The following is a 65033-nucleotide window of genomic DNA, read 5'->3' on the forward strand; positions in this document are numbered from 1 at the left end:
CTTGAAAGCGTTACAATAGTTTGATTTGAATAAATCTGCATGAGTAGGAGCAGTGCCAGAAGCAGCAGCCCCACCTTGAGCCTGTCCACCATTGCTCTGTCCCCTCCATTGGTGTCTGGCATATATTTCTGGATGCTGGGTGAGAACCGCTGACCCCAGGTGGACACAGGCAAGACCTAGCCTTAGAAATCACACAAAGTGGCTGGGTGCGATGGCTCACATCTGTAATCCTAGCAGTTCGGAAGGCCAAGGTGGGAGGATCACTTGAGGCCAGGATTTGGAGATTAGCCTGGTCAACATAGCAAGGCCTCATCACTATTTTTTTTTTAATTAAAAATAATCTAAAATTATAATAAAAAGGAAATCAAGCCTGGGCAACATAGCAAGACCTCATCTCTACTAAAAAGAAATTAGCTGTGTGTGGTGGTGCACACCTGTAGTTCCAGCTGCTAGGGAGGTTGAGCTGGAGGGATCGCTTGAGCCTCGAGCCCTGGAGGTTGAAGCTGCAGTGAGCCATGATCGTGCCACTGCACTCCAGCCTGGGTGACAGACCAAGACTCTGCCTTGGGAAAAAAAAGGAAATCACATAATGTCACTTATGCCAGAGTTAGTCTGTGGAGCCATGATTCGAAGGGAGGGACATACACCCCACTTCTTAATGGGAGGGTTGTCACAATCACATTGTAGGAAGAGCATATAGGATGGGAGACACTGTCATGATCATCTTTGGAGAACAAAATCTGCCAGACCTGGGAACCTGAGCACCACTAGACCAAATATAACAATTAACCAATGAGTCCAGCCTCATCTGATTCCTTGATACCCCCACTGGACAATCCTAGAACATTTCTTGGCTAAACTTACTTCAATTTGCAATGGTTATTTCAAACATTCACTGTAGAAGGCACTGTGTATGTCTTTCCTAATACCCATTCCCAGCCTCCCTTTTCCCTATTTATGTCCTTTAGGCAAAGCTAAATACTTGCTTTCCTAGCCTCTACGCATCTAGGTGACACAATTCTGTCCAGTGAGATGTAAGCAAAAATGTGCACAGGGACTTCTGGGCAACCTTTTTCCTTGAATAGGAAAATGATGCATGGCGTGGAGGCAGCCAGCCATATATTGCAACCCTCAGGAAACAGTCAAAACAATTACAGAGGTATTGACCCTAATTTCAGTGAGCCACTCAACCAATGCTGTTGCTACCTCCAGGCCTTCTCTCCTGTGAGAAAATAAACCCTTGTTTGTTTAAGCCACTGATAGTCAAGCTTTCCGTTGCTCGTAGGCGATATAAGCATTCTCACTACCCTGTTCCTCTACTTTCTCTTCGTAAAAGCCTTCGGCTGCTAATTCTCCCTTTCCTGCACCAACAGCCTACTTACTACCTACTTACCTGCACCCACAGCCATCTTATTTGCTCCTTCTCTCCTGTTAAAATGGAAAAGGGCTCCCTACATGGACGGGGGAGTGGGAGTAAATGGAAAGATGCTAATCTGGCATCCATTACAAATTCATCTTTCAATTTTGGTTTTCTTACTCATCCGCACGTTAGTTCTGGGTCTCTATCACTCATCAGCTATGTGCCTTAAACAGGCCATTAAAGTAGCAAATATTTATTGAGCAGATTCTAAGCTGTGCCCAAAAAGGCACTGCGCTAGGTGGTAGGGGTTGCTAGGGCTAGGAAACAGACAGTCCAAGTAGAGAGAAAACTATTTACAAGACAGGGGAATGGAGCCTTGTAGGAACTGAGCTATGTGGTTGGGAGGGCAGAGAATGTGGGAAGAGCTCGGGAGAAGGGGCTGGGGAGGTAGGCGTGGGCCACAGCCAACTGGCTTCTATAGACTAGGGAGGGTAATGATTTTGGTTTTAATCCTAAATCACTGAGACAGGAAGTGAATTACTCTCTCGGAGCCTCAATTTCTACCACGAAAAATACGTTTTTATTACTAACTCCTGTACTAGATTGAGAGTTACGGAGAAGGATTTATCTTTTTATTCATTTCTGCGTCGCCGGCGCCCGACACATGGTAGGCACTTAATGCCTGTTCGGTGAACAAATAAGACTGGGGACTCCTCCACAGACCTCAGTCATTAAGTCAACCAGTCAGCAGAGATTTCCTTCTCCGCGTTCCTTTTCTTCCCTCCCCTTTTCTCGCCCTTCCTCCCTCTCCCCTCCCACGCCCCCTTCCCACTCCTCCCCCTCCTATCTTCTCCAGGCTTCCTCCTCCCCTTCCAGTCCCCGCCCCCCGCTGCGTCGCGAAGGCGGGGAAGGCGAGGCGGGCTTTACGGCAGCCGAGTTGCGGCGGGGCGGGGCGCCGGGCGGGCGGCGCGCTTGGCGGCAGCCGTGGGAGGCAGGCGGGCAGGCAGACGGACTCGCAGGCGGGTGGCGGCGGCCGTGCTTGCTAGTGAGGGCGGGCGGGAGTGACTCACTGAGCGTGTGTGAGGGAGGGAGCGAGCGAGCGAGCGAGCAGCCCGCGCCGGCCTTCCGCAGCACCAGCCAGGCCACGCCGCCGCCTCTTCCCCTGCGCCCCGCGCCCAGGCCGGGCCGAGCCGGGTCGGGCCCGGGCCATGCTGCTCACCGTGTACTGTGTGCGGAGGGACCTCTCCGAGGTGACCTTTTCCCTCCAGGTCGACGCCGACTTCGAGCTGCACAACTTCCGCGCGCTGTGCGAGCTCGAGTCTGGCATCCCCGCAGCCGAGAGCCAGGTACGCCGGGCAGCGAGCCGGGCCTGCCCCGGAGCTAAGCCCTCCCCGCCTCGGGGCCGCACTCCCTTTGCTACTGGTGAAGAATTGGGGGCTGGGGTGAGCAGGGATAGCCATTCTCAGGTCACCCCCGCATCCGGGAAGGAGCTGGGGAGCTGGCATCGGTAGCTGCCCTCACACACCCCGAGCGTGGGGTGGGGTACGAGGAGAGGGAGCGGAGAACCTGACCGCAGACGCACCCACTGCAGCGTGAGGGGCGCGTGGACTGTAGAGCAGCGCTAACCCTCCTCACCTTTGGCTCTTTGGCCCTTTTTCTGATCCCGAGTGTAGGATATCGTTGTGGACCTCAGAAGCAGCCCTGGGTTTGCTAGGGTTCATACGTCCTGCAAACCAGAAATACCAGTTTGGATCACTGTGGTAGATAGATGTTCCTCTGCTTCTCTCTCTCTTTTTTTTTTTTTTTTTTTTTTTTTTTGGAGAGGGTTTCTGCTTAAATATACGCAGTTTAAATGCACAGATTTGCACTTCCGGTGAAAGAAAAAGTTTAAGACTTGCACTACCTCGTTTTGGGGTCTTTGGAAGTGCTCTTTACCCACTACATGCGTTTCTGGTTAAATTCTTTTGAAAAACAGTACCTGTTGGTTCAACTCAAGCTGTTTGTTTCTTTCGGTTCTACCCTGGTAGTAAGCCAGAGGGCCCTTTTTCTTTCAGGCCACAGTTCAGAGTTTGGGTCAGTTCAAAGCTCAATGCTTTAAAAGGATATGTGCTTGGAAACGGCCTAATATCTGCTGTTTGGTGGTTTCATTTCTGTACTCAGCTTGCTTTGCTGGAAAGAAGTTCAACCTCTCATATTTTAACTAAGCAAAGTAATTCTCAAAATGCTTTGGGGCTGCCCCTAGTCTTTATCAAACAGAATCGGTGACAATAACCCTGTAAACTTTACACTAAAACCCTTAGATCATGACTTAATAAATTTAGCCTAGAGAACGTAGTCTAAACATTAAGAAAATTACAGAAGTCTCCCAAGGCTCCATCATGTAAATCTTGATTTTCTACTGCAGTTATGAAATAGTTTACAAAACGATTGCCCAACTACAGCTTGTTTTGCTGTGTTATGGTAAACACATGTGTCAATATTTTGTTCAGAAGTATGATTCCTTTACACAATGTGAACTTTAGAACCTTGGCATAAAGCTGTTCAGAAAGAATTTCAAAAGTTAATCCACAAAAGCTCAGGAACCAGTTCCTGTCAGTTAATGCCTCGTGGAGAACTGGGAAAGGACTGCTTAAATAGAGAAAATCAACTCTTCAATTTTTTTTCCTTCTTTTTCTTTTTTGTTGAGACGGAGTCTCGCTCTGTCGTCCATGCTGGAGTGCAGTGGTGCGGTCTTAGCTCACTGCAACCCCTGCCTCCCGGGTTCAAGCGATTCTCCTGCCTCAGCCTCCTGAGTAGCTGGGATTGCAGGCGCGCGCCACCACGCCCGGCTAATTTTTGTATTTTTTTTTTTTTTTTAGTAGAGACGGGGTTTCACCATGTTGGCCAGGCTGATCTCCAACTCCTGACCTCAAGTGATCCGCCCTCCTTGGCCTCCCAAAATGCTGGAATTATAGGCGTGAGCCATCGCGTCCGGACAACTCTTCAATTTTTGATAGTGGCTTTTTCAGTTGTTTTTTTCCTCGAGCTGTTATATTACCCTCGTTGTAGTCACCGGCTGGTAGGGAAAATAAGAAATTAAAATGTAAATTGGTTTTGTTGTTAGTTAGGGCCTGAGAAAAGGCAGAGGTTGAGATTGTTTCCATTCCTGCACTTTTTGTGATGGCTGAACCAAGAAATTTAAGTCAATTAAAGGGATATCTGACACCCCCTTTAATTGACTTAAATTTCTTGTTAACAGCCATCACAAAAGACGATTTATTGTGTGGTCAGCCAGGCATTGCCCTCTGCCAGTCGGGAAAGTTAGGAATACCTTAGTAATTGAACATAGGCTAACTCCAAATTATTTCTTGTTCATTACGTCAGTGTTTCGGCATTTACTTCCTTCCCAAGCCAAATTAGCATATAGAAACTTGGGCTCCAACTGGTGTTAAGCCTGTGTTAGATAGCCATAAACAGCTCCTGTTTTTCCAGTCTGTTCTGTTGGCTCCATTGTAACCTGACAACACAGTATCTATTTTAAGGTGTCTGGTGGTCGGTTGTCTTTCACTTGCTTGCCCATCAGGCAGGAACAGGATCCACCCTAGACACTTGAGTCATTTCCTTTCATCAAATCGTAAAAGTAAACATCATTATAGTTTTTACCCACAAATATACCATGTTTACTTACTTGCGTGCCCCCCCCCATTACGTCCCAGGGTTCTCTCATATTACTCATCTTCCCTTCCTTTCCTTGACTGTTTAACTCCTCCTCTTGTTTACTTTCTCCATTCCCATTCCTTCACCTCTCATTTCTGACTCCATTTCTTCAAGGAAATATATATATTTTTATGTTCCTGGCTATTTTTTCCTGCCACTATGTGTCCAGACAACTGGTGTCCAAACTTTCCAAACTTTCATGTATCCCTATGAGTAAAATGTTTCAGATTATGCTCCTGTTATGTATATAATACGTTATATACATGAACTGATACATTTTATGCATTATATATGACCATGTATAATATACACATAACGTGCATTATATGCATATATAGTACATTATATATAAGAAGTAACATTGTACACACACAAAATGGAATTTAAGGAAGGACGAACTAAAATAAATGGAAATGAAAATTCTAATATTTTCAGTTTCTTCCTCCACCCTTAAAGAATTGTCTTGCATGGCTGCCCTACATTGGTGATCACTGGTTTAGAATTCAGTCTTTCACCTGAGTGTCAATTGTGCATAAGCATACAGTTGGAAAAGGTGCTAATTTTTAACAGCTCTAGTCTGATTATAGTAGTTATAATTCAGTGATAACAAATTTAGAACAGAAGCCATCTCTACTTGTACGTGTGATTAAAGCTGGGCATGTTCCGTCTCTTAATAGTGTGGGCTTGGAAGCCAGTCGTGGCTCTGTTTGATGCTTTGATGCAGACTTGCCTGGGTGAACTTCAAACACTTGTCAGAACTTAGCTTCACTTTAAATTAATGTCCTCATATTTTTGAAGCATCCTGATAATTTACCTCTGTAGGTGGCACATGGAAAAAGTAGGCACAATGTATAAGAACCCTCAAATGAAAGGCAAATAATAGCAGTAATTGTATGATCTTGAAAATGCACACAGCATGATTTGTGGTTTGTAAACCACTGTTTTATCTTATGTGTGTTTGTTTTTTTGTTTTGAGACGGTCTCGCTCTGTCACCTAGGCAGTAGTACGATCACGGGTCACTGTAGCCTCAACCTCCTGGGCTCAAGTGATCCTGCCACCTCAGCCTCCCAAGTAGCTGGGACTACAGGTGTGTGCTCCACCACATCTGACTGATTTTTTTATTTTCTTTGGAGATGGGGTTTCACTATATTGGCCAGGCTGGTCTCAAACTCCTGACCTCAGATGATCCGCCTGCCTTGTCCTCCCAAAGTGCTGGGATTACAGGCTTGAGCCCCCGCAACTGGCCCCAAATTGATGATTTTAAAGGGTACATAGTATACCATCATATAGATGTATTGTAATTTATTTAACAATCTCCCTTTTATTAAGCATAATACTGGGGAAAATTGGAAGCAGTTATAAGTAACATGGCATGAACATCCATATACTTAAGGCTGTAGCCTCCATTTCTGTTATTTTCTCAGGATAAATTCTTAGATATGCAGTTGCCAGATCAAAGACATAAAGTCTTTGAAAGGTTTTTAGTAACTGTTGCCGAATTGCCTTCCAGAGAGGGTTATACAAGTCAAATTGGCTATTACATGGGGTAGAATATGTAGATCACTTGGTAGATAGTGGGCATTTGATTAATGGCAATACTATTATGAAGCCATTCAGATGTAATTCCAAGTGTTTTGTAGCCAGTTTATGGTCCTTGTTTTATCTTTATTCTTTATTTTTTAGAGATGGGATCTCGCTCTTACTTGGGCTGGAATGCAGTGTTGCAATCACAACTCACTGTATCCTTAACATGTTGGGATCAAGGGATCCTCCCAAGTAGCTGAGACTTTTTTTTTTTTTTTTTTTTTTTGAGACGAGGTCTTGCCAGTGCTGGGCTTGAACTCCTAACCTCAAGCAGTCCTCCCGCCTCGGCCTCCTAAAGTGTTGGGATTACAGGTGTGAGCCACTGCACCTGGCCTACCAGTTTATGTTCTTTAATGCTAGAAATTTATTGTTAAGCTTTTTGTTAACAGAAGGCTCTCATTCAGAGACCAGAAAACACCTGACCTCATGCTTAAAAGTTCTGGAGTTTTATTAATTAGTCTGTTGTCAAATGTTGATTAAGATTATAATTCAGTCTCTGGGGTGCCTCCTCTGGAGTAAGTACCAGCAGTTGCGCCAGTTTTGCTGATTAAGACTCATAGCTGTATACATTTTCTTGTTGTATGTTCTTATAACTGGCAAAACTTGAATTTTGGGCTTTGTAGCTGTTGAGTTGGGTAACATGCGTGGTGGAAGGATCGAGAATGCTGCCGTGGAACGCCTTTTGTTTTGATTGGTAGAGATTTGAAGCCATGTCTAATAGATACTCATGTTCCGTTGGAAGATCACATGGATTTATTTTGGGACTTTTGCTGCAAAATAATTGTCTGTCTTGGACTCTTAAGCCTGTTTAAACAAAATGAAATCAGTTCTTTGTGGCAATTACAATTTTAGCTGAGCTTTAGTTGATCTCATTTATGTCCTTAGACTAAAACGGAGCACAGCTGCTGCTTCGTCAGTGTGAGGAACGCGTGCTCCTCACCCAGGTTCTTCAGTCTAGTGTTTCCAGGAAATTGGCGCTGGAGCAACATTCCATATTTCATAGACATGCTCAGTGTGGTGATTATCTAGATTTTACATTTGTATTTGTTAGATCATGCTGCCTTCCTTTAAAAAATGATATTGTCTGCTGAGGAAATACTGTGGCAACTAAGCAGTGATGGAATGAAGTATGGCATCTGTGAAGTGGGAGTCAGAGCGGGCAGTTGGTGGTGTTTCCTCATGTTCAGGGCGTGGGGATGCTTTGAGCAGTGGACAGTATTTTAATCCTCCTGGTGGATAGAGTAGAGTCTCTTTGTGGCAATGGATGGCTTAGTAGTGCTTGTTAAAGTCACCCACATAATTCACCAGGCCACTTCAGGGTTATGTTTGGGAAAGCTGTATATAATACTTGAGTATGGGCTTTGAAATCCGACAGTTGTTCCAATTGCAGTTTTCTTCTTCTTCTTTTTTTTATTTTAAGAGACAAGATCTTATTCTGTTTCCCAGGCTGGAGTGCCGTGGTACAATCATAGCTCACTGCAACCGTGAACTCCTGGGCTCAGGTGATCCTCCTGCTTCAGTCTCCCAAGTAGTTGAGACTACAGGCATATGCTACCATGCCAGCTAATTATTATTATTATTATTATTATTATTATTATTTTAGAGGTGGGGTCTTGTTGTGTTGCCCAGTCTGGCTTTGCATTCCTGGCCTCAAACAATCTTCCTACCTCATCCTCCCAAAGTGTTGGTATTACAGGCGTGAGCCACGGCACCCAGCCTGCATAGGATCATTTTGATTCTCCTGAGTTTGATTCCTCCTTGCAAATAAATAAATTTTCGTTTATAAATACAGTTAATGACCGGGCGCATTGGCTCACTCTGTAATCCCAGCACTTTAGGGGGCAGAGACGGGCGGATCACAAAGTCAGGAGATTGAGACCATGCTGGCTAACACGGCGAAACCCTGTCTCTACTAAAAATACCAAAAAAAAATTAGCTGGGCATGGTGGCAGGAGCCTGTAGTCCCAGCTACTCAGGAGGCCTAGGCAGGAGAATGGCGTGAACCCGGGAGGCGGAGCTTGCAGTGAGCCGAGATCCCGCCACTTCACTCCACCTGGGGCGACAGAGCGAGACTCCGTCTCAATAAATAAATAAATAAATGCAGTTAGAATGTGCCTCTGCTCCCAGGAGACTGTTCATGTATCTCTGAATATACTGATAGTCAAATTTCTGAAACTGGAAAATTAAAGAGTAAGTTGTTGACAGTGGCTTCACAGTGTTGATGCTATGCTGTAAGAGCCTGTCTACCTGCCATTTCTCTTGGCATACCTCTTTTTTCTTGTTGCACACCTCAACCTGTGATGCTTATCACTTCTGGTTTATGTGTTTTTCCAAGCAGTCTCACAAGTTATAATATGACTCCCAGTTGTTTTGCAGAAAATCTGTGTTGATGCTGATGTACTTTTACTGTGAAATACGTGCTTAAATAAGGGTGTGTGAATGGGATGATGGGAGTGACAGTTGCAGTCTGTTGAAATGTGGTTCTTTTTGTTTGTTTGTTTTTGTTTTTTAAGAGGCAGGGTCTTACTCTGTCCCCAGGCTGGAGTGCAGTGGTACAACCGCAGCTCACTACAGCCTGGACCTCCTGGGCTTAAGCAATCCTCCTGCCTCAGACTCCTAAGTAGCTGGGACTACAGTCACATGCTACCATGGCTGGCCATTTAAAAAATTTTTTTAGATATGGATTCTCACTATGTTGCCCAGGCTGATCTCAAACTCCAGGGCTTAACCCAGCTTGTGGGAGTTATATCTTACCGCTCAAGGTCATTGCCAAGGTATGATTTTTTCACACACAAAAAATCTGCAACCGCTGGCCTAAATGGGTTAAGCGATGCTCCTGCCTCAGCCTCCCCAAGTGCTAGGATTACAGGTGTGAGCCATCATACCAGATCTGAAATGTTTTTTAACTCAGCGGATTGAGCATTAAGAACTTAATAGTGGCCAGGCGCGGTGGCTCAAGCCTGTAATCCCAGCACTTTGGGAGACCGAGATGGGCGGATCACAAGGTCAGGAGATCGAGACCATCCTGGCTAACACGGTGAAACCCCGTCTGTACTAAAAAAAATACAAATAACTAGCTGGGCGTGGTGGCGGGCGCCTGTAGTCCCAGCTACTCGGGAGGCTGAGGCAGGAGAATGGTGTAAACCTGGGAGGCGGTGCTTGCAGTGAGCTGAGATCTGGCCACTGCACTCCAGCCTGGGCGACACAGCGAGACTCCGTCTCAAAAAAAAAAAAAAAAAAAAAAAAAGAACTTAATAGTATTTTTTCAAGTCATGCATAAAACTTGTATAATTGGGCCTACAAATTTGCTCATATTCAGAATTCGATTTTGGTAGGAACTCATTTTTGTGTTCTATTCCTCATGTCTATAAATTCTGAGAGCAGATATGACAGAATCACTTTTTTTCCAGTTTAAATGCTGTGTTTTCAGTTTTTATTTCAGGTAACCTTACTATGAAAGCTCTAAGGAAACATAGAATGATAATGTTAGCAGAGAGAACTGGAAGGGACAGCTGTAATGATGATCTAGCCCGCCTGCTTGCTTGACACATGGAAAGGGTGAGGCCTGGACCTGCTGAGTGTCATGCCCCTTGCATGGAGTTACTGGCAGAGCCAGGGTAGAACTCAGGTTCCTCAGTTCGCATGTGGCCTGGTGAAAAGTGAATCATTAGGAGGAGAACCTTTCAAAGCCTGAGTTTATTCTGAATGCCTTTCTGGAGTATGTAATAATGCAGGGCAGATTTTATGTTTTTTCGTAATAAAATTATAGGGTACCTTTGTTCTTTCTATCTATAGTACGTTATTTCATCTGTTTGTGCTCTCAGGTTTTCTTCAGTATGATTACACATCATAAAATATTTTTATTAGGCCGGGCGCGGTGGCTCAAGCCTGTAATCCCAGCACTTTGGGAGGCCGAGACGGGCGGATCACAAGGTCAGGAGATCGAGACCATCCTGGCTAACACGGCGAAACCCCGTCTCTACTAAAAACACAAAAAATTAGCCGGGCGAGGTGGCGGCGCCTGTGGTCCCAGCTACTCGGGAGGCTGAGGCAGGAGAATGGCGGGAACCCGGGAGGCGGAGCTTGCAGTGAGCTGAGATCTGGCCACTGCACTCCAGCCTGGGCGACAGAGCGAGACTCCGTCTCAAAAAAAAAAAAAAAAAAAAAAAAAAAATTTTTATTAGTAGTACATTCCTAATTCTTTTTTTCCACTTGTATTTAGTTGTTATTTTCTTAGTTTCACTTTATTTTCCAGTCTTGCCCCCCGCCCCGCCCCGCCCCACCACCAAGACGGAGTCTTGCTTGCCCAGACTAGAGTGCAGTGGTGCGATCTCAGTACTGCAACCTTTGCCTCCCGGGTTTAAGCAATTCTCCTGCCTCAGCCTCTGGAGTAGCTGGGATTACAGGTGCGTGCCACCACACCTGGCTAGTTTTTGTATTTTTAGTAGAGACAGAGTTTCACCATGTTGGCCAGGCTGGTCTCGAATCCCTGACCTCGTGATCCACCTGCCTTGGCCTCCCAAAGTGCTGGGATTACAGGCGTGAGCCACCGTGCCCAGCCCAGAGTGATACAACTTTGGGAATGGTAGAAGAGAAGGAAGAATGCAGTGCAGGAAGGATGATGTTTGGGAACCTTTTGCCAGTGTACAAGATTATTTCAAAGTGTACACTTTATTTAGTAGTACTGTAGTTAGTTAGCATACCCAGAATAAATCATTCCCTTTTCCTCCCTGCTAAAAATTAAATCTAAAATTATATCCATTTTCATAAATTCATTCTTTAGTTCATCAAATATTTGAGCATCAGTTATATAAGAGGCCCTGTTCTAAGCATTTATGATCTGGTGAATGAAACGAAGTCCTTGTCCTCAAGTAGTTTACATTTAATGGGGCAGAAGGACAATAAATAAATAAATATATATTGTGTTAGTCGAGAGTATATTTTAAATAACATATTAGGGAAGAACTCTAAAGAGTAATGTTTGATCAGAGACGTAAAAGGAAAAAAAGGAGTTGAAAAAGAACATTCCTCAGGTAGAGAAAACAAGAGAAACAGCCCTGAAGGGGAAGTTGATCCCTGGTATTTGAGGAACAGCAGTCATAGTGAAAGACGAAGTCAGAAGGAGAGCCAGGGGCCAAATTGTTTGGTCCTGGTCGGTGACGGGAAGGACTGTGGGTTTTGTTCTGGATGTGGTGGGAATCCACTGGAGGGTTTGAACGGAGTGTGACATCTGATTCAGAGGAAAACTGGTCCTTCTGCTTTGTGCTCTGTTACTTCTCAGTGCATTATACTGTTGTGTATCTTTTCTTGTTGTAGATCGTCTATGCTGAAAGACCTCTCACAGACAACCACAGATCGTTGGCTTCTTATGGCTTGAAAGATGGGGACGTTGTGATTTTACGACAGAAGGAGAATGCAGACCCTCGACCTCCAGTGCAGTTCCCAAGTAAGACATCTGGTGGTTGAGCATCCCCCAGCACAGCCATCAGCAGGTAGCAGAGCGTAGCGCCTCAGAGTTTTGGATTTGCTTTGGATTCAGACTGCAGAATACAGATCCTGACTCTGCCTTTTCCCTGCTGTGTAACCTTGAACAAGCATTTTAACGTCTCTAAATTGGTTTCCTCTTCTATAAGATAGGTGCCATAATTAACCCCAACTCCTAAAGCTGACGTGAGGCTAATGCATGTAAAATCTTCAGCACATAGCAAGCCCTCAATAAATACTAGCTTCTGTTATCAGTGATAATTATACAATAATCTTTATCCTTGGGAAGGACTTGAAAGAATGTGTAAGCCTATGATTTTGCTACTTTGTGTCTGTCCTTCAGTGACCAAGCCTTTCTGGAGCATTTTATAGCCAGCCAGGCACTTGGAGCTGCATTTCACATGATCTCATAACTTGATTGTGTGAGGATTTACATAATTATTTGCATAATAATTTATAATTATGAAGCCAGATTTTAAATGATGTCTTTAAAGTTACATGACTATTAAGTGAGGGCACAGGAATTAAAATGTGATGTTTTTTCCATTATGCTGAACTTGATAAACATTAAGCAGCTTGACCACCAAGTTGTGGTTCTTTCCTACCAACTGTGTTAATCACATACAAAGAAACATTTATCTATCTTTGATGCTCCTTTTATAATAGATGTTTATGGTCTGAAATCTGCACTGGGATTTAGTAGGTTCTATGTCACTAAAATAATATGCAGAATTGTGTGGATGTGAACGTGTGTGTGTACTGGATAGACAGAGGGTCATACCTTTGTTCAGATACTTGAAGTGGCTTATGGATCCACAAAGTGTTTTATAAGGTCTTAATGTGAAACAGCTTGGTGAAATGTGTGGTTTTTTTCCATTCCCTGCCATATTCAGATAGATTTTCTTAAATAGTGTTTAGCCCGTAGGTCACCAGTTTTAAAGTTTATGGTGACAGATGCTGGCAGAGTCTGGGTGATGACAGACTGACTGCAGCTTTAACCACAGTGTTTCCATTCAGCCTGAAACTGGAGCTTACTGAGACCATCAAGGACTGGCTCCACCAGATCTGGAAGACATTAGTCCCTTGGGGCCACAGTTAAACTTTAGAAAGAAGTTAAAACTTCTTTCTAAAGAAGTTAAACGTATTTAAACAACTGTGACAATCAGTAAAAACCACATCTTCCTTTGGTTAATTTGATGAGATTGTTAATTCTGGAATTTACTTCTTCCGCCACCACCCCCCGTATTGTTGCATATGGACAAGAGAGCCAACGGGTTGGGGCGGGAGTGATCTGGTCTATTAAGTAAACATGTTTTTGAGAATTACTCTGAAGTGAATGGACTCTCAAGATAATGTATAACGGGTGGAGATAAAAATTTCTTGACCTGCAAAGAGGGCCCACCCATATATGTTTTTTCCTGGCTGGTATAGATTAGCTACCTCACAGAGATCATCCTGTTAACTTCACCTTTTCCTTGGTTGGGAGTTGAAGAAAGTGGCTAATTGAACCCCTGCTAAAGGGTAGAAATGTTACATCATGAGTTTAAGCTTTCTCTTTTTCTATCTGAGGTCCAGAAAGGCTTCAGGATAGTCCCAGACTTGAGACAAGTTTGTTTGTTTTTTGGTTTTTTAGTTTATATAAAATCCTTAATAGTGCAAGGATTGTGCTATAATTCTGATCACTGTGAAATTGCTTAGTGTACTGTCATTTATAACATTAAACACAATTATCTCTAAGAACAGTACTCATTGTTCAGACAAGTTTGACCATCAAATATATTTTTTGGAGTTGAAGGAATGTTCATTGACTCAGGCCTAGCCCCTCATTCTGGCTCTCCTTGTTTACTTTTCTTTTTCATTTTTCTTTTTTAAATAATAGTTTTATTGAGATACAATTCATGCATTTAATTTTTGTTTACTATATTCATGAGTTGTGTAACCGTCACCACAATCCATTTTAGCATATTTCCATTACCTTAAAAATAAATCCTATACCCATTTATAGTCATCTCCCATTTCCCCCTAGGCTCCACAGCCTAGACAACTACAGGTCTACTTTCTGTCTCTATGTATTTACCTATTTGGGACATTTCATATAAATGGGGTCATACAATGTGTGAGTCCTTTGTGTAAGAATTAAAATTCCCTTTTATTTTCCTTTCAGTTTAGTAAGGTCAGCCGAGCCTGGCATATAGAACCTGGGAGTTCTGGCTTCTAAAATATAGTAGCTTTTGGTGTAATCAGCACTGAGAACCTATGCAAGTCCCTTTTCTTCTTTTCTCTTTTTTTTTTTTTTTTTTTTTTTTTTTTTTTTTTTTTTTTTTGAGATGGAGTCCAGCTCTGTAGCCCAGGCTGGAGTGCAGTGGCCGGATCTCAGCTCACTGTAAGCTCCGCCTCCCGGGTTCACGCCCTTCTCCCGCCTCAGCCTCCCGAGTAGCTGGGACTACAGGCGCCGCCACCTCGCCCGGCTAGTTTTTTGTATTTCTTAGCAGAGACGGGGTTTCACCGTGTTAGCCAGGATGGTCTTGATCTCCTGACCTCGTGATCCACCCGTCTCGGCCTCCCAAAGTGCTGGGATTACAGGCTTGAGCCACCGCGCCCGGCCCTTTTCTTCTTTTCTATAAAATGATGACACTGTTTAGCCCCCCAGGGTCATGAGAAGAGTTAGCAGAGATGCACAGATGAAAGTATAAATTCAGAGAACTATTAAGAACTTCCCTGAGCCAATACGTTTAGCACTGACTTGCAGAATTTAGCATCTAATATTTATGCTACTCACTTGATATATATAATATCCTTTGATCCGGCTGGGCAGGGTGGCTCACTCTTATAATCCCAGCACTTTGGGAGCCTGAGGTGGGTGGCTCACCTGAGGTCAGGAGTTCGAGACCAGCCTGGCCAACATGGTGAAATCCCATCTCTACTAAAAATACAAAAAATTAGGTGGGCTTAGTGGCAGACGCCTGTAATCGCAGTTACTCAGGAGGCTGAGGCAGAAGAATCACTTGAACCCAGGAGGCAGAGGTTGCAGTGAGGCAAGATCGCGCCATTGCACTCCAGCCTGGGCAACAAGGCAAGACTCTGTCTCAAAAAAAAAAAAACAAAAAATTCTTTAATCCAAGCACCAAGGCTGTTTGAACCATATGTCAGACCAGAGTAGGATTTTTCTCAAGAACAACATCCAGACTTATGCAATTATATTTATTGAAACTAGCTTTTTTTTGAAACAAAGTTTCATTCTTCTTTTTTTTTTTTTTTTTTTTTTTGAGACGGAATCTCACTCTGTTGCCCAGGCTGGAGTGCAGTGGCCAGATCTCAGCTCACTACAAGCTCCGCCTGCCGGGTTTACGCCATTCTCCTGCCTCAGCCTCCCGAGTAGCTGGGACTACAGGCGCCCACCACCTCGCCCGGCTAGTTTTTTGTATTTTTTAGTAGAGACGGGGTTTCACCGTGTTAGCCAGGATGGTCTCGGTCTCCTGACCTCGTGATCCGCCCGTCTCGGCCTCCCAAAGTGCTGGGATTACAGGCTTGAGCCACCGCGCCTGGCAAAGTTTCATTCTTGTCGCCTGGGCTGGAGTGCAATGACACGATCTTGGCTTACTGCAACCTCCGCCTCCCGGGTTGAAACAATTCTCCTGCCTCAGCCTCCCAAGTAGCTGGGATTACAGACGACTGCCACCACCCCCAGCTAATTTTTGTATATTTAGTAGAGATGGGGTTTCACCATGTTGACCAGGCTGGTCTGGAACTTCTGACCTCAGGTGATCCAGCTGCCTTGGCCTCCCAAAGTGCTGGGATTACAGGTGTGAGCCACCGCACCCGGCGGCTTTAATTATTTAAAAACATAAATTAAAAACCTGATGTCTATTGTGAGATATTTTATAAGCTAAAAATTTGGGGTTACTACTGTCACCTTCCCCTTATTTTTCTTCTTTCCTATTGATTCACTCTCAGCCTGCAGTCTTCATATTCAGAGTCAGCATGAGAAAGAACAAGGGTAAAGTCTACAGTTACCTTTGCTGTTGTCATGTACCATGTATGAGCAAGTGTTCTGCTGTTACCTTCAAGTGCTTGTTTTTGTAGAGTAATTTGAGTAAACTGAATTGATTTTCCCCAACAGACTTACCCCGAATAGATTTCAGTAGTATAGCTGTGCCTGGCACATCAAGTCCCCGGCAGCGCCAGCCACCAGGAACACAGCAGTCCCACTCATCTCCTGGAGAAATAACTTCATCTCCTCAGGGCTTGGACAATCCAGCCTTGCTCCGAGGTATGTTGCTGGCCAACCCGCATGAGCTGTCCTTGCTGAAGGAACGCAATCCACCCCTGGCAGAAGCTCTGCTCAGTGGAGACCTTGGTAAGCTTATAAATTTGGAAGGCTGTTAGGCTGGCCTGAGGTGAAGAAGCTGTGTCATAGCAAATGTGAAGAGACTCAAGCAACACTGTGTCAAATGATTTATTGAACATACCAGTTTTTTCTCTGTGAGAGGTAGATTAGTGCTAAAGTCAAAGGCTGAGTTAATTGGAATCAGCAATAGAGTTTTCGGAGTGAAATCCATCTAGGCCACCCCTCTCGGTTTACTTTTTTTTTTTTTTTTTTTTTTTTTTTTTGAGACGGAGTCTAGCTCTGTTGCCCAGGCTGGAGTGCAATGGCCGGATCTCAGCTCACTGCAAGCCCCGCCTCCCGGGTTCCCGCCATTCTCCTGCCTCAGCCTCCCGAGTAGCTGGGAGTACAGGCGCCCGTCACCTCGCCCGGCTAATTTTTTTTGTATTTTAGTAGAGACGGGGTTTCACCGTTTTAGCCAGGATGGTCTCGATCTCCTGAACTCGTGATCCGCCCGTCTCGGCCTCCCAAAGTGCTGGGATTACAGGCTTGAGCCACCGCGCCCGGCCTCGGTTTACTTTTTGTTTTCCTCATTGTTTTGGCAGCGCATAACCTAGGTACTGATTTTTTTTTTTTTTTTTTTTTTTTTTTTTTTTGAGATGGAGTCTCGCTCTGTTACCCAGGCTGGAGTGCAGTGGCGCAGTCTTGGCTCACTGCCAGATCTGCCTCCCAGGTTCACACCATTCTCCCGCCTCAGCCTCCTGAGTAGCTGGAACTACAGGTGCCTGCCGCCACGCCTGGGCCAATTTTTTGTTTTTAGTAGAGATGGGGTTTCACCGTGTTAGCCAGGATGGTCTCGATCTCCTGACCTCGTGATCCGCCTGCCTCAGCCTCTCAAAGTGCTGAGATTACAGGCGTGAGCCACCGTGCCCGGCCGGTACTGATATTTTAACCTGTTAGATCTTCAATTAAAGAGCACCAACAAGCCAGCTGATGCCAGCTGGCATTTTTTTTTAGTTACAGGAAACAGGTTCAGTGCCCTGTATGGCAAAATGAAATCACCTTAACCTCAGTGTACTGCAAGTTATTTTTTGTATTTTTTTGTAGAGATGGAGTTTTGCCATATTGTCCAGGCTGGTTTCAAATTCTTGGACTCAAGCAGCCTGCCTGCCTTGGCCTCCCAGAGTGCTGGGATTACAGGCATGAGCTGTCGCACTCAGCCAACTTTTAGCCATCTTTATGAATCGAGTTTTCTCTGTAAATTGCTCTCATTTTACTCTTGGATTTATGAGTTAAATTGGGTTAAGTCTAAAAACATAACAGACACTTAATGACTCATTCCTCAATTGACTGTCTTTAAATTGGCAATCTTTACCTTACAGTGAAATACGTAGATTTTAAATATACAATTCCTTGAGTTTTGACAAACTCCTGTAAGCCCAATCAAGACACAGGACATTTCTCTCACTCCGGAAAGTTCCACTATGTTCCTTGCTAGTCAGTTTCCTCTCCTTATAGGTTACTACTGTTTTGATAATCTTACAGTTTAGTTTCGCCTGTCTTCATGTATATGGAATAATAGAGTGTCTGCCCTTTCGTGTTAGGCTTTTTTTTTTTTTTTTTTTTTTTTTTGAGAGGGAGTCTCACTCTGTCTCCGAGGCTGTAGTGCAGTGGTGCGATCTCTGCTCACTGCAACCTTCACCTCCCGGGTTCAAGCAATTCTCCCACCTCAGCCTCCCAAGTACCTGGGACTACAGGCGTACACCACCACACCCAGCTAATTGTTGTATTATTAGTAGATAATACATGTTGGCCAGACTGGTCCCAAACTCCTGGCCACCATGTTGGCCAGACTGGTCCCAAACTCCTAACGTCGTGATCCACCTGTCTGGGCCTCCCAAAGTACTTTCACTCAACTTACTGCTTTTTAGATCCATCTGTATTGTGTGCATTAGTAGTTCAGATAAACCTTGTCACAATATCTTTTAATTTCTTATGTCAGTATGTCTAATCACCAAAGACCGTGATGATGAGGCATTTAAGTTTGCACACTTAAACGTACCACCATTTAAGACATTGCAAAATAGGCCGGGCACGGTGGATCACCTGAGGTCAGGAGTTCAACACCAGCCTGGCCAACATTGTGAAACCCCATCTCTACTAAAAATACAAAAAATTAGCTGGACGTGGTGGCAGGCGCCTGTAATCCCAGCTACTTGGGAGGCTGAGGCAGGAGAATCACTTGAACTCGGGAGGTGGAGGTTGTAGTGAGCCGAGATTGCGCCATTGCACTCCGGCCTGGGCAACAAGATTGAAACTCCGTCTCAAAAAAAGAGACAAATTGCAAAATAGATTCTTGTTGTAATGTACATCTTGTAGCAAGCAGTGTTTTCTCTAATTTTCCTGCCTATTATTTCATCAGAACACACAAAATATAGGTAGACTAACAATAGTTTATACTTAATTTATCTGGCTTAAGGCAGGGCATATTATAAAGGAAATGAAACTAGAAGAGGAAAAGGAGATTATATAATGCTGTATTTTGTTTCTAGGTAATAGGACAATGAGGACAATGGGGAGCAACGGGGAGGGGAGGAGTGGGGACATTCATCTGCCACATGATCACTCCCCACCGTTTTAAATTGGAAAGTTGTTACCTCTGAGTAGAAACAATATGATAGATAACTTCTTATAAAAGATTTTTGCAAATACTTTTTTTTTTTTAAGACAGGGTCTCACCATGTCACCCAGGCTGGAGTGTGTGGTGCCATCACAGCTCACTGCAGCCTCGACCTCCTGGACTCAAGCCATCCCCCCACACTTGAACCCCCACCCAACAGTAGCTGGGACTACAGGCATGCACCACCATGCTCGGCTAATTTTTATATTTTTTGTAGAGACAAGGTCTTGCTATGTTGCCCAGGCTGGTCTCGAACTCCTAGGCTCAAATGGTCCTCCCACCTCAGCCTCCCAAAGTATCGAGATTACAGGTGTGAGCTACCACACCCAGCCACAAATACTTTCTTTATGCTGAATTTAAATGACGAAATAGCCTTGACTCGGAGAATAGAAAGTAAATGTAATTGCTCATTTCAAATAAGCTTTAGGCATCCTCTCTGCATCTTACAGTTGTAGTTTGAGAAATTGTTTGGTGTGGGAAAGTATTGATAAAGGTTGAAAATACAGCGGTATTTAAGATTTTTCTCCCTTATTTTTGTAGAGAAATTCTCTAGAGTCCTGGTGGAGCAGCAGCAGGACCGAGCCCGGAGAGAGCAAGAAAGGATTCGTCTGTTTTCTGCTGATCCCTTTGACCTTGAAGCTCAGGCAAAGATAGAAGAAGATATCAGGTAATGAATGATCTGTTCATCTAAAGAACAAGACTCAGAGACTCCAGATTTCCCAAACTGCAGGGTATCTAACATTAGTTGGGCATCTGTTTGGAGGCAGCTTCTCTGTTTTGCAGTTGAGATAGTAACCTCAGTCTTTTAGTTTAGTCTCTTCTCTTTCATTTTCTACGCATTTCGATTCGACATGACAGAGATACAGGTACTGAGTTTAATGACTTTCTGTTCTAAAATTTTAAGGAAGACTCCCTGACTAGCAGACAGAGCATCGTAACACAGTTCTAGATAAATGACCCCCAGACTGAGCAGAAGCCACCCTCTGGTGAGACCGCAAGGCTGGTTGCATATTACATGGGCTGATTTGACCCTCTTTCTTTAGACATATTGTGTAAGTCCTGACTAAATCCAGGGCTTAAACATGATTGGATTAGAGAGGACTCTGAGCTGATGGAACATTGGTAGTCCTAACTCTGTTTTCCTGCTGCATTTCTTGTACTGGCCTCAGTGGATAAACTGAATATTGGACATGTTTCCAGCCCTCAGTTTCTATAATGCAGTGGTTCTCACCTGGGGCTATAGTAAAATCATATGAGAAGCTTTTAAAAATGCAGATGCTTGGGCTCTTCTCCCAAATCTGATGAATCAGAATTGTTGGGCATGGAGCTCAGGCAAGGATAGTGACGCCGTTCTGGCCTCAGTCACACTGATAGTCACAAGCAAGATTCTGTTCAGTCATTCTCTGAAAAAAAGGACAGCTGCTTTTCCCACCTCAAGTCAGTTTTTGTTTGCTAATTGTGAAAAAGTATAACTAAGAAGAGGATAACAGCGATGATACTTACACTTAGACTACTTAGCCTTTTAGGGACTGTGTCGTCATTTCGGTTACTTAAATGAAGCCTAACTTGGTCATTGTATTACACTATCAACTTAGAAATCAAATCATGCTTTTTTAAACTTCTCATTCTTTTTATCTTTTTTCTTTTTTTTTTTTTGAGACAAGGTCTCTGTCACCCAGGCTGGAGTACATTGGCACAATAACAGCTTATTGCAGCCTGGACCTCCCCTAGACTGAGGTGTTCCTCTTACCTTAGCCTCCCAAATAGCTGGGAATACAGGCATCCGCCAACATGCCCAGCTAATTTTTTCATTTTTTGAAGAGACAGGATTTCACCATCTTGCCCAGGCTGGTCTTGAACTCCTGAGCTCACGCAATCCACGCGCCTCAGCCTCCCAAAGTGCTGGGATTAGAGACATGAGCCACAGCACTTAGCCCTTCCTTCTTCTTCTTTTTCATTTTTCTTTTCTTTTTTTTTTTTTTTTTTTTCTTGAGACGGAGTCTCGCTCTGCCGCCCAGGCTGGAGTGCAGTGGCCGGATCTCAGCTCACTGCAAGCTCCGCCTCCCGAGTTCACGCCATTCTCCTGCCTCAGCCTCCCGAGTAGCTGGGACTACAGGCGCCGCCACCTCGCCCGGCTAGTTTTTTGTATTTTTTAAAGTAGAGACGGGGTTTCACCGTGTTAGCCAGGATGGTCTCGATCTCCTGACCTCGTGATCCGCCCGTCTCGGCCTCCCAAAGTGCTGGGATTACAGGCTTGAGCCACCGTGCCCGGCCTTTTTTTTTTTTTTTTTGAGACAAGGTTTTGCCATGTTGGCCAGGCTAGTCTCAAACTCCTGACCTCAATTGATCTCCCACCTCAGCCTCTCGAAGTGCTGGGATTACAAGTGTGAGCACCATGCCCTGCCTCATACTCTTCTTACTACATTTGAAATCAGAAATATAGGCTAGTCATGGTGGCTCATGCCTATAATCCCAACACTTTGCTCGAAGCGAGGAGTTTGAGACCAGCCTGGGCAGCAAAGTGAGACTCTTGTCTTTACAAAAAATAAAATAAATTAGCCAGGTATGGTGGCATGCACCTTCTGTCCTAGCTACTCAGGCGGCTGAGGCAGGAAGATCCCTCAAGCCCAGGAGTTGGAGGCTGCAGTAAGCTATGATTGCATTCCAACCTGGGCAAGAGAGTGAGACCCCCATCTTAGGGGAAAAAAAAAAGAAATATAATTGTACACTAGAATTAATTGACAGCCCTAAGTCATTATGAAACTTCGTCTCAAAAAAATAAGAGAAATGAAATAGATAGTGTCCATATGGCTCATGTTTCTTTCTAGGTCTTGAGTGAAGGAAATGGGGTAACACATCTGTTCTCTTCCCCACCCCCTGCTCAAGATGGAGTCTTGTTCTGTCGCCCAGGCCTGAGTGCAGTGGCACAATTTCAGCTCATTGCAACCTCCTTCTCCCAGGTTCAAGCGATTCTCCTGCCTCAGCCTTCTGAGTAGGTGGGATTACAGGCATGCACCACCACGCCAGGCTATTTTGGTATTTTTAGTAAAGACGGGGTTTCACCATCATGGCCAGGCTGGTCTTGAACTCCTGACCTCAGGTGATTTGCCCTCCTCATCCTGCCAATGTGCTGGGATTACAGGTGTGAGCCATTGCACCTGACCACATTTACTCTTTGAAAGGTGAAAACCTTGTACCTCTGAAGAGACTCTCTACATATGGACCCCAGAAAAGCCAAAGTAGCTGGTGTTATTGCAGAGGATTTTTTGTTGAAACTCATTTGGGTTGGAGTCCATGCAAGATGAAGTATACAATTAATTTTAGGTTATTTCTATGTTTAATAATGTGCAATAGCATAAAACCTGTGTAATTGTATCAAATGTCTGTTAAAGTTTCATTTGGCTTGTTACACTAGTGATTACACAGGGTATGTGAACACCGAGGTTCGATAGCTTTCATATTTGCCTAAAGGAAGGTGCCTTTGACTTTCTGAGTTTAAATTTTGTTGCAAAATGGCTGATAAAGCCATCAGTTCACTTGAGCTCGATGATTATTATGAAAAGGGCAGAAACTATAGTTAGAGCCAGAGTCAGCAGAGTTTTGTTTATTTGGGCCTCTGACGTCTAGACTGCAGTGCAGTGGTACGATCATGGCTCGTAGCCTCAACTTCTCGGGCTCAGGTGATCTTCCCCCATCAACCTCCCGAGTAGCTGGGTCTATAGGCACACCACCACATCTGGCTAATTTTTCTTGTATTTTGTAGAGACGAGGTTTCACCATGTTGCCCAGTCATGTCTTAAAGTCCTGGGCTCGAGTGATCTGTCCAACTCCCAGAGTGCTTGGATTATAGGTGTGAGCCACCTATAATGCTTGGCCTGAGGTTTGTTTTTTGTTTGTTTGTTTAAGAGACAGGGTCAGCACCATAAAACAGGGCAAAAAAAAAAAAAAGGGGGGGGCCGTGTCTTGCTCTGTCGTCTAGGCTGGAATGCAGTGGTACCATCATAGCTCACTGCAGCCTCAGCCTCCCAGGCCCAAGCAATCTCTTGCCTCAGTCTCCTGAATAGCTGGGACTACAGGCTTGTGCTACCACGCCCAGCTAATTTTAGTGATAGGGTCTCACTGTGTTGCCCAGGCTGGTGTCAAACTCCTGGCCTCGAGTGATCCTCCTGCCTTGGCCTCCCAAAGTGCTGGGATTATAGGCACACAGCAGTGCCTGGCTTTAGTGGACTTTCTACAAATGGGCAGATAGTAAGTATTTTAGTCTTTGCAGACCAGACCATACAATCTGTGTTGCTCATGTTCAACTCCACCACTGCCATGTGAAAGCAGCCATAGATAATAGGACAGTATGTAAATGCATGATACTACTGTGTTTCCATAAAACTTTTTTTGCCCAAACAGCAGACTATGATTTACCAACCCTGAATTTACAGTGTAGTTTATCCCGAATCTTAGAACTTGTTCTGTTAGTGTCTCAGTCTTCAGGTAAGTTGCCCAGCCTCTAACCTAGTTTCCATTAATGTTGGTAGTATTTGATAATGTTTTTAAAAGGAGATTGATTCATGCTGTTTTAAGGGAGTAGAAAAAAATTGGGAATAAACATGAGATGTTGGAGTAAGCAGTAACTCCCTTTTGTTGTTTTTCTCATGTAAGAATTAGAGTTGTGTTTATTTTTTTGTTTTTTTTTTTCCTTTTGGTGGGGAAAGATGGGGTTTCACTGTGTTGCCCAGGCTGGTCTGAAACTCGAGCTCAAACTCCTGAGCTCAAGGGATCCACCTACTTTGGCCTTCCAAAGTGCTGGAACTACAGGTGTGAGCCACTGCACCTGGCATGTTGATTTTTTTTTTTTTTTTTTTTTTTTTTTTTTTGAGATGGTGTCTCACTCTGTCACCCAGGCTGGAGTGTAGTGGCACGATCTCGGCTCACTGCAACCTCCGCCTCCCAGGTTCAAGTGGTTCTACTGCCTCAGCTTCCTGAGTTGCTGGGATTATAGGCGCCTGCCACCACGCCCAACTAATTTTTGTATATTTAGTAGAGATGGGGTTTCACCATGTAAGCCAGGCTGGTATTGAACTCCTGACCTCAGGTGATCCACCCGTCTTGGCCTCCCAAAGTGTTGGGATTACAGGCGTGAGCCACTGTGCCTAGCCAGCATGTTGAATTTTTAAACATATCGTTTCATGGATCAAATGAACTATGAAACACATGTAGTTTTAAGCGATGGATGCAGTTTTTTTGTAGCATAAGCTGTTATATGAGCACTGTATACTAGATGCTTTGTACCTCTCAGCAACGTAGGTAACAATTATCCTCAGTATACAGATTAGAAAACCCAGTCCTGCAGATAAAGCAGCACAAGAAGTTGAAATATTTGTGTTTTCTGTTTGCGAACTTTTTGTAATGTTCTGGGCTTAGGAAATGTATTCAGATACCCAATAAATCCTCAGTTAAAATTGGAACATTCCCAGAGTTCTAACATTCTGCCAGAAAAATGGGGTTGTGACCCTTGCTCTCCAGTTTCTTATTTCTGAATATATAAAGGCAGCTCAGTGTTTTACATAGGGTAATTTTTATGCCTTTAGATTTTCTGCCAGCTGTTTATCTTACTGCCTCCTAGGAAATGATCTCTTGCCCCATATAGCACCAGTTTTTCTATGACTCGGCTGCTGTGCTTGGGGCAAAAGATATGTACAAATCTGTTTTTTAATATTGTGACTTTGAAACTGATTTCTCTCCATGGAATTAATGTTTTCAGTGTCCCTGGTCTTGTTCTGTTACAGGCAACAGAACATTGAGGAAAACATGACAATAGCTATGGAAGAGGCTCCGGAAAGTTTTGGCCAAGTAGTGATGCTTTATATTAACTGCAAAGTGAATGGACATCCTGTGAAAGCCTTTGTTGACTCAGGTGACGTCTCTGTCTTTTATTTCTTGGTCTCCCCTCCAACATCCTTACCTGACATGGGAGAAGGGGAGGCTCAAGCATCTGTTCAGATGGCTGTAGTTTTTTTTTTTTTTTTGAGATGGAGTCTTGCTCTGTTACCCAGGCTGAAGTGCAGTGGCGCGATCTTGGCTCACTGCAACCTCTGTCTCCTGGGTTCAAGCGAATTCTCCAGCCTCAGCCTCCCGAGTAGCTGGGATTACAGGCGCCTACCACAGCACCCGGCTAATTTTTATATTTTTGGTCGAGATGAGGTTTCACCATGTTGGTCAGCCTGGTCTTGAACTCCTGACCTCAGGTGATCCACCACGCCCTGCCCAGATGGCTGTAGTTCTTTAGGCTGCTAACTCACCAGCCTGGGACTTACTGTTTCACTTGCCAGGCATTCTGTTGGTATTAGGTTTCTTTCTTTAATCATTTCTTAACCAGTTTTGTATTTTGTGATGTCTCCTTTATCTTCCTAGCTCCCCTTGTCTAGCATCCTGAATTTCTTGGATATTTCTGTAAAAAATTGGGAATACATAGGTTTAGAAGAAGGAGCTATAAAAGAAGCTGTGTAGGGTGTAATCAAACACATTTCAGCCTAGCCTATGCACCAACACTTTGCCAAGATTTGGGAGGAGTGTAAGGGTATCTGGGTGTGGTTCTTACCCTTAAAGAACTTAACCAGGTAAGGAGACAGGGATTCTTCTGCTTGAGGGTCCAGGTAATTTACATACTAGTTGGCACCTTTTCTGTCAGTAACAACTGTTTGCTTTTTAGTAAAACTACACCATGCAGCATTTTGTGGGTATATGACTGGTCTCATGCATCTTAATTCTGGGTGTCTCACTCAAGACTCTAAGAAAAGTGAGTTCCTAGAGTAGAAAAATCCCCTGCTCAAATAATATTTTCCTCCTTGGCTATGTATTTCTATATAAAAAGAAAGAAAGTATTTTCTTTCATTTGTTCATCTACGCATTCCTGAGCACATGCTGGGTTTCAGCTTTCTCTCTCTCATTTTTTAAAGAGAGAGTCTGTGTCACCCAGGCTAGAGTGCAGTGGTGCGATCAGCTCACTTCAGCCTCCAACTCCTGGGCTCAAGTGATCTCCAGCCTCAGCCTCCCAAGTAGCTGGAACTACAGACATGTGCAACCATACCTGGCTGATTTTTTTAACTTTTTGTAGAGAGAATTCCCCTGAATTGTGCAGGCTGATAGGGAGCTCCTGACCTCAACTCTCATTAAGAGTTTTTACCTTGAGACTGGGTGTAGTGGCTCATACCTGTAATTTTGGGAGGGTGAGATGCGTGAATTGCTTGAGCCCAGGAGTTTTGAGACCAGCCTGGGCAACATGGGGAAACCTCGCCTTTACAAAAAATACAAAAATTAGCCGGGTGTGGTGGTGCATACCTGTAGTCCCAGCTACTTCAGGTGAATGTTGGAGCCTGTGGTGACTGCAGAGTTCAGGGCTGCAGTGAGCTGTGATTGTGCCACTGTGCCCCAGCCTGGGTAAGTGAGACCCAGCCTTCAGGGAAAAAAAAAAAAAAAAAAAAGAAGTTTGTATCTTGAGATACATTCCGGGGAGAAGTAAATTTACTGATTATTCCGTTTTAAAAATGTCTGTTGTGTGTAGGGCCTTGTGCTGAGTGCTTCGTGATAAGACTTAGTGGCTGGAGCCTCAGAGGGCCCCTGTGTGAGTGAAAGACAAATACATAGGAGATGCTAATAGAATACTCAGTGTGTATTGATTCCTTATTGTGTGCCAAGCACCATGCTAGGTGCTCAATGTAATCATCTTACTCAATTTTATTTCATCCTCAGAACAGCTCTATGTACTTTGTTCTACTATAGTTCCTATCTTATCCATAAGGAAACTTAGATATAGAGAAGATCAAGTCACGCTTCCAGGTATACAGAGTTCGTGAGTGGTGGGCTTTGGATTCAACCCCAGGTCCCCTTGACGCCAGAAATCTCAACCACTGTGCAAAACTCAGGTGAATGTTGGATGGCTATAGAGACCACTTTCTCACTCTGACCGAGGCGTTCAGGAGAGTCTTTCCAAAAGACAGCGTTCGAGCTGAGGCTTTGGAAAATGCAGGAGAGCAGTGAAAGGGGCCCTTCTCACCCTGGGTTGCTTACTTTAATAACTTGCTTTTGTAGATTAAAGTTAAAAAGGAGGAAGAAAAAGAGAGAGCTGCCTTTCCAAATTCCCTTTTCCTTCATTATTTCTGGGCCTTTTAAAATCTAACCTTTCTCAAATACCAAGAACTTTTATTTCTTATAAAGTGTAGGGTACCTGTGAGTAATATGAGCAGAAGTGTTGGAATTGAGTGAGAGGCAAAGTCATTGCAAAAGGGCAGTCAGTTGAGGAGGAAGTGGGTCTTGAGCTGGATCTTGAAGCATCGGTGGAATTCAGAAAAAAAAGCAGGAGAGAGGGAGTATTTTACTGGAGGGTCACAGTGAGTGAATGGTAAAGGCGACATTCATATTCCTCCTGCTGAAGCAGAGGGTTTAGGGTAGTTAGAATGTAAGGTCAGAAAGAAACAGTGGAGCCAGGATGGGGTGGGATCTGAAGCTGTGGTGATGGTAGTTTGAAACTAATCTCATAAGGAGTGGAAACCATTGAGGACTTCTAAGCAGATGAAGAAGCAAGTGATTTGAAAATGGTACTGTTGGCCCAGTGCAGTGGCTTAAACCTGTAATCCCAGCACTTTGGGAGGCGGGTAGATCACTTGAGGTCAGGAGTTCAAGACCAGCCTGGCCAACATGGTGAAACCCCATCTCTACTAAAAATACAAAATCAGCCAGGCATGATGGTGGCACGCCTGTAATCCTACTGCTTAGGAGGCTGAGGCAGCAGAATCGCTTGAACCCAGGAGGCAGAGGTTGCATTGTGCTGAGATTACACCACTGTACTGCACTCCAGCCTGGGTAACAGAGCAAGACTGTGTTTCCAAAAAAAAAAAAAAAGTGGTATTTTAGGAAAACTAAAGGTAGATACAGATCTGGAGAATTCTGTACCCCTATGGGTCACAACAATTTCCTTTCTTTACGCATCCACGGAGTGGTTTGGAAGCCAGAACAATTGTCCTCTTGCAAGAGAATGGCAGCGTGAGCCAGGCTGATCGCTATGGTTAGAAGAAAGAGCATCAGGACAGGCACGGTGGCTCACGCCTGTAATCCCAGAACTTTGGGAGGCCAAAGCAGGTGGATCACCTGAGGTCAGGAGTTCGAGACCAGTCTGGCCAACACAGTGAAGCCCCGTCTCTACTAAAAATACAAAAATTAGCCGGGCATGGTGGCACTTGCCTATAATCCCAGCTACTTGGGAGGCTGAGGCAGGAGAATCGCTTGAACGTGGGAGGTGGAGCTTGCAGTGAACCAAGATTGTGCCATTGCAGTCCAGCCTGGGCAACAAGAGTAAAACTCGGCTGGGCGCAGTGGCTCACGCCTGTAATCCCAGCACTTTGGAAGGCAGAGGCGGGCGGATCATGAGGTCAGGAGATCGAGACCATCTTGGCTAACACGGTGAAACCTCGTCTCTACTAAAAATACAAAAAATTAGCCGGGCTTGGTGGCAGGCGCCTGTAGTCTCAGCTATTCGGGAGGCTGAGGCAGGAGAATGGCGCGAACCCAGGAGGCAGAGCTTGCAGTGAGCCGAGATCGAGATCGCACCACTGCACTCCAGCCTGGGTGACAGAGCGAGACTCCGTCTCGAAAAAAAGACGAAAAAAGGGCATCAGAAATTGCATAGACCTTATTTACAGGTTTGAGAGAAGAAAGAAGACTAGAAGAGTCAAAAGTGAACAATGCACAGGTTTTATGGCTGTGAGAAAATAATCCCATCGGCAAAGACAGAGAAATCCAAAGTGGGAATTATTTGGGGAGAAGGAGTTTTATGCCTGTTGGCTTTGACAGAAATGTCCAGTGCACAAGAATGTAGAATTAGAGTTTCAGGGAGAAATTAAGACAGTAAATATTATAGAAGCGACTGTCTTCTACATAGGCCGACCCGCCGAGTATGTGTTTCTGGGAGAGAAAATAGCCTAAGTGCCCTCCTATTTAAAGGGAAGAGAGTCTAATTGTTGGAGCAGAGTATGGAAGTCCACTTCTAAATTTTGGGAGACTGCATGATTTATTAATAGTAGACTATAGTGTCCCAGTGTGAGGTTTTTGTTTTTAATTTTATTTTTTGAGCAGATAAAGTAGTAAATAATGTACTTACTTGCTTACATAGTGAGATGGGATATTACTATGTTGCTCAAGCTGGTTTCCCACTCCTTGGAGGTGATCCTCCTGTCTTGGCCTCCTAAAGTACGATTGCAGGCGTGAGCCACTACACCCAGCCCAAAGTTTGATATAAAAACAACTTGATAGGGCCGGACACCGTGGCTCACACCTGTAATCCCAACACTTTGGGAGGCTGAGGTGGGCAGATCACTTGTGGTGAGGAGTTCCAGACCAGCCTGGCCAAAGTGGTGAAACCCCGTCCCTACTAAAAATACAAAAATTAGCTGGACGTGTCGGGCATGGTGGCTCATGCCTGTAATCTCAGCCCTTTGGGAGGCCGAGGCGGATGGATCATGAGGTCAGATCGAGACCATCCTGGCTAACACTGTGAAACCCCATCTCTACTAAAAATACAAAAAATTAGCCGGGCGTGGTAGCGGACAGTACTCGGGAGGCTGAGGCAGGAGAATGGCGTGCACCCAGGAGGCAGAGCTTGCAGTGAGCCGAGACTGCGCCACTGCACTCCAGCCTGGGTGACAGAGTGAGACTCCATCTCAAAAAAAAAAAAAAAAAAAAAAAAAAAAATTAGCTGGACGTGATGGCACAAGCTTGTTAATCCCAGGTACTCAGGAGGCTGAGGCAGGAGAATCGTTTGAAGCCAGGAGGCGACGGCTTAAAGATACTCGGTAAAAAGTGCAAGAGGCGACGGCTTAAAGATACTCGGTAAAAAGTGCAAAGTACTGCTTATTTAGCATTGCCATCTGTAGACACGGGACATCATTGCTTTCTACTGGTAAAGTTTTAAAATGTCATTTAATTATTACATTGCTACAACATATTCTTCGCTCAATGTCAAATTTTATATAGTGTTTCAGATTACAGAGTAGAACTGAAAGTTGATGAGGCAGGCCTGGACACTTGCTAGGTAGAAATGATTTTGTAGAGAGAAAAGCCTTGGGGTGTACTTGGTTTTTGTTTTATTATTAATTAGTGCTATATTTTGAGTCTTCTCACAAAGTGGATTTGTTTTTATTGTCTGATGTTTCTCTACTTCTCCAGGTGCCCAGATGACTATTATGAGCCAAGCTTGTGCAGAAAGGTGTAATATAATGAGACTGGTGGATCGTCGGTGGGCAGGGATTGCCAAAGGAGTGGGCACCCAGAAGATTATTGGAAGGGTACATCTAGGTGAGCAAAAGGCACTGGGGCTTGCTGTCTTTCTGTAGGCTATTTGTAGGTTGGGTAGTAGATTTTCAAGTTTTTAGAGGGTTTTTTGTTCTTATTTTGTTGTTGTTTTCAATTTCTTTTGTGTGGGTATGTCTGAGCCAGCAAGCCTAATTTCTAGAAGTTTTAAATCCTGTGTTCTGTCAAAGTTATGTGTTTCTGCTGGTTACAAAAAAACTAGTCTCTTCTACGTTTCTATTTCCTGAAAAGCTAATCCCTTTCCATTATTTTAGCTGATTTATTTTGATACTTACCTGCATATTTCTAAATAACATGTTTATTTTGCTGTTTACTTGTATGACTGTGTTTGAGAGCTGAGCCATCTAATTGAATGTGATTGCTTTTCTTCCGTGGCTCGTATTATTTTCTCTTAGAATTAATAATTGTCCTGTTTTTCTCACTTGGTTTCTTGCGTAGTATTCATCCTAGACATTTCCTAATTATGTAAATCTCCTTTAAATTGATTCAAACACACCCAATAGCCTGTACATTTCATCCTGTCAAAGACACTTCTTGAGCCTGGACCGGCAGTTTCAGGCCTGCTTCAGAGCTGTTGTTTTGGAATTTGACTTGACTGAGTCCTGCAGATTCCTTTCTCCTCTGTCTTGTGTTGGATTACATGAATCCCTTGTCTTCCTCTTTTTTATCTGCTCCTCAGTTTATTGGAGCGCATCTTCCAGTAACTTTCTTAGAAGAGGTGTGTGGCAGTAAATTGAGACTAAGTATCAGACATGTCTTTTTTCCCTACCTTCTACTCGTCTGCCTAGGTTGGAAATCATTTTCCTTCACAATTTTGAGGCATTGCCCCTTAACCTTTTCACTGTCAGTGTTGCTGTAGTGAGCGTGGATTCTGTTCCGATTCTTGATCCTTTATGTGAAAACTTTCTTTTTCTTTACTGTTTTTTTGAAACAGTCTTTGTTCTGTCGCCCAGGCTGGAGTGCAGTGGCGCGATCTCGGCTCACTGCAACGTCCACCTCCCGAGTTCAAGCGATCCTCCTGACTCAGCCTCCCTGAGTAGCTGGGATCACAGGCGTGCACCACCACACCTAGCTAATTTTTGTGTTCTCGCCATATTGGCCAGGATGATCTCTCTCAAATTCCTGTCGTCAAGTGATCGATCCGCCCACCAGGCCTCCCGAAGGGCTGGGATTATGGCTTGAGCCACCGTGCCCAGCCTTGTTTTTCTCCTTTGAAGCTTATAGATCTTCCCTTTGACCTCAGCGTTTTGAATTTCCACAATGGATGCTTGGGTATGGATCTCTTCTCATATACTGTACTAGGTACTTGGTAACCTGTATAGTCTAGATGCTCACATCCCTCCGTTCTGGGGACTTTCTTTTTTTTTTTTTTTTTTTTTTTGAGACGGAGTCTTGCTCTGCCGCTCAGGCTGGGGTGCAGTGGCCGGATCTCAGCTTACTGCAAGCTCCGCCTCCCAGGTTTACGCCATTCTCCTGCCTCAGCCTCCCGAGTAGCTGGGACTACAGGCGCCCGCCACCTCACCTGGCTATTTTTTTGTATTTTTTAGTAGAGACGGGGTTTCACCGTGTTAGCCAGGATGGTCTCGATCTCCTGACCTCGTGATCCGCCCGTCTCGGCCTCCCAAAGTGCTGGGATTACAGGCTTGAGCCACCGCGCCCGGCCATGGGGACTTTCTCTGAATGATTTTGACAATGATTTTCTCCCCTCTGGAATGTCTGTTATTCACATAGGATAATCTATCCTGGTCTTGTCCTCTAGTTTTCTTCTGTTTTGTTTTTCTGTGGGATTTCTTCAACTTTGTCTTCCAGCCTTTGTGTTGCATTTTGTATTTGTTTGTATTTTACTTTATATGGTTTTCATAAATGTCTTGTGATCCTTGGCATCAGCTCACATTGAAGAGTGGGCCACTGGCTGGCTGCGATGGCTCACACCTACAATCCCAGTGCTTTAGGAGGCTTATGTGGGGTGATGACTTGAGGCCAGGAATTTGAGACCAGCCTGGACAACAAAGGGATAACTCGTCTCTACAAAAATTTTTGTTAAATAGCCGGGTGTGGTGGAAAGTGCCAATAGTCCCAGCTGCTCGAGAGGCTAAGGCAGGAGTATTGCTTGAGCCAGGGAGATAGATGCTGCAGTGAGCTGTGTTCATACTACCGTACTCCAGCTTGGGTGACAATGAAACCTTGTCTCAAAAAAAAACAAAAAAAAAAGGAGTGGGCCACCAAAAGGCTTGTTTGGAAAATGACCTGGGTAGGCAGCCATGGCCCTTGTGGCCTTCACTGTAGGATGGGTCTAGAAGTTGGGAGGAAGAGAAAGGCTGGCATCTCAGTTGGATTTTATTTATTTCCCCTGGTTTTCAGTTAGATACTTGTTCTGTCCCTGTCTCCCTCCATGCTCACCTCTGTTAAGAGTGCCTCTGTTTCGGGCGCGGTGGCTCAAGCCTGTAATCCCAGCACTTTGGGAGGCCGAGGCGGGTGGATCACGAGGTCAGGAGATCGAGACCATCCTGGCTAACATGGTGAAACCCCGTCTCTACTAAAAATACAGAAAACTGGCCGGGCGTGGTGGCGGGCGCCTGTAGTCCCAGCTACTCGGAGGCTGAGGCGGGAGAATGGCGTGAACCCGGGAGGTGGAGCTTGCAGTGAGCCGAGATCGCGCCACTGCACTCCAGCCTGGGCGACAGAGCGAGACTCCGTCTCAAAAAAAAAAAAAAAAAAAAAAAAGAGTGCCTCTGTTTCACCCTCTCCAGAAAATAAGGCTCTAGTCTGCTACTGGGGTGAAGGGTCTCCTGGCCTAGCAGAGTGCAGGAGGGACACCCCAAGGGCTAACTGCCTCTGCAGCCTTCCCGCCAGCCTTGCTGCTTTGGGCCCATCTCTCCTCCTATCTGCAGAGGTATTTGTGACCAGTTCCTATGCCCCATAGGAGTTCTGTAATGTCAGTTGGGTTGCTGCTCAGTTTTCCTCACTGTCATCTGCTTTTTAGCTCTAAAATTTTGTTCCTATGGTCTCTACTATTATATTTGGCCTTAAAAAGTTACGCCTTAGTGCTGAGCGCAGTGGCTCACGCCTGTAATCCCAGCACTTTGGGACGCTGAGGTGGGTGGATCACCTGAGGTCAGGAGTTCGAGACAGCCTGACCAACATGGTGAAACCCCGTCTCTACTAAAAATACAAAAATTAGCCCAGCGTGGTGGCAGGTGCCTGTAATCCCAGCTACTCAGGAGGCTGAGGCAGGAGAATCACTTGAACCTGGGAGGCGGAGGTTGCAGTGAGCTGAGATCGTTCCATTTCACTCCAGCCTGGGCAACAAAGAGTGAAACTCCATCTCAAAAAAAAAAAAAAAAAAAAAAAAAAAAATGTGCCTTAGACACAACCCAGAAACCCTTTTTGTAATGTTTTAGACGTAAATGTAGATAAATGCGTGTGTTCAGTCCTTCATCTCTAATCAGAATTCTTTTTATTTTCTTGTTTCATTATCTGTTTAATAGATGCTTGCTATAGAGAACTTCAAAAGTATAGAAATGTGAGATGAAGGTAAAAAACATTCCTTAAATTCCTGTAGTGAGAATCAACCACCGGTATCATTTGGGCATATCTCCTTCTGGTCTTTTTTCTGTGCATTTTTTTATCTTATAAAAAGGTGATTATTTCGGCCAGGCGTGGTGTGGCTCACACCTGTAATCCCACCACTTTGGGAGGCTGAGGTGGGCGGATCACGAGGTCAGGAGATCGAGACCATCCTGGCTAACATGGTGATACCCCATCTCTATTAAAAATACAAAAAATTAGCCGGGCATGGTGGCAGGTGCCTGTAGTCCCAGCTACTCGGGAGGCTGAGGCAGGAGAATGGCGTGAACCCGGGAGGCGGAGCTTGCGGTGAGCCGAGATCGCGCCACTGCACTCTAGCCTGGGAGACAGCGAGACTCTGTCCCAAAAAAAAAAAAAAAAAAAGTGATTTATTTCATGTTTAAAATTTTATATTCTGCTCTAAGAAAAAGTGAAACTTTTTCCCAATGTCATTATAAATTTCAAAATAATTATTTAAATAAGTGAATAAATGTATAGCCTTCTGTTGCAGGTTTAAAGAACAGCTTTTGGGTTGTTTTCTTTTTTTCTTTTTTCTTTTTTTTTTTTTTTTTTTTTTTGAGACAGTCTTGCTCTGTTGCCCACACTGGAGTGCAGTGGCGCAATCTTGGCTCACTGCAGCCTGTGCCTCCCAGATTCAAGCGATTCTCCTGCCTCAGCCTCCCAAATTGCTGGGATTACAGGCAGCTGTTACCACACCCGGGTAATTTTTGGATTTGTAGTAGATTCAGGGTTTCACGATGTTGCCCAGGCTGGTCTCAAACTCCTGAGCTCAAAGTGATTCGCCTGCCTCAGCCTCCCAGAGTGCTGGGATTACAGGCCTGAGCTGCTGCGCTTGGCCAGTTATGTTTCCTATTATACCATGGCAGTATAGCTTTCTGCATATTTTGATTTTTTTTCCCCTAGTCAAGATTCCTGTAAGTGAAACTACTGAATCAAAGTTCCGGATGCTTTAGGACTCTTGATATGTTGCTAACCTGTACCAATCCGGTTTATCTGCCGCTGAATGAATATGCATCTTAATGTCCTGTACTGTTAAGCAATATTAGTTTTCCCTCTTAAATTTACAAATAAGGCTGAGTGTGGTGGCTCATGCCTAAAATCCCAGCACTTTGAGAGGCCAAGGTGGGCGGATTGTTTTAGCTCAGGAGTTCGAGACCAGCCTGGGCGACATAGCGAAACCACATCTCTACTAAAAATACAAAAAATTAGCCAGTTGTTGTGATGTACGCCTATAGTCCCAGCTACTCCAGAAGCTGCGGTGAGAGGATCACTTGAACCCAGGAGGCAGAGATTGCAGTGAGCCGAGATCATGCCAGTATATTTCAGCCTGGGCAATAGAGCAATATTTTTTTCTCAAAAAAAAAATTTTTTTTTTTTTTACAAATAAAAGAGTGGTTGCTTATTCTAAGTTACTTTTCTTTCATTGCAAATGATAGTTTTTTTACACATTTACTTTTCCTTTCTTTTGAAATATGTGTGTCTGTTTATCAGGGTCTTTGTGTTTCTCTTATTGATTTGTGTAGGATAAAGATAGTTCAACTACCTTATTCTCATACTTCGCTAAACACAGTAGGACTGAGAGTTTTGCAGGAATACCATAAACTGGTTCCTTCAGGGGCTGAGTTCTCAGATTTTTGATGGCTTTAAGTGAGAAGATAATAGGAGGAGACAAAATAAGTACCAAGCTCTGTGGCCATCCTTGTGGATTTTACATCCGTGGCTATGATTAGCATGAAAAAACCCTTATAGCAATAGGAGAAACCTAAATAAAAGGAAAGCTTTACCACGGATTAGAAGATTCAGTATGTTGGGGGTGGCAGTTCTCCCACATTCATCCACAGAGCCATTGAGATGCCATCAAAATCCTGGTTGTTTGTGAGACTGGATGTGCTCGTTTTAAATTCGGCATGGGCTCTATATTGTGAGAATGGGCAAAATACTCCAGAACAACATTGCCTTCTAGATGTCAAAGGACTATCTGGAAGATATGAGTAGAAACAAACCCCTGATTATATGAACCTTGATCAATGAGAGGAAGTCTTTCAGAGCAATGGGGCAATTTTAGGAAATGTTGCTGGGACAAGAGGTATCCATGGGGAGAAATGAATTAGAAATTGGATCCTACCCACACCACACAAAAGCGAATTCAGGGTAAAGACTTAGATGCGGGGGAGGGAGGATTGCTTGAGCCTAGGAGTTCGAGACCAGCGTGGGCAACATAGCAGACCCTGTCTCAAAAAAAAAAAAAAAAACCCCACAAAAAACCAAAACCTAGATGTGGAAAGGAAAGTTACAGATTTTAGAAGAAAATACACAGTATCTTGTGTAAGGAAGGAATTCTTTAAAAATAGGTCATCTGCTGGGTGTGGTGGCTCACTCCTATAATCCCAGCACTTTGGGAGGCCAAGGCAGGATGACTGCCTGAGGCCAGAAATTCAGGCCAGCCTGGTCAGTATAGTGAGACTCAATCTCTACAAAAAGTTTTTGGCCGGGTGAGGTGACTCACGCCTGTAATCCCAACACGTTGGGAGGCCAAGGTGGGTGGATCACGTGAGGTCAGGAGTTTGAGACCAGCCTGGCTGACACAGTGAACCCTGTCTCTACTAAAAATACAAAAATTAGCCGGGTGTGATGGCGCGCATGTGTAATCCTGTCTACTTGGGAGGTTTAGGTAGAGAATCAGAGAATCACTTGAACACAGGAGGCGGAGGTTGCAGTGAGCCGACGTCATGCCACTGCACTGCAGCCTGGGCAGCAGAGCAAGACTCTGTCTCAAAAAAAAATAATGAAAAGAACTTTTCAGCTGGACTCAGTGGGTCATGCCTGTAATCCCAGCACTTGGCCGGGCGCGGTGGCTCAAGCCTGTAATCCCAGCACTTTGGGAGACCGAGACGGGCGGATCACAAGGTCAGGAGATCGAGACCATCCTGGCTAACACGGTGAAACCCCGTCTCTACTAAAAAAAATACAAAAAAACTAGCCGGGCGAGGTGGTGGGCGCCTGTAGTCCCAGCTACTCGGGAGGCTGAGGCAGGAGAATGGCGTAAACCTGGGAGGCGGAGCTTACAGTGAGCTGAGATCCGGCCACTGCACTCCAGCCTGGGCGACAGAGCAAGACTCCATCTCAAAAAAAAAAAAAAAAAATTCCCAGCACTTTGGGAGGCCGAGGTGGGCAGGTAACCTGAGGTCGGGAGTTTGAGACCAGCCTGACCAACATGACGAAACCCCGTCTCTACTAAAAATACAAAAATTAGCCAGGCGTGATGGCGCATGCCTGTAATCCCAGCTACTTGTGAGGCTGAGGCAAGAGAATCACTTGAACCCGGGAGACAGAGGTTGCCATGAGCCAGGATCGTGCCATTGCACTCCAGCCTGGGCAACAAGAGCGAAACTCCATCTCTCTTTTGAAGTACATAACAATAACCTTTTCTCTTCATGTGCTTTTTAGCTCAGGTTCAGATTGAAGGAGATTTTTTGCCATGTTCCTTCTCTATACTTGAGGAACAGCCCATGGACATGCTTCTGGGACTGGACATGCTTAAACGGCATCAGGTAATTAAGAGCTTCACCTATCTTTTTTTTTTTTTGCATCTGCTTTTTGTAATATGGTTATTACATTATTTTTAATTGGTTATGTATACTGGAAAACTAAGAAATACGACTTTTCAAACCTGGAAATGTCCTTAAATTATGTTGTTACACAAAGACTGAAATGATGTGTCAGTACAGATAGAATCTGTTTTTGTGAAATCTCTCTGTGAATCTGTTAAATCTTGCCAAATGTTTTGAGATTGTAAAGGACAGTTTGGTTCCCTTATATAATTTTCAGATTCTGGTTAGATCCTGATTAGTAGTTTTGTGATAACCTGACTAAAAGTGTAAGTCGAGTAAGTCTTTAGCATTCTCTGATGCTGATCAAACAGTACTTGGGAAGAAGACCTTCAAGGTTAAGGAAGGTATATGTTACGAATGAAAGTGTTTATTTAATACAGGGTGCATAATTAATATATTAATTTGTGTTGATACTTATTTTTCTACTGTAAAGCACAGTATTTTAAGATATACTGCTGCCATTGAAGAAGCAGTTAGTCCATTGGGTAATTAAGACGAGATCGGGCATGTTCAGGGTGGTAGGGCTATAGACCCCACTGGGTACTTCACATTTTTCACAGTAGGGTTTTGTATCCAGTCAACCTGTCAGGTACGGTAGTACACCCTATAATTCCCATTTTTGGAGGCCAAGGAGGGAGGATTGCTTGAGACCAGAATGAGTTTGAGACCAGTCTGGGTGACTTAGTGAGACCCTGTCTCTACAAAAAATACAAAAATTAGCTAGGCGTGGTGGTACATTAGCTACTCGTGAGGCTGAGGCAAGAGGATCCCTTGAGACCAGGCTGCAGTGAGTCAAGATTGTGCCACTACACTTCAGCCTGGGTAACAGAGCAAAACCACAACTCAAAAAACAAAATCGAATTAAAAACAATTGAAAATATAGCTGATCAATATTTTTATGTCACTGTTTTAAAATATTTCTGTAAAAGTAGATGCATCATAGTGATAATAACACACAGCATTCTAAATAGAACGAATGAATGAATGAATGTATGTATCAGTAAAACCTTGTCGCTGCCTTTTCTTATTTTTTTAGTCATGGTATAGACCTGCAGTCTCCACCTTTATAGATGTAAATCATATATGTGCACAACTGTCTATTAAGTAGTTATAAAATACACAAAAAAGGAAGTGAGCATTAGTATAGAGTAAAGAATACTGTGGAGACTGCCTTGCCTGGTGCCATCTTGGCTCACTGCAACCTCCGCCTCCCAGGTTCAAGCAATTCTTCTGCCTCAGCCTCCCAAGTGGCTGGGAGTTACAGGCATGTGCCACCACGCCTGGCTAATTTTTGTATTTTTAGTAGAGACGGGGTTTCACCGTGTTGGCCAGGCTGGTCTGGAACTCCTGACCTCAGGTGATCCACCCTCCTCAGCCTCCCAAAGTGCTGGGATTACAGGCATGAGCCACCGTGCCTGGCCATTTGTGATTGGAGTTTTAAATTAAGGATCATAATGTTTCTGCATGGTGTTTTATCTGCTATTATTCTTCGGTTGGTTTCTTCTAAGTGTTCCATTGACCTGAAGAAAAATGTACTCGTGATCGGCACCACAGGCTCCCAGACCACCTTTCTTCCTGAGGGAGAGCTACCAGAATGCGCCCGGTTGGCATATGGGGCCGGAAGAGAGGATGTACGGCCAGAGGATATTGCAGACCAAGAATTAGCAGAAGCCCTTCAAAAATCAGCAGAGGATGCAGGTATTTGGAATGGCTGAACTCTTCAATACTTGTTATTAATGGGTAAGCCAGGGAAATGTGGGCTTCAGAAGGGGTAGGAACCTTTCCAGTTTTTAATCAGTCTCATGGTCCAGTAGTAGATGTGTTCATTATTTGTCTTCTTAACCTCCTCCTTTGATCTTCCCTTTTTTTTTTTTTTTTTTTTTTTTGGGAGACGTTGTCTCACTCTGTCACCCAGGTTGGAGTTCAGTGTGCAGTGTGACATGATTGTAGTTCACTGTGCCCTTGACTTCCTGGGCTCAAGCAGTCCTCTCATCTCAGCCTCCTGAGTAGCTGGGACTACACCTGGCTAATTTTTTTTATTTTTAGCAGAGATGGGGTCTTGCTGTGTTGTCCAGGCCTGTCCTGGGCTCAAGCAATCCTCCTGCCTTGGCCTCCCAAAGTGCTGGGATTACAAGTGTGAGCTACCATATCCAAACCCATCTCTTAATACAATAATAAAAAATTCTGTATTCTGGCCCAGTGTGGTGGCTCACGCCTGTTACCCAGTGCTTTGGGAGGCTCAGGTGGGCGGATCACCTGAAGTCGGGAGTTTGAGACCAGCCTGGCCATGGTGAAACCCCATCTCTACTAAAAATATAAAAATTAGCAGGGTGCAGTGGCACACCCCCGTAATGCCAGCTACTTGGGAGGCTGAGGCAGGAGAACTGCTTGAACTTGGGAGGCGGAGGTTGCAGTGAGCCAAGATGGCACCACTGCACTCCAGCCTGGGCAACAGAGTGAGACACTATCATAAAAAGGAGAAACATTCTGTATTTTAGTATTTCAACAGATTAAGAACAGCTAAGTCCATTGCTGTGTTTAAGATAGATTGAGGTTATTTTGCTTAGATACATTTTAGAAGCTTCCTGAATTTTTTTAGGAAGTTTTTTTTGTTTGTTTTTGTTTTGTGATTTTCCTAAAGAAAATTATGACAGTAAACAGATACTAACTTTTGAGTCCAACAGTGTTTCCCTATTTCTTTCCTTTTATTAGGCCTATTTTATTTTATTTTTTTATTTTTTTATTTTATTTTATTTTATTTTATTTGGTCTTACTCTGTTGCCCAGGCTAGAGTGCAATGGCACAGCCATGGCTCACTGCAGCCTCAGCCTCAGTCTCAAAACAGGCTTAAGTGGATCCTCTTGCCTTAGCCTCCCAAAGTATTACAGGCATCAGCCACCATGCCTCTTAGACCTGGTTTATTTTGAAAGGTATCATTGCTACTGTGTGTAAGCAGCCCTAACTTTTAAAATATTTACTGAAAGTGCTGCCACCAAAGACAGAAGAACCAACAAAAAGAAGTATAAATTTTTATTTACCTAATTAAAAAAAAATTTTTTTTTTTGAGACAAAGTCTCACTCTGTCACCCAGGCTGATCCTCCCGTCTCCCCTTCCTGAGTAGCTATGACTACAGGTGCTTGCCACCACGTCTAACTAATTTCTATATTTTTTGTAGAGATGAGGTTCTGCCATGTTGCCCAGGCTGGTCTTGAACTCCTGGGCTCAAGGAGTCCACCTGCCTCAGCCTCCTTAAATGACAGGATTATAGGAGCGAGCCACCATGCCTGACCAGCATAACTGAACATTACTGAAGATGCATTGTTATGGTCTGAGATTACAGTATTGGTATCAGGCCGTATTAGCACTGTATATATTGAAATTGTGCTACCTAATACTTCTTTCTAAGTCTCAGTTGTTTAGCTTGTTTAAATGTAATGATGGAGCTAAGTTTTCTGGATAAAATGGGGTAACACAGTTTTGCTGAAACCCCCCATTTATTATAGAACAGTGACTTTAGGATATATTTTCTAGAAGCTGAATAGAATTTACTTTTGAGTTGGGGTTATTTTACAGTCTTGTGCTGGAATTATTCATCAGTGTGACTAGTGTCACACATTGCTTTTTCTAGTACAGTAAAATACTAGATTTACAAGTTCAGGGAATAGCTTTATCCTAAAGACGAAAGGGGTGAGAGTTGTAAAAACAACCAGGCAGCTTTTGCCACTGTTTTACTGCAGAACGTTCAGATGTCTGTCATTGAGCTTTAGAATGGGTGTGGGTGGCAGATGGAGTTTTCCAGGTTGACTTTGTTCAGAATCAACCCCATCACCTTTTGACTTAGTTTTACATATAAAGTACAGTTTGAGTCAGGGCGTGGTGGCTCATGCTTGTGATCCCAGCACTTTGGCAGGCCGAGACAGGAGGATCACTTGAGCCTGGGAGTTTGAATCCGGCCTGGGCAACATAGTGAGTCTCTGTCTCTACAAGGTAAAAAAAAAAAGCCAGCCATGGTGGCGCACCTATAGTCTCAGCTGCTTGAGAAGCTGAGATGGGAGGATCACCTAACCCCAGGAGCTCAAGGCTGCTGTGAGCCATCGTTGCGCCACTGCACTCCAGCCTGGGTGACAGAGTGAGATCCTGTGTCAAAAAAAAAGAATTGACTCCCATCACCTTTTGGCTCAAGTTTTTATATTAAGTACAGTTTTGGTTGTAAATTAAGTATTTTGTAGGAAGGGGGGAATTTTGAACAACCAGACAAACTAACTTAGTAGTTTTAATCTTACCAGCAAGGTAAGCTTGAATGAGTTTGACATAGTTCCTTACAAAGTTTTGCATTTGGGGTGTAATTTATCATCTTAGTCATGATGCTGTGTGTTAATATGAGGATATATTATCATTTTATGAAATGTCTCTTTTCTTTTTTCCTTTTAACTTCCACAGTCTTGGTGCCATTATTTAAGAAACATCAGCTGATGATAGCAGTATTTTCTAACCTACTAATAACAGTTATCCTTTTTTGGTAATTACCATATTTTAATAAAAGTTTGGAAGATTAAAACAGATACACTTATGTTTCCAGGCTTAGTGAAGGGGATGTACCAACTTTAAAGAATTAAAAGAAAATGGCTTTTTACTTAAATAACCTTTTGTTGCTGGTAGTATGGCTTGTGCTAATTTTTGTAATATTTAAGTAATGAAATAAGTCTAGATATCAGGTCCTTTTTATTTAGAACATTGACTTCCTAATATCATCCGAATAAATACTCTAGACATAGTAGGTGAAAGTATTTTGTAAAATAGTAGGTGAAAGTATTTTAGTAGAGATGAGGTTTCATGAGGTTTAGTAGAGATGAAACCTCATCTCTACTAAAACTACAAAAATTAGCCAGGCGTGGTGTGGGCACCTGTAATCCCAGCTACTCTGGAGGCTGAGGCAGGAGAATTGCTTGAACCCGGGATGCAGAGGTTGCAGTGGGCCAAGATCGCACCACTCTACTCCAGCCTGGGTGACAGAATGAGACTCCTTCTCCAAAAAAAAAAAAAAAATTAGCCAGGCATCGTGGCGTGCACCTGTGGTCCAGCTTGCTCGGGAGGGTGAGGTGGGAAGATCTCCTGATCCTGGGGAGGTCAAGGCTACAGTGAGTTGTGGTTGCACCACTGCACTCCAGCCTAGGCAACAGTGAGACTCTGTCTCAACAAAAACAAACAAAAAAAGCTTATTTTTTAAATACTTTATATAAACTCTATATTAAAATGTTAAAAAAAACACAAAAACATGTTTTTAATAGTAGGGATGAGGTTTCACTATGTTGCCCCAGCTGGTTTTGAACTCCTGACCTCAAGTGATCCTCCTGGATCCTCTCAAAGTGTTGGGATTGCAGGCCAGAGTCACTGTGCTCAGCCTGATGTATTATTTAAATACCGATGAAAAAATAAAGAAGATAAGCTAGGATAGAATTTAATTAGGTGGTTTGTTTTCCTCTAAAATTGAATCTCAACTGAGAAAGAAATTTGGAAAGGGACTGTTAGATACATTCACTCAACTTTACTCCATAAGAAGTTTTTTTTATCACCTAATTCCATCGGATGTATCTGCTTTCTTCACCTGTCTCACATTTGCCCATGAATTCTCTATGTGTAGAAACATAAAATTAATTTCTTTACAAGATCTATTAAAAATCTGTTGAAATTAACAAATTGCTGTGTGTATTGTGAGAGAATGAAAGCAACCAGCAAATATTTTGGATGTCCAAACTACAGAAACATCCCCCAACTTTGAATCTACCAGTTCCTGATTTTAAAGATGACAAAAGAACGGAGACTATAACCCTGCATGCTGTGTGGTTTGCATTGTTAACCCAAGTTTGCTTGTCTGTTTCCTAATTCACACAGAGCGTCAGAAGCCATGATGCATGTAGTGTGTGTGTACTGCAGCTGGAGTGGGCCCCAGACCAGGTATTTATAGACACCATGTTAAGCCTTCCATCCAGTTGTCATCTGTGATCTGAAAGTCTGTATCTGCAGCAGTTTGGGAAGTTAGCATTTGTCATTCAGCATTTCACCTTGTTCAGTCTGGTTACAACTAGCCTATATGCATTTGTATTTTGGTATGCATACATGCATATGTAACATAAATTCCTGTTGAGAAATGTATTCGTTATTAGAACCATGCGAGAGGGAGAAAATCCCAGTAAAAACAGTGTCTATTCTACCTACCCCATCTTGGCTACTATAAATATCACGTCAAGAATATTGGCATCACAACACTTTGTTGTTGGAGATAACTATGCTTTTATGGGTTTCATAAGTCCCTTTCCTCTGAAAAACTGAAAGTTATTTTTTTACATTACTGCACACAACTACCTGGAGTTATGGAGGGTTAGAAATTTAAATTTTGTTAAAGAAGAAATGGAAACTTAGGCCAGGGGACTTGTCAAGGGTGACTCTGTGAACAACAACAGGAGCTAAGGCTTTGCTTTTCCTTCTGTCCCTGGCCTGACAGATTTTCAGGAAGCACTCTGCTTTCATTTCCTCTGATGTAAATATGGTAAACATCAGCTCGAGTACATTGACTGACTTACTAAGAGGAGGAAAGATGGTCTTTTAAGCCATCATCGTAAGACTTTGTAAGAGTTTGCAGGCTGGTTGGAATTAGATACATAGCATTTAGTTTCTCTTCTTTCTTTCCTTTTTCTTTTTCTTGTAAGGATAGGTTAAAAGCAGGCATCGTTTAATTATTCTTGATATCCACTGTCCTCATCCTCTTTTCCTATCATTCTGTAAACTGACCTGGTCCTCCGCTTCATTTAGGACTTAGGCTAGTGAAACTGACCTTCTCAGCTACGGGAGGATTATATGCAACTTTTTTAGTACAAAATTAATTGAGGGTGTGTTCACCTTGACCTCACTTGTTTATAACTAACACACAAATACCAGAAGGCCCTTACCATACCTCTTTATGTTGCTTACATGGATATTTCACTACAATGCATTGTTTTTGTTAACATTAGTTCAAAATTCAGCCTCTTCCAGAGTCAGCCTTAGGAATTTATAAATAAAACTAATAACTGTTAGACATCTGGTGGGATGAAAATAAAAAAACTAATAACTGTGTTTCTAGACTCTAATGGGTATAGCCTAAACTGAGATAAGCGCAGTTTTCCTTTTTACCCCTAAAGTATAAGTAAGGTAAGGTTGTTTCATGGGAAGTCAATAGCTTCCTGAAACAGTGCTTTGTCTTCTCGTGCTGTTAACCAGTAGTTTATTAGAATGATTTAAAGCCATTTGAATATAACTGCTTTGCTTCTTTTTAAGATCAAGCCCCCTTGTTGGATGTTAACATTTAGTACTGAGCATTTGAGTTGCATCTGCCCTAATAATTATATTTTGAAGTCATTTTGTTACTGGCCTTTTGATTTTTATTTTTTATTATTATTATTATTATTATTTGACCGAGTTTCATTCTTTCATCCAGACTGGAGTGCAGTGGCGCAATCTTGGCTCACTGCAACCTCTCCCTCCTGGGTTCAAGCAATTCTTCTGCCTCAGCCTCCCGAGTAGCTGGGATTACAGGCACCCGCCACCACACCCAGCTAATTTTTGTATTTTTAGTAGAGATGAGGTTTCACCATGTTGGCCAGGCTGTTTTCGAACTCCTGACCTCAGGTGATCCACCTGCCTCGGCCTCCCAAAGTTCTGGGATTACAGGCATGAGCCACTGCGCCCAGCCCTTTTTGATTTTTAATTAAAGATCTTACAATGGTCGGGCGCAGCGGCTCTCGCCTGTAATCCCAGCACTTTGGGAGGCCGAGGCAAGCAGATCACCTGAGGTCAGGAGTTCGAGACCACGCTGACCAACATGGAGAAACCCTGTCTCTACTAAAAATACAAAATTAGGCGTGTGGCGCATACGTGTAAGGGAGGCTGAGGCAGGAGAATTGCTTGAACCTGGGAGGCGGAGGTTGCAGTGAGCTGAGATGGCACCATTGCACTTCTGCCTGGGCAACAAGAGCGAAACTCCGTCTCAAAAAAAAAAAAAAAATCTTACGTGCATAGAGGTCAATTTTTAACTGAATCAGTGGCAAAAGAAGAGCTGGAACTGATGTTTAATGATATCATTATGATGCTTACACTGAGCTAGTGTTTTAGACTGCCATCTTGTTTTGGTGGCCATTAAGTAGCAATGAATTTAAATAGTCATTGCCAATTGAAAAACTATTAATGAACCATCTCCCTCCACATTCCCCTTTCTTTAAAATACTTAAGTATTCTTAACTTAGTTGCACACTATTAATGTGATAAAAATTTACAAGCCTTTAAAGTTGTATTATTTGGTAGGATGATGATTGTGATTTAATCTGCTGATCATTCGTTTACTTTTGTACTCTGAGTCAGATGCTCACCCAGTTTTACCATGATTTTTGGAAAGCTTGGCTAGAAATAAAATAGAACGTTTGCTTCTGTGTCCCCAATCATTATGTTATTTCTTATTTCTCTTTATAATTCCCTCTCTGTCCAGGTATACCTGGTTTTAGACTTCTCATTTGTAACCTCAGTGTTCACAATTGAAACTTTCAAAAAAGTGCATTAGCATGAGAATCATTCTGGTGCAAAGATTCTCACGATTTGTAATATCCTTAAGAATCACCCAAGGAGCTTATTGAAAATGCACATTCCTGGATTTACTCTCAAGTATGGTACCCCAGTGTCTGCATACATCACAAGCATCCCTGGTAGTTTTAGGGCAAGTGGTGAAAAAAATACACTTGGAGAAACTATTCTAGAGTTGTAGACTAGACTAGGGAATAAAGAAACATAAATGTCCTTCAGTCCTGAGCACTAACCCCGCCATTTTGTGAATGCATGTTAATGGTACTTAATCACATTGAATTACAGTGTGCATATTTTATTAAGAACACATCTACCTCTTATTCTGATGTTGTGATTGTCTACCACAATGAGAAAGTAATTTTAAAATCATTTCTATTTGTATAAGAGAAACTCGAGTTTGAGGACCTTATTTTATTCTGCCCTATTTAGATTTGTATCCTCTGGTAATTTAGTGGCGTTAGTTACCTGCTAATTAATATTTTTCCTTTCCCCTGTGTTCCATATAGAGAAAAGCGGTAAAGAATCTACCTCACTGGGAATGTCATCATTACCAACTTCAGATGGGTTTAACCATCCAGCCCATTCTTTAGGACAGAGTCCTGATACTGGTAATCCTATGAGTCTTGCTCGCTCTGTCTCTGCTTCAGTCTGCCCTATCAAGCCCAGTGACCCAGATAGCATTGAACCTAAAGCTGTGAAGGCTTTGAAGGCTTCAGCTGAATTCCAGATAAACTCTAAAAAGAAAGAACATCTTTCTTTACAAGATCTTTCCGATCATGCTTCCTCAGCAGACCATGCTCCAACAGACCAGAGTCCAGCTATACCTATGCAGAATTCATCCGAAGAAACAACTGTTGCAGGTAATCTGGAGAAATCTGCTGAAAGAAGCACCCAGGGCCTCAAATTTCATCTCCATACAAGACAGGAAGCTAGTTTATCTGTCACATCTACTAGGATGCATGAACCACAGATGTTTCTAGGTGAAAAGGATTGGCATCCAGAAAATCATAACCTGAGTCAAGTGAGTGACCCTCAGCAGCACGAACAAGCAGGGAATGAACAGTATGAGGTTGCACAACAAAAAGCTTCACATGACCGAGAATATCTTTGTAACATAGGGGACCTTGAGCTTCCTGAAGAAAGGCAACAGAATCAACACAAAATTGTTGATTTGGAAGCTACGATGAAAGGAAATGGGCTCCCACAGAATGTGGATCTTCCGAGTACGAAGAAAAGTATTCCACCTTCAGGATGCAGTGGCTGCTCAAATTCAGAAACACTTATGGAAATAGATATAGCTGAACAGTCCCTAGTTACTGTGCTTAATTCAACAGGCAGGCAGAATGCCAATGTCAAGAACATTGGTGCATTGGATCTCACTTTAGATAATCCCTTGATGGAAGTAGAAACATCAAAATGTAACCCTTCATCTGAAATTTTGAATGATTCCATTTCCACTCAGGATTTACAGTCCCCAGAAACTAATGTTGAAATATCTGGAACAAATAAAGAATATGGCCATTGCTCCTCCTCTCCAAGTCTCTGTGGCAGTTGTCAGCCCTCTGTGGAGTCAGCAGAAGAATCTTGTTCATCTATAACGGCCGCCTTGAAAGAACTTCATGAACTTTTGGTTGTTAGCAGTAAACCAGCTTCAGAAAATACATCTGAAGAAGTAATCTGTCAATCAGAAACCATAGCTGAGGGCCAAACCAGTATTAAAGACCTTTCTGAAAGATGGACCCAAAATGAGCATCTTACCGGGACTGAACAGTGTCCACAAGTCTCCTTTCATCAGACCGTATCTGTATCAATGAAGACAGAAAAATTAACAGTTACTTCATCTGACACTGGAATAGAAGCTGTAGAAAGTGGAAACTTCAGGAGTCTAGGTGATGGTCTGTCAACTGATGAGGAAGGTGTCCCCAAATCGAGGGAATCCATAAACAAGAACAGTTCTGTCACTGTAACCTCAGCTAAAACATCTAATCAGTTACACTGCACCTTAGGTGTAGAAATTTCACCCAAACTTTTAGCAGGTGAGGAGGATGCACTCAATCAGACTTCTGAGCAAACTAAGTCTTTGTCATCCAATTTCATATTGGTTAAAGACTTAGGTCAGGGCATACAGAATTCAGTAACAGACAGGCCTGAAACCACAGAAAATGTCTGTCCTGAAGCTTCGAGGCTGTTACTTGAATATGAACCACCTACCAGCCATCCATCATCAAGTCCTGCCATTCTTCCACCATGGATTTTTCCTGCTGCAGATATTAACCGGATTCTCCGTGCTGGCTTTACTTTGCAGGAAGCTCTTGGAGCTTTGCATCGAGTTGGTGGGAATGCAGACCTTGCACTTCTTGTTTTGCTCGCAAAAAACATCGTAGTTCCTACATGACTATGGGAAAGTGGGCTAGACTGTTGTCCATTCCCTTTAAACAAAAGAAAGCTCTCTCTCTATACACACACACATACACACTCACCACATATACAGTATATGTAGAGACCTGCAAGCAGAATGTTGAGCCAGATTTTTTTTAAAGATTTTTTTCGGCCAAAGTAATTTATGATCTCTTGTCCGATGAATTTGTCTATCCTACTTGTTAAAATTTAGGCCTTTTTAAATGTATTGGCAGTATGTGCATACGAAAGCTTTTTATTATCATTAAGATGTATCCTGGAATAAAATGGATGGTTTTGTGTGTAGCATACTGTTTTAGAATGAGAGTAAATGCTTTGAAAAGCAAAAGCCATGAGAAATCCCACTACCCATCCAGCTAAAAACAGATTAACTCTCCATACTGTGTGTGTCTGTGCTGATGGCAAGGTGTGGCTTGCTGGCTCAGTTGTCAATTTAGAAACTTTTGACCACATAGTTTGGTGTTTGGAATTCTACCCAGCGCTCTGTGTATCATGAATCATTAATTATAACAGGAAATTGGAGAATAATTGAATACCTTATTGTAGAGTGGTATGTTTTTATTTGTGTGCTTAGGATTTGACATTTTAATAGGGTGAGCAGGAGGGTTTAAATCTTGGGCTCCTTTGTGCATCGCAGGCTGCTGCATGGATTGCCATGAATCCTTATTACGTTGGATGGCATATTGTGGGGCAGTTACAACGAGAGTGAAACATGGTGCTATCCAGATTTTTAAAAGAACAGAACAACCATAATTCCATTTGCAGATGTCAAGAACTGTGAGGGAAAAATAATAGCCTAAACACTGGAATTTGCTAGAGTTTGGGTTTGCTAGCATCTCACTGATAACACCTCAACCCTTAATGACTAATGATGGACTTAAGTTCAGGAATGGATTGATTGCCAGCAGCTTATTTCCTTTCTAGACTCATCTTCTGCCAGGAAGTTCTTTAAACGCTCAGTGCGAGCTGTAATCTGAGTGAGATACTGAAGTGTGGTAACCTTGTCACTAGTTAATCTTGGTGCTTGGAATGGTCAGTCTATTTGGAGAGTGTCCTTTGTGGCAGTGGTAATAGTAATTACAGTTTCTGACTTAAGTGGCCTTGGTAGAGTTTTCCATCTTTTTCTTTCCTCAGGAGTTTCTTTTTTAAGCAAAATTCATCATATTTGTGTTTACCATGTCAAGTTAGAGTGGGGCATAATATATAGATGTATTTATTGTGGCCTTTTTTTATATAAGGACTAGCCCTTGGAAACCATCGTCCTGTGGGCCCCACTGTGCAATAACCCTACTGGATAGGTTTTAGATCATTCTTTCCTGGCAGACTGCTCTCTTGGGTACCTAGCAGGAATCTGAAATCTTGGTTTTATTGAAAAGAATTTTGAGATTCATAATTTCTGATTCTAGATTATAGTTTGTAACATGTTTGAAACAGACGCTTCGAAAGAGTGATTTCTCAACTTAGTGTTAAATGATGTTGTCTGAAGTCTGACTCTTTGTAAGCTTGTTCGTTTCATCAAATTTTAAGTCATTGAGCACAATCAAAATGGAGGCTCATATCTCAGGAGTTTTTGAAATTTTAATTTAGGGGCACTTAGAGACCTTTTTTTCTACCCCATCCAACTTCTTTCTTTCCTTTTGCTATGATGTTTGTATGTATGTTACAAGACCTTAGTGACGGGATGGCAAGTCACGTAGATTCATCATGATCCTTTATGTAGTTAGGCAATGGTTGACAGAAGGAGTTGTAGTTTACTGCTTTTCAGAGGGCGCTAAGAACAGCAGGTCAGCCGGGCCGTCTTTAAGATGTTCTTTTAGACAGCCGCACATTGTAGACCCTGTCGCCTGCCCTACACCAAAGATGTACGATGCACTAGGAAACTGCTCATAGGATTTCTGTCAACTGACTTAAAGCTGTGATTGTAATTAAATAGTTGGTGCTATGATTGATGCAAAATATAGTAGCAATGCAATGGGACCCTGTATTTGCTTTATGGGTGGTGGTTTGGGAATGTATTCTAAGCTTATAAATCTTTGGAACCACGGGGTGGGAAGGGTCGGGGAACTTAATGATGACAATAGACTCCCTCCTAAAGGACCTTCCGTATAAGCAGGACGAACCTTGGAGATTTGGGAAACAGTTCCAGGTGGAATATGTAATATCAGTCGGGGAAAGATTTCATTAGGATAGCTTTTTGTGTATGTATATGTATATTTATTTTTAGGAATAGATCTATAGTTGTACATGAATTCCTGTTAGGAATACTTTGAATGAGCTTAACCCACTTGCCAAATATCCTTGTCCCTTCCATCATTTTATTTTTGATATGGGGTCTTGCAGTGTTGCCCAGGCTGGACTCAAACTCTGGGGCTCAAGCAATTCTTCCACCTCATCCTTCTAAGTAGCTGGGACTACATAAAGCCCAATGTATAATTGCTTTTGATTTTTAAAATCATCTTGCCCATCATTTTTATAAAAATTAAGCTATTTGGCCAACACGGTGAAACCTCGTCTCTACTAAAAATACAAAAAATTAGCTGGGTGTGGTGGCACACGCCTGTAATCCCAGCTACTTGGGAGACTGAGGCAGGAGAATTGCTTGAACCTGGGAGATGGAGGTTGCAGTGAGCTGAGATTGCGCCACTGCACTCCAGCGTGGGTGGCAGAGTGAGACTGTGTCTCACCAAAAAAAAAAAAAAAACGAAGCTGTTGACACTATTAATATTTTGGATGACTTAAATGTAGCAGCTCTAGAATGCAAAGGGTATATTAAGGAGCATTACAATAGCGGACCTTCATTGTCAGCTTTTATTCAATTAAGAGCTCCAAAAATGCAGAAATTATGGGTTAACTTCTAAGAATACAATCAAATCCTTGTGAATTCTGGTTGCCAACAGTAATAACCAGTAATGGGCACCTTTACTGGACAGCTCCTTTACCGTAACAAGTAGCGGGCAGTTTTGCGGTCAGCACTTACTGCAAGGGTGGTCTCTGTTTCTTCACCAAAGAGAGATTTTCCTGTGTAATTTGTGCCATTTCCCTGAAGTTGGTTCCTGAGCAGAAAGATGTGCTTAGTAACCAGACAGCAGCTTTACATAGGTTATAGATTTTGGTCACTGATGCTGTTAAGAATTATTTCCATACCTGTTCAGGGCTCCAGACAGCCAGTAGCCTTCATCCCACAGTTTGGGCTTCAGCTATTAACACATAAAGATAACCAGTTGCAGCTGGGCGCGGCGGCTCACGCCTATAATCCCAGCACTTTGGGAGGCCAAGGCAGGTGGATCACCTGAGGTCAGGAGTCTAAGACGGGCCTGGCCAACATGGTGAAACTCCGTCTCTACTGAAAATTTAAAAATTAGCTGGGCGTGGTGGTGCATGCCTGTAATTCCAGCTACTCAGGAGGCTGAGGCAGGAGAATCGCTTGAACCTGGGAAGCGGAGGTTGCAGTGAGATCACGCCATTGCTTGCCCTCCAGCCTGGGCAACAGGAGCGAAACTCCATCTCAAAAAAAAAAGATAACCAGTTGCTTGGCAAAGGAAGCTGGAGAGATGGTGAGTGCATGTGTTAAAACTCTTCTGCCTTGCAACCCACATCTTCTAGAGCTCCCTGTCTCCATATGCACTAAAGGGAGACACAACCCTGTGTGTTTTTCCCAAAGCATGTCTCTAGCAAGAGGGTACATAGAAATGGAATACAAGGCTTTTGTGCCTCTGATTTTATGATAACCAGTTAATGTGGAATTTGCTGGTTGTCTTACTACAGCTTTCTATCTCCAGTGAAAGCCATAAAAATTTAGGTTAACTGTCAAGCTCATGTCTATATATATATATATATATATGTGTGTGTGTGTGTATATATATATATATATGTAAGCTAGCATATACATATGGTGATTGACAAATATAGTTAATTTTATATAGATTTAAAAGCAAGGGATTTTTATATCTACAGACGTACTCTTCACTTATGGTGGCTTTTATCCTGTCACATATATAAATATATATATATATATAGCAAACAGCCTTGCAAATCATCGGCCAGAAAAGCTGCAGGGCATTGCAATGGCCTTTTCCTACCTGTTTGCCACCTGTGGTGAGGGTGAGCAGGATGATTGAACTGCTGCATATTTCAAACCTGTTATCACTGGCAGTGTGTCCCAAGAGAAGCTGGCCAGATTATACATTCTACTGTTCTCTAGCACAAATACCAAAAAGCCCAAATTTCCCCTTTGGATTTGGTGACTTAGTGTAGTCTGTGGCTGACCTAGAAAGACACAGAGTTATCAAGAGTTTCCCTTCCTAGAAGATGAATGTTACCTTTTGTGTTAGGAGGTACAGAAAATAAAAGCTTTTTTTTTTTTTTCTTGAATTGCTAATTCCTCTTAACAAAGTAAATTCAAAGCCTGTCCTTGAGAACTGGAAATGTAAAATAATGGTTCAAGTTTTACACCTTAGTGATTCCTCGGTAGGTGTTACTAGGAGTTCATTGAATGAACTTAGGAGTGAACCTTCGATGTGCTTGATTTTCTTTTGTGCCTTAGTTTCTCTGAATAGCAGAGGCATCAAATTTTGGTGGGGAATGAGAAGATTAGGGGAAGTTTGAAAATAGCTCTCCTGGAGATGGAGGGCACACAGAGTGGTCCTCAGGCTCACCTTGACTGAGTTGATTTCACAATTATCCTGCATCAGATCATTAGATTTCCACAGTGCTAGGATTATAATAGGGATTTTTGCATCACCAAAAACAGTTTTTAGATGTTTCTTTGTTGTACTATCAGTGTTGTGCTGGTTAAGGGAGAGAAAAGTTCAAGAAAATCTTACATATTTGAAAGGAAATTGGTTCCTTTTGAAGGCTATGCAACATGAGTCTTTGAACAAGAATTCCTTGCTACTTTGATTCATTCATCAAATATTGAGTGCCTGTGTGTGAGGCACCGGTGAACTCTGGGGATTCAGGGGTAAGTAAAACAGATTGGAACCCTACCCTTGTGAAGCTTTCAGTCTAGAAAGGAGACATGAAACAAATTTTAGCTTCAAAAGCAACATCTATTTTTGCTGTTAGCGTGCATTTATTTTAAAAGAGTTATTTGGTTCTGCTTCAGAGCAGACTGGGAAAATCAGGCTTACAATGGAATCAGATGCTGTGGGTCTAAAACAGCTCTTTAAAAATACACATTTTTTAGGCCAGGCACGGTGGCTCACACCTGTAATCCCGGCACTTTGGGAGGCCAAGGTGGGTGGATCATGAGGTCAGGAGTTCAAGACCAGCCTGGCCAATATGGTGAAATCTTATCTCTACTAAAAATAAAAAATCAGTTGGGCATGGTGGCACATGCCTGTAGTCCCAGCTACTCAGGAAACTGAGGCAGAAGAATCGCTTGAACCCAGGAAGCGGAGGTTGCAGTGAGCCAAGATCACGCCACTGGACTCTAGCCTGGGCAAGAGTGAGACTCCGTCTCAAAAAAAAAAAAAAAAAAAAAAAAACTTTTTTAAAAAATGGAATCAGAGAAACCAACAAAAAAATGTAACATGTATAAATGCCTGAGGAGATCAGTTATTGAGAAATCCATTTACAACGCTGGAGGAGAGGGGGGTGGCCAGGAAAGAAGTGCAACAAATGAATGGAAGATGACCCTAAAAATGCGCCAGTGACAGTCAATCTATCAGACCGCCTCACATGCAGGGTAGAAACATGGGAGTATGCTGCAGCAGCATCCTCGCATCCCTTTGTGAGCACGGCTGCTCCGGAACACTGACCATCTGGGCTAGCACGACTTAGCAGAGGGTTCTGCAGGATGTGCTATTTTAAAGCAGCTGGGTGCAACTTGTGAAAACGGGAATCTAGAGCAGAACATGTAACCAGCAATGGCTGGGATTGGTGGACAGGATTGACGGGAGCATTTGAGGCTCTACCAGGCCTGTCTACAAGACAGCTTCGTCGAAGGCACATTTTTTAACCTGTTAAATAAATGCCACATATATGTTGTAATCCTGAAGCATACAGGTAGAATTTCTGGATCATAACTAGTGACTCCTGAGGTTTACAGTTAGAAAATGTTCTCAAAAGTTTATCCGTTATGTATTGATGATTGGTAATCTAGACCCTCTGGAGGCTGCAGAACGTGAAAGGATCCAGCTGACAAGTTTCAGGGCACTGTCTTCTGGAGTGAAATCTGCTAAGAAAACAGTTCAAGGGCATGGGAGTTAGAGAGTGTTTCTTTTACCTAAAAACGTTAAGCCAGCTATGGATTATTGGGGCCGTGGCGGCATGAAATACAAAATTATTATAATTTATACAGAACTAGGTTTCTTTATGTTCTGTAGGAAGGTTTTCATTAGCTGATTTGGGAAGGGGGGCATGCTGCAGTATTTTTTTTTCCTAGGAACATGCATTTCTGATGGGAAGTTAATTTTGTTTACAAGAGTTAGTTTTATACACAACCCTGAATGAATGTGTCTGTGGCCTAAAAATGGTAGACCTGTATTTCCTGCCAGAGGCAGGCAGATTTGTTTCCTGATTCCTTCTGTCTGAGATGACCTGATGCTGACCAGACTTGTTTTTCCTTTCCTCAATCTTCACAGCTTTCTGAGTTTATGCCACCCATCCAAGACCTTCCCATTTGAATGACTAGATTTCCACTCTATCCCCGATCATCCTTTTGAAATAGTTCTAGTGATAAATTCAAAGAAATTCAATATATTGATTGAATTTTATTTTTTTGCTTTGTATCTACAACAAAAATTGATTTGTTCATTTTTATTCCAAATCTCATCTTCATGGCAAGTTGGGCTAATGGACTTTGCACTCGAGAAAGGTTTGTTTACCAGTTTTGTAGCCATGTTTGGCAAATCTTAGCAAATAGAAACCCCGTCTTTTCTTTTCCTTCTTTATATGTTCTTGCAGTTACTCTTATCTTGCAAGATTTTCTGACTTCTTTAAGCTTTGAGACTACTGCATCTTAAAAGAAGAACTAGGCTGACTGGCAGAAAGTCTTGCCGGTGGCCCTGTCACTCCCATGATGCTTTGGTTTTGAGAGTTGGGAAAACTCTGAGAACTTTAAGGGAACCAAACTCAGGAATCCCAAAATTGGTGGCATTGTGCCATTCGTTTAGGGGCTGAACATAGGACCTGTCTGAAACTGAGTGAACTAGATGCATTTGGGTTTGAATTTTTGTCACATACTGAAATGTAAGTCAGCCCTAAATAAAACACTTTATTTTATTTTTCTTTTTTTAAATAGGAACTTTCTGAAGAAAAAGTGGTGTGTAAAACATTTGATATTTAAGACAATAAAGTTTTTATCATAAGACTTCTGTTTGATCAATTTCTTTTAAATTGAGGTGGTCACTTCAATTAGACAAGGTGGTGTCCTTGTCTCTATCTCCCTACCCCTTTAAATAGCGTATACCCAGACATTGTAATTTATGGCGTGTACCCAAACCCCAGAAGAAGTGGGCCTCAGAGCCATTAACATAACTTCCAGATTAGTACTGCAGGAGGACAGCTCCCTGCTGATGTAAAAGGTATGCATTTTGGGCCAGGCATGATGGCTCCCACCTGTATTCCCAGCACTTTGGGAGGCTGAGATGGGCAGATCACTTCAAGACCAGCCTGGCCACCATGGCAAAACTCCATCTCTATTAAAAAAAGCGGGACGTGGTGGCATGCACCTGTGGTCCCCACTACTCAGGAGGCTGAGGTGAGAGGATTGCTTGAGTCCGGAAAGCGGAGGTTGCAGTGAGCTGAGATCATGCCACTGCACTCCAGCCTGGGCAACAGCAAGACCCTGTCTCAATTATAACAATAGCAATAGTGTATGGTGGCCAAGAATAGAGCAAGGCTGCTTGGGTTTGAGCGTTGCCACTTACTGGTTTCTATGACTGGGTAAGTTACCTAACCTTTCTGTGCTTGAGTTTCCTCACTTGTTAAATGGGGACCATCAGAGATTATGAGGCTTAAATGAGTTAATCATATGAAGTGCTTAGAATACCTGGCACAAAGTACATGCTAATGAGATGTGATTCTGGTATTCACTATATCACTTAAGGGATTTGCGGATGCTACATGGAATTTGCAGAAGTCAAGTGCTTTGTCTAATAGACTGATGTAGGGAAAGGGCTTTGCCCCATGTAGGTTCCAGGCTACCAGGATTCTGCCTTTTTCAACATGTGGTTTTCAAGATTGCCTTGGACGTCAGCATCCAGCTGGTACACCAGGGAAAGAGGTTTTATGTACCAGGCCTGGAAGTGGTGTGCATGACTTCTCTGCCCACACTCACTGGCTGGAACTAGTCACATGACCATACCAGAGGCAAGGTGGGCTGTGAAATAGATGTCCAGGCAGATGAGGGGTACAGATAGTTGGCTGGCTAAGCAGTCCTCCAATGTCGACTTACACAGAGACCACACATACCTTTTTACCAAAGGAGATGGCCCCAAATCCCACCGAGGCAATCCATTGACCTCAACGTCCAGAGTCCCCTGATGCCGCGTCTTCTTCCACTTCTTCGTTGTGGCCCCTTAAGGTCTGGCAAACTCTGAACTTGGAGATAAGTTACCTGTTTCTACCCCATACCCAGTGATAGAGCTGGGATAGAATAACTGTAGTAGCAAATCTCAGTTGGAAAAGGAAATGGGAAATGGAGCTGTCACTGGCCCCAACAATTAGAAAATCATGCTGAACAGGCTGGGCGCGGTGGCTCACACCTGTAATCCCAGCACTAGGAGGCTGAGATGGACGGATCACGAGGTCAGGAGATCGAGACCATCCTGGCCAACATGGCAAAACCCCGTCTCTTCTAAAAATAGAAAAATTAGCTGAGGGTGGTGGAGCATGCCTGTAATCCCAGCTACTCGGGAGGCTGAGGCAGGAGAATTGCTTGAACCTGGGAGTCGGAGGTTGCAGTGAGCTGAGATCGTGCCACTGCCCTCCACTCCAGCCTGGTAACAGAGCGAGACTCCGTCTCAAAAACAAAAATCGTGCTGAACAGACATTATGAAGGAGTTTATTAAAAATTCTAGACCAGGCACAGTGGTTCACGCCTGTAATCCCAGCACTTTGGGAGGCCGAGGTGGGCGGATCACAAGGTCAGGAGTTCAAGACCAGCCTGGCCAACATGGTGAAACCCCATCTCTACTAAAAATACAAAAATTGGCCCGGGTGTGGTGGCTCAAGCCTGTAATCCCAGCACTTTGGGAGGCTGAGGCAGGCGGATCATGAGGTCAGGAGATCGAGACCATCCTGGCTAACATGGTGAAAAAAATACAAAAAATTAGCCAGGCATGGTGGCGGGCGCCTGTAGTCCCAGTTACTCGGGAGGCTGAGGCAGGAGAATGGCGTAGACCCAAGAGGCGGAGCTTGCAGTGAGCTGAGATCGCACCGCTGCACTCCAGCCTGGGCGACACAGCAAAACTCCGTCTCAAAAAAAAAAAAAAAATTAGCCAGGCATGGTGGTGCGTGCCTGTAATCCCAGCTACTTGGGAGGCTGAGGCATCAGACTCACTTGAACCCAGGAGGTGGAGGTTGCAGTGAGCCGAGACTGCGCCATTGCGCTCCAGCCTGGCAACAGAGCGAGACCCCGCCTCAAAAAAAAAAAAAATTCTGATTGCCTAGTTTGGAAGGAACTCCCTTGTCCATTGTCCATAGCCCCATCTGAGTAGGCATTGAGTCTGCTCTTGGGAGTTGGCACGACCTTCCTAGCTAGCTTACTGCTTGGTGCAAGTCTGAGGACCCAAGGGTTGTCTAAAACCTTGGAAAAGAGTCAGTGGCTTTTAAAACCTGAGTGTGTGGTTAATTTGGGAAAACAATTTACTTGGTAGACTTCTGATTATTCACTTGCAGCCATTTCTGCATGCCAGTAACCACACTAGCAATTCATGCCTCTACACAGTTCTCAAGGCTGATTAATTTTGCTTCTCACTTCTAGTTCATTCTCAGAGACACCTGCCTTGACTTCATCTGAAGTATATTTGAATGGGAAAACCCCAACAGATGATTTTTGCTGCAGGGCTGAGTCTTACTGGGCCTTGGTATTCAAAGCCTGTTTCAAACTTAGCTCTTATCTGGGATCTCGAAGGAAATTCATTTTTTACAACCCGCAAGGTCCCAGGTATTTTGACTCACTCTTTTTCATTTCTGCTTATAACCAGCCAATTCTTTCCTACGTTTAGGGTTGTTTTGTCTAATAGAGACGGGGGTTTCACCATGTTGGCCAGGCTGGTCTCAAACTCCTGACCTCAAGTGACCCTCCCCCTCGGCCTCCCAAGGTGCTAGGATTGTAGGCGTGAACCACCACACCCAGCCAGGTCGTTCTTGTAATGCTTGTAACAGCACACTGACTTGAGTTTTCAACTCTTCTCTTAGGCCAGAGATTCAGGCTATGTAGTTAATATAGCCAACCATCCAAGTTGCCACAGGAAGCAGTTTTTCCAGATGTTTTGCCCTCCGAATAACATAGGTCTCCACTTTTCCAGCCTCCCAGATCAGTTTCCTTCTTGACCACCAAACCAGTGTTATAAAAGATTTTTGTGGTAAGCATCCCATTTCAGTACCAGGATCTGTACTGGTTAAGGTTGTCTAACTACTGCAACAAACCAACCCCAAATGTCTGTAGCTTAACACCATAAAACTTTCTTTCTCCTTCACTAACATTCCAATGCGGGTTCAAGTCAGCCAGGTGGGAATGGGGTAGGGGGGCTCTTCTCCAAGTTCATTGAGGAACCGGGCTTCCAGCAGCTCTGCTGTGTTCATGCAGCTCTCAGGGTTGCCCTGGCCTTCAGCATTCCATTGGGACAGGATGGAAATGAGGAGAGTGAAGCGTGAGGGGTTTTCATGGGCCACACCTGCAAATGGTATATATCACTTCTCACACAAAATCAGCAAAAAGTCTCCTGTCCACACCTAGTTGAAGGAGAAGCAGAGAAATGTAGACTAACTGATGTCCGATAAGAAGAGATCGGCTGACGCCGTTTTTACCTAAGAGAAAAAGAATATCAACTTTCTAACGCTGGGCCAGAGAGTAGAGTCTTCTCAACTCTCAGTTATATACTCACTAATTGAAACCCATAATTCTTTTTTTTTTTAGATGGAGTCTCTCTGTCGCCCAGGCTGGAGTGCAACTTCTGCCCCCCCTCCCAGGTTCAAGCAAATCTCCTGCCTCACCCTCCCAAGTAGCTGGGATTACAGGCGCACACCACCATGCCTGGCTAATTTTTGTACTTTTAGTAGAGACAAAGGGTTTCACCATGTTGGTCTGGCTGGTCTCGAACTCCTGACCTTGTGATCCACCCAGCTTGGCCTCTCAAAGTGCTGGGATTACAGGTGTTAGCCACCGCGCCCATCCAGAGACCCATAATTCTGAACTGTTTTGAGTTGATTTCCTTATTGTTGAGTTTCAAGACAACTTTCCTATCCTAAAGCTTTCTTTTCTTTTCTTTTCTTTTTTTTTTTTTTGAGACTGAGTGTTGCTCTGTCACCCAGGCTGGAGTGCAGTGACACCATCTTGGCTCACTGCAACCTTGGTCTCCTGGGTTCAAGCGATTCTCCTGCCTCAGCCTCCCGAGCAGCTGGGACTACAGGCACGCACCACCACACCCAGCTAATTTTTGTAGCTTTAGTAGAGATGAGGTTTCACCATATTGGCCAGGCTGGTCTCGAACTCATTACCTTGTGATCCACCTGCCTTAGCCTCCCAAAGTGCTGGTATTACAGGCGTGAGCCACCACACCTGGCCTATCCTAAAGCTTTCTAAATGACGTGTCTGTGCTTAAAGTGATAAAAAATTAACCATTTTCAGACTTTTAGAGATACCCTGGGGTGTTAACCAGTGTAGAGTCATTACTTTATGTATAGATTTGTACCACGGGGCCTTTATTTGAGAGGATTTCTATGTACACAGACAAGGCAGTTTAAACAGGGTAGCTTAGACAAATCTCACCTTGTTCTACTACCCTTCTTACCTGTCTGAAAAGAATTATGAGGACAAAGGCTAGTTGAAGGTAAGAAATAATTATTCTGTCGCTCAATCTTTTGATATTCAGTTCTATTTGAAATGAGATTTCTAGTACATGATAGAGCTCTTATTTATAGTCCAATTATAGTAGGAATTATGAGACATTAGTTATTAGTGGAAAGAATTACTGGTCCTTGGCACAGAGAAAGGGGAATTCCCTGCATCTTTATTTTTTAAAAGACTAAAAGTATCAAGGGAGTAAATGTGTTCGGGGTTTTATGGCAGAAGTGTGTATCTACAGCTTGGGGGAGAAAAAATCTAAGAAAAGAGGAGTGGAACTGGGCACAGTTGCTCACACCTGTAGTCTCAGCACTTTGGGAGGCTGAGGCAGGAGAATCTGATCACTTGAGCCCAGGGGTTCAAGGCTGCAGTGAGCTACGATGGTGCCACTGCACTCCAGCCTGGGTGACAGAAAGATACCCTCTCTCACAAAAACAGAAAAGAAGGCTGGGCACGGTGGCTCACGCCTCTGATCCCAGAACTTTGGGAGGCCGAGGCGAGCAGATCAACTGAGGTCAGGAGTTCGAGAACAGCCTGGCCAACATGGTGAAACCTTGTCTCTACTAAAAATACAAAAATTGGCTGGGCGTGGTGGCTTATGTCTGTAATCCTAGCACTTTGAAAGGCCAAGGTGGGCGGATCACGAGGTCAGGAGTTTGAGACCAACCTGGCCAACATGGTGAAACCCCGTCTCTACTAAAAATACAAAAATTAGCCAGGCGGTGTGGCAGGCACCTGTAATCCCAGCTACTGGGGAGGTTGAGGCAGGAGAATCACTTGAACCCGGGAGGTGGAGGTTGCAGTGAGCCAAGACTGTGCCATTGCACTCCAGCCTGGGTGACAGAGTGACACTCTGTCTCAAAAAAAAAAAATTCTCCAAATAAATGCTTCAGGATTTTTTTTTCTTTTTTCTTTTTTGAGACAGAGCCTTGCCCTGTCACTGTAGCGCAGTGGTGCAATCTTGGCTCGCTGCAACCTGCGCATCCCGGGTTCAAGTGATTCTCATGCTTCAGCCTCCTGAGTAGCTGGAACTACAGGTGCACACCATGCCTGGCTAATTTTTTTTTTTCAAGATTGAGTTTCACTCTTGTTGCCCAGGCTGAAGTGCAATGGCGTCATCTTGACTCACTGCCACCTCTGCCTCCCAGGTTCAGGTGATTCTCCTGCCTCAGCCTCCTGAGTAGCTGGGATTACAGGCACCCACCCCACCCAACTAATTTTTTGTATTTTTAGTAGAGACCGGGTTTTACCATATTGGTCAGGCTGGTCTCGAACTCCTGACATCAGGTGATCCATCTGCCCCAGCCTCCGAAAGTGCTGGGATTATAGGTGTGAGCCACCACGCCCGGCCTAATTTTTTGTATTTTTAGTAGAGACAGCATTTTGCCATGTTGCCCAGGCTGGAGTGCAATGGCGTGATCTCGCTCACCGCAACCTCTGCCTCCTGGGTTCAAGCGATTCTCCTGCCTCAGCCTCCTGAGTAGCGGGAATTACAGGCATGTGCCACCACACCTGGCTAATTTTGTATTTTAGTAGAGATGGGTTTTCTCCATGTTGATCAGGCTGGTCTCAAACTCCTGACCTCAGGTGATCCACCTGCCCCAGCCTCCCCAGCAGATCATGAGGTCAGGAGTTTGAGACCAGCCTGGTTAACATGGTGAAACCCTGTTTCTACTGAAAATACAAAAAATAGCCAGGCATGGTGGTGGGCACCTATAATCCCAGTTCTTGGGAGGCTGAGGCAGGAGAATCGCTTGAACCCGGGACGCGGAGGTTGCAGTGAGCCGAGATTGTGCCACTGCACTCCAGCTTGGGCAAAAAGAGCGAAACTCCGTCTCAAAATAAATAAATAAATAAATACATAAAACTTTGACCCCTCTTTTCACACCCTACCTATATCTAACCATTCCAGAATCCTATCGACTGTACTTCAAAATATATTCGATATCTGATCACTTCTAGAACCCTGGTCCCAGGCACCATTTCTTCTTGCCTGGATTATTGCAACAGGTCTCCCTGCTCCTGCCCTTGTCTACCTGGCTACCTACCTGCCTGTCTGCCTCCCTACCTGCCTGCCTGCCTACCTATATGCCTACCTACATACCGACCTACCTGCCTACATACCTATCTGCCTGCCTGCCTGCCTACCTTCCTGCCTGCCTGCCTGCCTACCTACCTACATACCTACCTACCTGCCTTCCTGCCTACCTACCTGTCTTGTCCACTCTTAGCACAACAGCCAGCATAATTGTGTTGAATCAGATCAAGCCTCTCCTCCAAACCCTTCAGTGGGTTCCTATCTCACTCAAAGTAAAAGCTGAAGTCCTTATAATGCCTCCAAGGCCCCTGTGGCTCTCTCTGCTTCACTTCCTGCTTGCCTGTCTACTGCCTACCTACCTACCTGTCTACCTACTTACCTTCCTCCATACCTACATGCTTATCTACATACCTACCTATCTACATACCTGTCTGCTTGCCTGTCTACCTATCTGCCTGCCTGCCTACTTACCTACCTACCTAGCTGCTAGCCTACCTACATGCCTATCTACATACCTGTCTGCCTGCCTGCCTACCTGCCTACCTACATGCCTATCTATATACCTACCTATCTGCATACCTGCTGCTTGCCTGCCTACCTGTCTCTCTGCCTGCTTACCTACCTACCCACTTGCCTTCCTGCCTACCTAACTGCCTTGTCTGCTCTTAGCACAACAGCCAGGTATTGAATCAGATCAGGCCTCTCCTCCAAACCCTTCAGCGGGTTCCTATCTCACTCAGAGTAAAAGCTGAAGTCCCTATAATGCCTCCAAGGCCCCGGTGGCTCTCTCTCCTTCACTTCCTGCTTTCCCACCCTTCAGCTCTGAGCCACCCTGGCCTGATTGGCCTTGACACTTGCCATTACATGCCTGCTCCCACGTCAGGGCCTCAGGCTGGAATTCTGTTTCCTCAGAGACCTTCCTGGCTTTCTTTCTCACTTCTTTCAAGTCTTTACTCAGATTAAATATTTGGTAAATATAAATCAGGTAAATATAAATTTGGTAAATATAAATATAAATAAATGTGGTCAATATAAATATAAATCAGACCTTTATACAAGGTCTCGCTCTGTCACCCAGGCTGAGGTGCTGTGCAATTATGACTCCCTGCAGCCTCAAACTCCTGGGCTCAAGAGATCCTCCCACCTCAGCCTCCTGAGGAGCTGGAACTACATGTTCACACCTCCCAAAGTGTGGGGATTACAGGTGTAATTGATAAATATTTGATAACTTACTTAGGTAAAGTAGCCAGAGAAGACCTCACCAAAGTGATACTAGGTGACAGTATAACACCTTAGTGATATCACCTTAGTGAGGCCTTCTCTAGCTACTTTATCTAAAATTGTAGCTGCCCCTCCCCACATCACTTCCCTTCTACATTTTTCTCCTTTGCATTGACCACTACCTAACATACTGTGTCTCACTTATGTATCTTGTTTATTTTCTTTCTCTGCTATTAGACTGTAAGCTCCATGAGGGTAGGGATTGATGTCTGTCCTTCTCAATGCCATACCCTCAGTGTCTAGAACTGTGCCTTGTGCAGAGGAGCCACTTGACAGAGCAGGAGCACCGTCATCTTGGACAAACACCACCATTTTCAGTTCCAGCTCCCTTTCAAACCTCATGCATCTTAAGGAAATCACTTCTCTTCTAACAACAAGCAGCCAGAAAGAGCAGACAGTAAACACAGATAAGACAGCTCAGGCACAGAAGGAGGGAGAAAATCAACTTCACACTCATACAATGGGCCTTAGTAAAACAGTGGGCCCTAATAAGCACATTCCTTTCCCTCTAGGTGCACTAAGATAGGGAAGCTAAAAAGCAGATTCAGGGGGTTGGGGGATGCCTGCAGCTGCAGGAAGATGTATGGGAACAGACACACAACTGTCCCTCCCACGTAAGCAAGACAAAGAGACACAGAAACATTCCGAGCCTGTGATAAGCTCTCCCACCCTGAACTCTTAAATACTCATAGTCTGTAAGAGAAAAGGCTCCCAACTTAACTTGGCCAGGAGCCCCTCTCAGGTTTATTCTCCAAAATATGCCCATCTTTGACTGTTAAGCCACTTTTCATGTTTCTTTCTTCTTTCTTCAACTCTTACACCACTCAGATATGTTTTGAATGAACAAATCCAGGAACACCATTTTTCTGCCTCAGTTTCCTGACTTCAAAGTCCCTGAGAGGCTGCCATAAGTGGGGTGACGTAGCTAGTGGCAGAAATGTGCCTGAAACCCAGACAGGTCAGTGAGGCCCATTGAGAGATTCTAGCCC

The 65033-nt window shown here is 43.7% G+C and overlaps 1 protein-coding gene across 4 annotated transcripts; it reads left to right on the forward strand.

The window, feature by feature from the left end:
* Nucleotides 1-2370: 2370 nt before the first annotated feature.
* DDI2 (DNA damage inducible 1 homolog 2) lies at nt 2371-56024 on the forward strand. Of its 4 annotated transcripts, none has more exons than XM_050789599.1 (9): nt 2371-2706; nt 11958-12087; nt 16246-16482; nt 19670-19796; nt 24910-25037; nt 30341-30469; nt 37520-37623; nt 39192-39381; nt 46801-56024. In XM_050789599.1, the coding sequence occupies exons 1-9, from the start codon at nt 2569-2571 to the stop codon at nt 48687-48689; spliced, it is 3072 nt and encodes a 1023-aa protein (XP_050645556.1). In that variant the 5' UTR covers nt 2371-2568; the 3' UTR covers nt 48690-56024. The 4 variants fall into 4 exon arrangements, with proteins under 4 accessions (XP_050645556.1, XP_050645575.1, XP_050645564.1 ...); XM_050789618.1 differs by lacking the exon at nt 46801-56024 and adding an exon at nt 43577-43639; XM_050789607.1 differs by lacking the exons at nt 2371-2706; nt 11958-12087; nt 16246-16482; nt 19670-19796; nt 24910-25037 and adding an exon at nt 25044-30074.
* Nucleotides 56025-65033: the final 9009 nt, after the last annotated feature.

Source organism: Macaca thibetana, chromosome 1 (assembly GCF_024542745.1).
Source record: "Macaca thibetana thibetana isolate TM-01 chromosome 1, ASM2454274v1, whole genome shotgun sequence".
In the NCBI taxonomy this organism is placed as follows: domain Eukaryota; kingdom Metazoa; phylum Chordata; class Mammalia; order Primates; family Cercopithecidae; genus Macaca; species Macaca thibetana.

Coding starts and splice junctions, on each gene's coding strand:
- DDI2 (XM_050789599.1), top strand. CDS start 2,569: ATGCTGCTCACCGTGTACTGTGTGCGGAGGGACCTCTCCGAGGTGACC. Junction 30,470..37,519: donor TATTGGAAGGGTACATCTAG/GTGAGCAAAAGG, acceptor TGTGCTTTTTAG/CTCAGGTTCAGATTGAAGGA. Junction 39,382..46,800: donor AAAATCAGCAGAGGATGCAG/GTATTTGGAATG, acceptor TGTTCCATATAG/AGAAAAGCGGTAAAGAATCT.